General features: G+C 36.4%; 2 protein-coding genes across 2 annotated transcripts in view; one reads left to right on the top strand and one right to left on the bottom strand.

The window, feature by feature from the left end:
* Positions 1-6,627, top strand: part of LOC136031207 (large ribosomal subunit protein uL10-like) — a 12,770-nt gene extending 6,143 nt beyond the window's left edge. The window contains exons 4-6 of the mRNA XM_065710575.1: positions 2,170-2,404; positions 3,254-3,439; positions 6,286-6,627. Coding sequence (XP_065566647.1) covers positions 2,170-2,404; positions 3,254-3,439; positions 6,286-6,585 — 721 coding nt within the window. The 3' untranslated portion in view covers positions 6,586-6,627. The remainder of the gene's footprint in view (positions 1-2,169; positions 2,405-3,253; positions 3,440-6,285) is intronic.
* Positions 6,628-35,393: 28,766 nt separating this feature from the next.
* LOC136031206 (uncharacterized) lies at positions 35,394-65,316 on the bottom strand. Its single transcript, XM_065710574.1, has 2 exons — positions 65,253-65,316; positions 35,394-40,654 (listed from the first exon to the last, which is right to left on the bottom strand). The coding sequence occupies exon 2, from the start codon at positions 40,638-40,640 to the stop codon at positions 35,472-35,474; it is 5,169 nt and encodes a 1,722-aa protein (XP_065566646.1). The 5' UTR covers positions 40,641-40,654; positions 65,253-65,316; the 3' UTR covers positions 35,394-35,471.
* Positions 65,317-72,089: the final 6,773 nt, after the last annotated feature.

Here is a 72,089-nt window from a genome sequence, read left to right as displayed (position 1 = left end):
ATCCATTAACCTACTAGTCAATTTTTCACTTATCTCTGTATTTTTATTCATATTTAAATCAATAAAAATCTTCTTGATAAGTTTTCAAAAATGGTGGAACATGTTATTTTTCCTAATCTACAGCTAGAGCTTCTTTTTTCGGACGATTTGGAAAGAAACACGAGTTTAGAAATGATTGCAAGTATAAATAGTGAATTTGTTGCATATTTTGTAATTTTTCAAAATCTTATTACCAGGGTCCACATGAATTTAAATGAAATTGTATTGTCAAAAATTATTTAAACATATGGATGAAAATGGCAAGAAAGATGAAAATTTAATAAATTAGAGATTGCTGTATATTATAAAGTAAGTATTTTATTCGCAGTGTTTTGTTTTGTCTTTATGAAGCTTAGGGTATATATCTGGGACCATTGGGGGGGGGGGTTGTCAAAGTAATGAATATTGTATTTAGAAAGGGTATCATTTGGGGAATCAAATGATGCTCTTATTTAATTATTGTTTTTCATTAAGAACAATGGCCCTTCCGTAGCGTTTCTTATTATTTGATGTGTAAAGGCATTGCAAAAAAATCAGCTGGCTTAGTTTGCCATTTACAAAATTAGGTTGACGATAGGAATTTTTCTCCCAATGTCAATTTAGAGTAGTTGTTCTCTCTGGCTGCTGTGTGTGTGTCGGGGGGAGTAGGTTGGAGTAGACATTTGAAAGAATTTTTTTTTTTAGCTCAGTGTCTAAAGTTATGCATTTCTAAATATTAATAAAGAGATGATGCAAAATTGATGTGTAAATCAGATAATGACAAAATATTTCTGAATTACACTTGAGACAAGTGTCATGTACATGTTATATATATATATTATTTTATATATTATATTAATATATTATTATACTAATAACTAATACTAACTATACTAACTAGTATAATTCAAGTCATTTGCTGCTGTAGTGTGATCGGTCAAATTTTCCGATGTGCCGTCATTAAGTTTCGGGTTCCACCTCTGACAAAATTGCTATTTTGGGCTGGCTCTGTGTAGATGCGTCCATGGATGGCCGAACTCTCCATGTCATTTGAGGAGACCAAAGTATTAGAAACTTGTAAGAGCCGAAAGTGACGCTAGTGTCAAAGAAAAATTACCAACGTCGTCTGGTATTTTGTTTTCCACAAAAATGGCTTGCAGTTGGCTTTTTAGATGCTTTAAATTGCTGGGAGGGTGTAAGATTTTCACCACTAGGTCTACCAGCTGGAATTCAACTAGCCAACTTACCCTCACAATATTTTTCCTAGCTAATCATGGTTATGCAGAGCATCTTGAATTAAAAAAAAATTCTTGAAATATAACTGCTGCATAAGATAGAAATTTCAGCTTTTGTTCTTGCATTGAGGATTAATCATATCAAATACCTAATTTTATTGAAATTTTCGATTTCTTAATGAAGTTGCCAGATGCCAGCCTGGGAAGTAGCGCTTGTGGTTCTCATTGCCCACCTTTCTGGATTAAATCACTAAAGATAATCTATAAACTTCTTATTCTTTTTGGGGTAGATCCTAAAGAACATGAACCATAAATTCATTGGGTTGTCTTGACACTTTACCCTACCCATTCACCAAAATTAAAATAATTTCTCCTGTGTTACCTGTTTGCAGGTTATTGACCACACAATAAAGTTTAAAAGGATCAAGGGTATACGGCTTCACTGGTTCAAATTGGCTATAAATATATTTTGCATAGAACAAAATATATTGGTTTGAGTTTCGTGTCCTTAAGAACCTCAAGTGTGATAAATTTCTTGGGAAAAAATGGGAATACACTTGATAGTCTTTAAATCTAGATTTATAAGATCCCTTTTTAAAGGTTTAAATCTTGCTGTCATACCAAGTCCTCTATTGTGCGCAAAACTCAATAAGAAAGCATAGACGAGCTTGATTGCCGTCTTTTCAAACCGCTTTTGAGTTTCCGCTATTGGAAAAAGAATTGTTTTTGAGTTTTTTTTTCTCGTCAAGTTGTATTGTCTTGTAAAATTTTAGACTGGAAAACTCGACTTGTATGATGCTTTTACTTTCGTTCTTGTGATAGAGATGATCCATGATTCCTGGTACTGACGCCACTCACGGCCTTTTATTAAAAAAAAAAAACACGTAAAATTCTAATGAATCTTATTTGCTTGCAGACTTCTTCCCCACATCAAAGCCAATGTTGGTTTTGTCTTCACAAAGCAAGATCTTGTTGAAGTGCGCGAGAAACTTTTGCAAAACAAAGTTCGGGCCCCAGCTCGTGCAGGCGCCCTTGCTCCATGCCCGGTCACTATCGACCCTATCAACACTGGCCTTGGTCCTGAAAAAACGTCTTTCTTTCAAGCTCTTCAAATCCCGACCAAGATTTCCAAAGGAACTATTGAAATTATCGTAAGTCTTTTCCTCTTTATCACGCTTTACGCTGAGTTTAAAAATTATGAACGAAAGGTTCAAGCCTGAATGTATAGATGCTAAAAGTAGATTTTTTGTTGTCCAACTTAAGATGTATCTAAAATGCAAGTTCAAATTGCTTAACCACTCTTGTATATAACTCAATATGAAAAAGAAACTAAGATAGATTCCCAGTTAAACAAATTTTACCATTCTAGTTATGGAGGGGGGGGGGGGGCGAGCAAAACAACTTTTCTAAAATGGTAATTTTTTATGACTGTTGGCTGAAAAAGTACTTATAGTAAATTTAAATTTTAGTCAGTTTGGGTTTAGCCCAAATTACCCTTATAAAATTTTGTGCTTGCATTGAACATTTATTTCTTCTTTATGTTTATTTTAAACCATCGAATTTCTTACTTTTTCAAGAATATTTAGATGATACTAAACTAGAATATGATGCTTAATTAATTTGCCAGTACCAAAAAAAATTTCCTGGTCCTAATTTATATTTCTTTAAGTGTATATAATTGACGTAGTTATGAATTGATGCTGTCAGTTTTTGTTCTATACGAATCCTAATGATCCCGTTAAAATGTTTGAAAAAGATTTTTTTTTTTCTGAATTTGTTTTATTCCTCTCTTAAATTATTTTTAATAGCTTTTTTTTGTGCAAGGTAATTTATATTTTATTATGCTTAAGGCATTGCGTTTTATGATGATACTTAATTTTATTTGCTGATCCTAATGATACTGATTCCTGGTGCTGATTAAATAGTTTTTTTTTACTTAATTACTATTTTTGTCAGTTCTGTTTATTTCTGACGAACATATCTTTGTTCTATTTCTGCAGACCTCTGTGAATTTGATCAAAGAAGGTGAACGGGTTGATGCTTCAGCTGCTACACTACTGAACATGTTGAACATTTCTCCGTTTTCGTATGGTTTAATTATCCAGCAAGTTTATGATTCGGGTACCGTTTTCAGTCCAGCTATCCTTGATATCAAAGCTGATGAGCTCCGTGAACGCTTCATGGCTGTAAGTTCACTTATTTTTATTGTAAATATTGAAGTCCAATGGTTGATATATCCAAGCTAATTTCAAGGTTTCTTTTGTGATTATTGAGAAAGATACATTTTTTTTAATTCTTGATACAATTCTAATGGTACATATTTGGTTTGTAAATCTACTGCGTGTAATATTTTTTTTGTGTTGATAAAAGGAGGCTCTGTTCTAGGTCTGAGGGCTTCATAATCGTCAAGTATAACATTAAGTAATATTTAAAGTATAATTTAATGGCTAAAACCGTCTAAACTATAGTGGAGCTATGCTGTGAAAATTAATTCAGAAGAACCACCTGCATTCAACTTCGTGTGACCTTCAGGTCGAAATTTTTACTTGTAGTAATTATAAATACTCTGAATGTTTCATATTAAGTGTAAGGTCTTGGAGTGAAAAAATTGATCATTTTGTCCTTTCTATGAACAACATGCTGTATGTGTCTATGCTTGTTTTAAGGCTATCTTTCTGACTGAAGTATCTTTCTGTGTTTTACGCAAAAACAAAGCGTTTAACAGGTAAAAGAATGAGATAATGAATTTCAGAACCGTCCTTGGTGTCTATGAATGTTTGGTGGGGGGGGGAAATACCAATATTACTTGTAATTTCTCAATTTGCTTTGACTCGTCAAACAATTTACTCAATAATAGTGTCAATGCATGTAAACATATAAATATAGTATGTAGTAAACGATTTCACACAGTTTGGTATCAACCGCTAAATGACCATACTGAGGATTTCCAAGACGATCTTGGAGGAAAAATTTAAACTAAATGTTGGGAAACAACTTCTGTCAACTACTTTCCACTATTCAAAGACACAAAAGTTTTTTATAAATTGTGAATTCTCTTCTGGGAAATTTAGTTTGTTTCCATTTTTGATTAATGAGTGATTGTTTTGACGCGGATGAAACCGTGTTTTAGTAATTTATTTGAGAGTGGGGAAAGGACTTAATTGGTCAACAAAATATATGAAATTCCTATTGGTGTTTGTTGCATCCCCTGAACACGTAACCGCTGATTATTTGCATGTATGAGATGGGTTAGCATATGGATTGTGAAACTAGATTTATGTACTATACAGGCCGTAAGACTAGTCCATGAAAAACTTTTTTTTTCAGAAACGTTATCTAATAAATTCTTGCCTGCAATCGCAAGTTGTAAATCAACCATACAACTGCTTGTAAATAAATGGCTGTTTCCTCAAAACAGTATGAAAACATAGGTCATTTTGTAATGTTTAAAAAAAATCTTTGCAGTTAATAATAACATAACTCTGTTGATTTTAAAGCCAGTTTATATACTTGCTATTAGCTAATGAGAATACTTTTATACAATCCGGATAGACTTAATCTGCCCCTACTGTTAAACTGTTGAAAATCACTAGAATTTTTACTTGGGAGTCCATAAAAGTTTTTAACCTATCTAAAAGCCTGATATGTTCGGACAGAAACAACCTTTCTATATACTTTTCAAACTGAAGGAAAACATATAATACTAATTGATTGTAGATTGCCTATCTATATGTTTTTACTTTTTGGTGTTAAGTAATTCAGGTGCATCTAAAAACCTGTTGTTCAGCAACAACAATTAACGTGTTCGAAGGGCATGGATCGTCTCCAAGAAAATAATAGCTTATTTCGTGATCATATCATTTTTTTATTGTAATAAATAAAAAACAAGTTTTCTTGCATATGAAAATAAGACCGACATTAGAGAAACTTTAATCGAACAGAAATTACTCCGTATCTAAGGGTGGCACTCCAAAGTGGTTATGGAGATTGGGCCCCTCTCTTCTATACGGAGTGTTTGCTGTTCATTTTAAGGCTTATTACCGGGGGATAGAGCTCCACTCAGAGATGTGAATCTCAGGCATGTAATGGTGTCGAGTGTAACCCCCCCCCCCCACTAAACCATGCACTCTCTAAACCTTGAGTCACACTCAGCAGAACTTTTGGGCTTGTTTTCTGGGTGGTTTTTTTTTTTTTTTTTAATATTGATACATGAGTTTTTTTTTGAACTCTTGGGGTCAATTCCTTCCTTCCCTCCAGTGGGTATTTCTCCATACCTAAGGGTGGCACTCCCAAAGAGGTTATGGAGATGGGGTCCCCCTTTTATATACGGAGTCGTTGCTATTCATTTTAAGGTTTATTACAGGGGGATAGAGCTTAACTCAGTGATGTGAATCTTAGACAATGAAAACGGTGTCGAGTGTATTCCCCCCTCTTCCCTACACTGTTGAAATGTTCATCCTCTAAACCCTGAGTCACACTAGAAAAAAAAAACTTGGGTAGGTTTTCTGGGTGGTTTTTTAAGACAAAGATACGTAAGGGAATTTTTTTAATCTTGGGGTCAATTCCTTCCCTCCAATGGGTATCCCTGGCCAGCGCAGAGGCTAGGATATCTTTCTTTTTTGCTCGTCACTCGTGACTAGCCGGTATAGTTTGCGCAAGCCTATATTGTTAGCCAGATTTGTATTCCCTTGGTTCTTTACGACTGCCATTTTTTTGTAGCTGAGACACGGATTGTCGACAAAAAAGGCTTTAATGCTTCGAAAAAGGTTTTTGTTTTTTAGTGTATTTGACAACTGAACTTCTTTTGATAATGCATATTGATGTCAAATCTGTTTTTAGTTATGGTTACTATTAGCACAAGTTGCTTCTTATTTACAGTGCGTTATCAGGATGTGTTTGACTACTATGATGTTTTTAATACTTTCGTTCTCATGATATTCTATGATTCTATCTTTCTACTGATAACATTATAGAACTGGCTTGTGACACTTGTGAGAGATGTTTAGATATTGATTTTTCTTCCTTATTTTAGGGTGTCCGCAACATTGCAGCCATTTCTCTTAAAATTGGGTATCCAACCATTGCATCAGTACCCCATTCTGTCATTAATGGCTTTAAAAACTTGTTGGCTATAGCAGCGTCAACTGAGGTAGAGTTTAAAGAAGCTACGACGGTTAAAGAGTTTTTGAAGGATCCCTCTAAATTTGTTGCTGCAGCTGCCGCTGCCACACCTGCTGCAGCTACAGCAGCTGCTGCGGCGCCTGCTAAAGAAGAAAAGAAGGAAGAGTCCGAGGAAGAAGATGAAGATATGGGTTTTGGTCTATTTGACTAAGTCTTTACATGCGGATTTTCAATATAAGTTTGAATTTCTCAATTCTTTTCATATTTAAAATGTATGTTAGGTCTGACACACACCCTGTTTACCTGAGTTCTTTTTACCCGTGGTAATACTATGTTCTGTTAGCTTTAGAATCACTTTATTGTTTGACGTTCTCTATCCATGCCCTGAAGTTTGTCCTAAAGTTAAACCTTTGCTTTTTGCTAAGGATAACTGATAACCATCTCTACGAACTTTAGGAGGAACTATCAATAATTTGCTTGGCGATGAGCCAATACATCCTTTAACTTAACTTTGCAAATATGGCAGAAATTTAATGTGAAAACTGAATCGAAGTAATGTTTTATAGACAGAGCACCGAAATATTTATTTATTTTTTTACAAGTTCCTAAGACTGCACTTTTAACTTTGTCTTTTGACTTTGAATTCTATATATGAATTTCCGAGTGTTCATGCGTTTTTATAAATTTTGAGCTTTCAAGAGGCCCTCTGGACATAACTCGCTGTATAATCATTGTATAAATATAATATGAATAAGCATTTTCTTAAACATTCAAGGTTGTGTATAGACTGTTAAATATCTGATTCAAAGTTTGGTATTCTTTAATCTTGAAAATACTGCGATATAATACTCGGTTGAAGTATGCTGAACCTTCAATTAATCTAGCCCGAGATTGGCTTAGCGGAAAACTAGCTTAGAAAAATAAATAAAAAGAGGAGCAATTTTATTTCAATCCAGTTGCTCAAGGTGAAATGAATATTCAGAAAAGAGAACACATTTTGCTCTCTTAAAAGGTTTGGCAATGACTCGTGCAAATTTTTACGGAATACATTTTAAACTTAATGAACTGGAATTGTCGTGACTTCATTTATTTGATTTTGCTCCTTAAAAGTAGCCTTTCAAAGATGCCAATCATAGCTATAATTACATTTTCAATATATAAATTGCCTTCCGAAAAGAAAAAAAAGGCTGCGTACATGGCACTCTTTACTGTGCACCGGGGAAGCTGTTGAGCTCAAAGGAATATTTCAAACACATAGTAACTTCTGAATTCCGTATCTGAAGGGGATTCTTCCCCTTCATGTAAGGGGAACTGAGGGTTCCCCTTACACAAGTTATTTGTGTAAAAAATAAGTTTGCCCTAAACGTTGTTGGTCTCCCTGCCTCCTATTAATTACATACGGCCATTGATTAATCACCAACTAGAGGAATCTCACTTGTAAAAAAAACTGACATACGCCTGTTCTTTATGGGGTATGGCAGAATGTGTTGCATATTTGCAAAAAAGTAGAATACATCTAAACCAAATTCTAAATTCTGGCACCATTACAAATGGATGAGCATGTAAAAAATAATTCTCGAAAGTGGTTCCATTTTCACTCGACAACTTCATTGTGCATATTTTCTCCCTTCTGGTACTGGATGCAGGACCGGAAAAAGGGCGATTGGAACGATTGGGTCCAATCGCGTCCCACTTTTGAAGGGGCCCCGTGCTGCCATCAAAATGTACAATTGATTTTCGAAACTATGTAATGTTCTTAACGATTCCAGTAAGCATTGCTTCTGGAAAGAAATTATTTTCAAGACTAAAACCAATTAAAACTGATATCAACAATAAATCAGGATAGACTACATAGTTTAGCAATCATGTTGACCAAAATCAAAAGTCACAAGACCAATCCAAGCAACTTAGGCAAAAGGCACTAAAAAATGTCTGAAGCAATGATACACGAAAGTTAAAACCAAAGAGATATGTAGTTAAAATATTAGCGAAAGCAAAAAATGAACAAGTCAAAAACGAAATTGAAGAACATACAAATATGCAGTTAAAAGATAAGTGGCAGCGAGAATCATAACGACCCAATAACAAAGGTGAAGAACAAAAAAATATGCGTTTACAAGACATGTGACAATGAGGATCAGGACGAATCAAAATGCAAGTGAAGGTCATTGAAATGTGTGGTTAGATGCAAAATACAAAACAAGCTGCTAAACTCATTTCCTACCTTAATCGCATCAGTGTTGTTCTTGTATGTAGTACTAATCACTTTAATGTATTTGTTGGTATAGCATACAAGGATAAGACCTTTGCTAAAGCTCTTCTATCAAAAGAATCGAACGCTTGCTCATTATCTATAAAACTGAGGGTCTACAGTTTCTCTCAATCTAAAAGTATCATATTACTAAGTAATTTGCTACCTACAGAGACCAGGTTAATGCCTCGATAACTACGACACTCACTCATCATTTTTCTTATACAGTGGTTTAATTGAGATTTAAAATCGTTAGGTACCTTCCCTTTTTCAAAAATCATATTTATAGTCGTAACTTATTTCTAACCTCAGAGCCACCATATTTAAGAAACTCATTTACAACACTATCAGCACTTGGAGGCTGATTATTTTTTAATCCTTTTAGTACTGTCGCTGATTCTTCCTAACAAAACAAATCTTCCTTCACATCCAAGGTATCACAAGCTTTTCATTTTTCTCTATGTCTTCCTGAAACTGTATCTCGATTTAGCACGTTCTCAAAATGTTCCGCCCATCTCTTCTACACTTTCCTTTTCAGTAATTGTAGTCCCGTTCCTATCTTTAACTGGGACAAAACCGGATTGACTGCTCCCTCAATTTATTAACATGCCAGCACAGTATTTTGCCATTATGCCGTCTAGCTGCATCTTTCAGATCCTCGGCGATTTTTTTATGACCTCCACTTCATGCCTCCTTACTTAATATTTTAATGCTTTCTCCACTTTCTTTACATTCCTTTTGCCTTCATATGATCTATCACTCAGATAATTCTTATACGAACCCCTTTTCCTCTATTAAACATAAAGCCTTTTCACTAATATTCTTAGCTGCAGTGTTAACTTTCTCCCCTAAGACATCAGAAACTTCACCAATTGTTTTTCTAAAATTATTCCAACCATCTTCCACATTGTCAAGTATGGTATTCGACTGTCCCTGGACAATTTCACTCAAATTCTCATCCTTAAGTCTACCAGCATCATACCTTCTCGGGATATAGTAACCCTTCCAAAATTTAAACCTTAGATTAACCCTTGACAGTACTAGATGGTGATATTTACTTTTAACATCAATAACAGCACTCTTATATAACCTAGTATCTTGTATTGATCCTGCCAGTCTTCGATTTACTATAACATAATAAGGTTTGCTGTCTTAACATCACGTTAATACCATATCAAATTGTGGACCATTTTATGACCAAGCACCGTATTGGTTATAACTAAATTGTTATGCCTACAAAATTAGAAAAGTTTACATTTTCAAAATTGAAAATCTCCTGGTAAAAACATCATATTTCTACCCGAGACTGTATATTTGCCCCTGTAAGTAAGTATGAGTAACTAGTATCTCCGTCAGTCGGTTCAACAGGGGCATGTACTACTATTACTGATACCCTGAACTTTTTAGCTTTAAAGTGAGCAATTATTATTCTATTATTAATACCATCCTAGCATAAACAAGACTTAGCAGCTTCCTTATTCATCATGAGCCCTACTCCTTGTCTATGTACCCCATCCTTCATGCCTGAGTAAACAAATTCTATATCACCTAATTTCATGCTTCCTACCCCTGGGACACGAGTTTCTGAAACTCCTTAATAAGTCCAGCTCGACTCTGTCTGAATTTGTCAGTCAAAATGTCAATACGATAGTCATTTTTATGGCACTTGGTATTTACCAAGTGACATGTAGCGATCGCAATTTTTTTCGGTCGGTCTCGGTTTTGCCAGTTTAGGCGCTTCCCGATAAGCTAGGACGATGAAATTTGGCAGGCGTATCTGGGACCAGACCAGATTAAATTAGAAATAGTCGTTTCCCTGATTCGACTATCTGTGGGGGGGGGGCGGTTAATTAAAAAAAATTAGAAAAAGTGAGTTATTTTTAACTTACGAACGAGGATCAGATCTTAATGAAATTTGATATTTAGAAGGATATCGTGTCTCAGAGCTCTTATTTTAAGTCCCAACCGGATCCGATGACATTGGAGGGAGTTGGAGGGGGAAATTGAAAATCTTGGAAAACGTTTAGAGAGGAGAGATCGGGATGAAACTTGGTTGTTAGAATGTACACATGTCCTAGATACGTTATTGACATAATAGTGAGGCTTCGCTCTCTTTGGGGGAGTTGGGGGGGATTTACTAGTTTGGTCACTTCCAGATAAGTTAGGACGATGAAAGTTGGCAGGCGTATCAGGGACCAGACTAGATTAAGTCACAAATAGTCTCTTCGCCAATTCGACCATCTGGGAGGGGGACCGAGCGAACAAGATAGTTGATAAGATTTTTATTTGCCGATAAAACAAATTGTTGTTCTTCTTAAGTATGGCTTTTGGTCTAGGGGGTATGATTCTCGTTTAGGGTGCGAGAGGTCTCAGGTTTGAATCCCGGACCACCCCAATCTTTACATCAAGAAGATCCGAAACTAGATGCGTGCTCAATATAGAAATCACTGAAAGTTGGCAGGCTTATCAGGGACCCCACCAGATTAAATTAGAAATAGTCGATTCCCTGATTTGACCATCTGCGGGGAGTAGAAGGACGCTTAATTCGGAAAAATTAAGAAAAGATGAGGTATTTTTAACTTACGAACGGGCTTTCGGATCTTAATGAAATTTGATATTTAGAAGGACCTCGTGTCTCAGAGCTCTTATTTTAAATCCTGACCGGATCCGATGACATTGGGGGGGGGGTTGGAGGGGAAACCGATAGAGTGGAGAGATCGTAATGAAACTTTGCGGAAAGAAGCTCTTTGCTCTTGGGTCTTCCAACATCGCCACAAGTGTAATATCGGCTCTTGGCTTTTTTTCATTGGTTTAAGATTCCAATTTTCATGTTCTTTAAATCATTGAAATTATTTTGGCCTCAGAAAAACAATGATCCCGGATACCAGTGCAGAACGGGGATCAATATATCTTCTCAAGCCTACACCGAAGCGCTTAAGCCGGCTTAGAACCGGGCAGCAAAAAACTCCCTGGGACCTCCAGTATGAATGGAGGCTTTGTGCAATCCTGGGCCCATCTTGGTCGCATCATGTTTTTCAGCACTTGGCGATGCTCTTCTATCAACGAAAGTCGAAATCCTGCACAGAAAGTTCCAAGCCTATTACCTCCGACTTATTATATTTTCATGCCTACAAATTTTATGCTACTACGGGGAGGAACCCCATCGTAGTCTATTTTGTAACGTTATAGCGCAAACTTTTGTTTGTTGTAAATAAAAACAAATTTTCCTTTTTCTTGGCATAGGCCTAAATTTATTTTATAGTTTTTGCACAAGTCTATGAAAAATTATTAATTGTCCAAGCAAAACATGATGTTATTTATAATGAATTACTCTTATAGTCATAAAAACATGGTGCTTTTTTTCACTAACAGTTTTGATTGGCCAAAATTCTTCCTTAACTTTGCTGAATATCCGTATTCACAACTAACCCCCCTTTCTTGCAAATCAATCTAATGATGGTTCCCAGGTTACCTTCTAACCCCGCATTTGTAATCAAACGGTTCGTGGCAAAGAGCTATAAGTAAAGAGTGACGCGGCTCAATAGCAACCGAAACTCTGAAAATTGGAATTTTGATATCAATAGACATATCTAAAGAATTGGCTTATTATATTGATTCCCAATATATAGTATTCATTAAATTTAGTGTTACCCATCAAAGGGTACAGGCCTGAGAAAATTTGCCGAATTTCCGCCGAAGGGGTGAGACGCACCCTGAAAGTAAAAAAATCTTAATGAAATCTAACCATCAAATTCAGCATATCACAGGATCCTATTGCAAAGGTTCCAAGCTCCTGTCTGGATAATGTGGAATTTTTAATTTTTGGCCAGAAGGAAAATCACAGATGCGTGTTTTTTTGTATATCCCAGGGTCCTTGCGAACCACTGGTCCTAGAATATCACAAGAGGGTTCATTTGAACAAATTAAAAGCTCTAGGGCCCTTTCTAAGTAACCAAAAAATTTGGAGGTAAACAGCCCCCTCCCCTGCCCTTTTTTTCCATAGTCGCCTGATCAAAATTTTGATAGCCATTTCGTTCAGTGAAGCTGAAATGTAAAATAACTACTTCTTTGAAAGTGATATTATCCCCTAAGACCACCGGAAGAAGGATCGCAACTTATGAAATTTGCCACCTGTTTACATATGGTATTTGTTACAGGGAAGTATACCGACATTTTTCACGGGGGTGGGGGTCTGGTGATGGATTTTCTACTCGAATAATTCCGATGGAAGTTTCCGGGGGTGAACTTCCTATATTTTTGGGTGCGAGAATCGCTCTTTCACTTAGCCATTCATTATTTTTATAATTGTTTAGAATATTCGGAAATACTTTTTCAATCAATTCATTTTTGGACGTTACTAAATTACAGAAATCAGCAGGTAGTTGTATACGTCCTGAAATTGAGTCTACTGGGAGCTTTCCGTTTCCAATTGCCAGCAATTGATCTGAAAATGTTTGACCAGTCATCGTTTTGCAATCGGACACGCATATTTGTAGTTAATTTTAATGTTTTTACGTGTGCCCATAAATTAGAATTTTTCAGGCAAGCATTCATTTCGTCTGCAGGAGTTGATTTAGGTATTATAGGTAATGTTTGCCTGAAATCTCCCGCAAGCAATATTAATGTGCTGCCAAAGGGTTTTGACTTCCCTCGCAAATCTTTCAAGCATTGATCCAGAGCCTCGAGCGATTTTTTGTGTGCCAATGTGCACTTTACGTCTCTAACTGTTTTCGATGGAGTATATCTTCGGACATTTTTGACTTATATTTTTCCCATAACTCTGTAGGAGCTGATGGAGAGCAAGTTGTTAAAATGATGCCAAACAATGCACGAATTTGACTTGGGGTTGACGTTTCGCACGCGTCATTGATGCAGTTATCCCAGTGTTGGTCATTCTCCAATAAATTCAGAGCTTGGCATGCACTACGGTAAGTGTCATGTATAGTACCGTTTACAGTTCTCAAATACTCAAAGGATGTCGGACCGGGTACATTCACCAAAAGCAGGCGTAGAAAGAAGCATTCATATTGATTGGGGTGAACGGTGTAGAGTCTTCCTATCGTGGTATCTTTGAAGATGGTAGGTTGGCCGTCGACTGACTTACCCTGTTTTCGACGTTCAAATACTTTATTTTTAGTATTCCATACGAAGGCACTTCAGTATACAGCAGTTTTTTTGCAAAAGAATCATTTTTGAAAAGCGAAAAGAAAGCGGTTAACTTTGTATCCGGTGGATTCAGGGCTCTTTGTTGCACGTTGGTTTCCGAAAAATAAACACGTTGACCATCCTGTAAATGTACCGCTAAGTGAACAACAGCTGGACTACGTTCATGTATCGGAAATGAAAGAATTCGCCGCTTCATTACTGCTTATGTATCTTCCAGCGTGATATTGTACGATTTCGTCGATATCTTTGATTTCGGGCTGCAAGCCAAAAACTGCCATGTCACTGCCTTTGTTGACGTATTTACATATGTATTTGATTGCCTTTACGGAGTTACAGTATTCAACGTTTATGTGTGCATTAAATGTTTTTGATAATAATGGGGAATATGGAACAATCCACTGGTTATCTATTTCGATGGTGGTACCGTTGCGCTTCTTTATTATTGCTGTTTTACCGCCATCTTCAGTAGATCTTCTTCTATATTGTGGGTAACCATCATTGCCAGTAATTGTGTTGGATACTAAAAGTCGAGGATATTGCTTTGTGTACCTTCCTTTGGCCATGCATGGTGAATTTTCGTTCAGTGCACCGCAAGGTCCATATATCATATTTTTTACAATAATATCATGTAACCCCTTATCGACATTTTCATCAGGTATTTCAGCGGAAATCACATCATCAATTTTGTTCGAAGTAATTTTTTTATGTAGCCAGATTAGTATATGTGCGTGTGGCAAACTTCGTTTTTACCATTCCACTGAGTACATCCAGCATCGCACTGACCCAAACACTTCAAGTTTTACTATGTAGTTTATCAGTAACGCAGACAATTGGTCAGCGTGCGAATATTCAACATTTAAAGGAGACTACGACTTGTGATTTCAGCCAACTGAAGCATTAGTCCCTGATTATCTATGTTTTTATCTTTTGTCAGGTTTTCCAAAACCCTCTCTATGCTTGGGATTCAGATCAAATTCGACTTTCGTTGGTGGCATCTTGTCAAATTGTAAGCTTCTCAAAAATAATAAAGGTTATTTCCTTCCAACAAGCTTTTGTGATTTTCGGTTCTAATCAACTCAAATGATCGTCTGTAATACAATGAATGTTTTTCTATTAAAAACTTATATGCAGTATTATTGTATGCAGTATTAATTCTAATGGTTGAAAGAGTAATATGTGGGCTACTCTTAGCACGCTCCATATAACCATTTTGTAACGTATTTTTCTTTCGTCAAGTGTCCAACCACACACTAAGCTTGAGGCTCAGCTGGAATTGGACGTCCACCAACGAATTCTAATCAGATTTCGAGTTCAGGAAAAAGAATCAGGTGCAAATTTCATTCCTCATCAGGCGTTCGTTCGTTTTTTCCATGAAAAATCCGGAAAAGAAGCATTTTTGATTGCTGAGCGGGACGCCAAAGACATCTATAAAGCAGAAATGGTAAGTGAAAATATAAATGTTGTGTAAAGACACTGAAAAAAAAAACATAAAAGGGGAAGAAGAAAAGGAACATAAGGGAAGAAAAAGAATGGTTGAGAAATATAAATATAGACACAGAGCTTTTTAATAGTTTTCAAAAAAGTTAAAGATCGTCTAAATGTTTCTCAGTTTTATAGACGGAAATATGTATAGTTAAAGAATAATAAAAAACTTGAATTTGTATGTAAAGAGGCTGTAGAAAATAGCTTCAATATAGACTGTTGATTGTTCTATTCAGGAAGTCTGTGAAAATAGCGGCGGAAAGGTTTGTTTTTAAAATGTTTGAACGTTTTCTTTGAAGAAAACGACCAGTTGAACTAAAATGAGTAAAGTTTTAAGTTTTTTGTTTTTTTATGAAACTTGAAATTTTTTTCATATATATATGACGTCATATGCAAACGCTCTTTTTACAAACAAACAAACATGCATACACACAACTCGTTTTTATATAGATAGATAGATAGATAGATACAATACAAATTAACTGCGTAAAACTTGCGAATATACAACATTCTTCGCTGTCCAATTGTCGCTGCATATAAATAGATTGTCAGGTTTACCGACCCTCGAACATGTAACGTACAATTGTCCATGGGAAAAACAATCAGTATTAAGATCTATACCACATTTTTCTAATGATTGACCTTGAGCTTTGTTAATGGTGATTGCAAATGCTAATCGAATTGGGAATTGCAATCTTTTAAATTGAAAAGTCAGATCCGTTGGAATCATGGGAATGCGAGGAATAAGAACAGCCTCACCCTCAAAAGGCCCTGTCAAGATTGTGGCCTCTATTAGGTTTTCCATTGTTTTTTTTTACGGCAAGTCGCGTGCCATTGCAAAGCTTTGGTGGGTTGATATTTCTTAAAAGTATTATTGGTACGCCTATTTTTAGTTGTAGCACGTGTGGTGGAAACCCTGAAAGATCCACGGAATTTAAAAATTCAGATGGATAATTAACCGCTTCATTTGGTTCCAAAACTGTGTCGACTGACTTGTAAAGGACTGCCTGGTCTCGAATCTCGGTCAAAACATTATTGTTGATTTCGTGGACGTCTATATTTTTGGGTGCAAGAATCGCTCTTTCACTTAGCCATTTATTATTTTTATAATTGTTTAGAATATTCGGAAATACTTTTTCAATCAATTCATTTTTGGACGTCACTAAATTACAGAGATCAGAAATTTCCTAGGGGAAATTTAAACGGGGAAATTTGCAAGAATTCATATACGAAATTCATTTTATTTGTCTTGTTTTCTCTTTGGTGACCCCATTTTACATGTGAAGATGCTTAGGTTGAATTGTCGAGGGGAAAATTTTCAGTGGAGTGGGAATTCTCTGAGGAGCTTTCCGTGGGAGGATTTCCCCCGCGCGAATTTCTGGGAAATATTTTCCACACAGGTGGGAATTACCCCATGGCCTTAAAAAGGATCAGAAATTGAATAAAAACAAGTCTTATTTTCGATGAAAATATGCTAAGGAGTATTTTTCAGGCGGAATCGTGAGCAAAAAATTCCTGGGGGAATTCAAAGTGATGCTGGAATTGTCGGGGGCTAGTTCTCCGGCTGTAAAATTTTACAGGGCTGGAATTTTCTTCGGAAGAATTTTTCGTTGGAGGAATTTCACGTGGAAGGAGGAAGGGTGGATTTCATCGGATTATTTGAAAAACGAACAGAAAGTAAATTGAAAAAAGTTTTTTCTATTAAAAGTAAAGAGCAGCATTAGAACTTAAAACAAACAGAAATTATTCCGTATATGCGGGGCGCTGCCCGCTCTTTACGCTAAAGTTCGACCTTTTGCTTCAATTCTTTAAGAACGATTCCTCAATCACAACGGCCGTGTAATTAGAATCAAAATCTATTTAAAAGTTATCCGGAATAATTTCTGTTCGTTTTGAGTTTTAATGTTGCTCCTTACTTTCAGTACAAAAAAACTTGTTTTTTCTTTAATTTCTTGAAAGGCCCATAATACAGAACCATTTTTACTCAAGTATGGCACCGATTTAAATAGAATAGTCATATCTCCCGTGACATTGTCTGGGATCGCAAAACTGACGAATGAATATTTATTTTGATTTTTCGTTATGGCATTCTTTGCCACTTCTTGTTTTTTTTTTTGTGTGTGTGCTATTATTGAATCTAAAATTCGAATTTGGCGCTTGTGATAGTGATTTTCCGAAATAAATATCTTATCTTACCTCTCACTCGAAAACAGACTTAAATCCCATTCGTCTTCTGCATTATCGTCGCAGTCTTCCCCAGTTAATCTCTTTCGTTTGTTTCTTATTTTCTGTTCCTCTTGAAGCTACTGGGGCCAACCAATGTTTTCAGCCACAATCTAAGGTTCAGTAAATATTTGACCCCATCATTCCAAGTTAAAATTCTAGTAGTGCAGGCTTTTCAGTTTCGGGAACACAGATAAGGGGCGTATAAATGGAACTACTAGCTCCTCAAGACGCATTATTAAGCGCACCTGGGCCTGACGCAATGCTATACCGTATGTATAGTACACCTACGTCATACGGAATGTTTTCAGATCTCTGTTATATCATAGGGAAGTGTTTTCTAAACGAAATATATGTTAATCTCTTAAAAAGCCTAAAGCTGTCGGGAAAAACATTCAGTGCCCACCGAATCAGGATTTCTTTGATTGTCACGTCATAGGGTTTGGGTTTAACCTAATAGAAAGTGATTTTTTCAGGATGCAAACGTTACGAAATAGTTTCTTTAAGAAACCTACATCAAATCAGGATTTCGTTGGGTGTTGTGTTTAAAAACCAAACGAGGGCTAGGAAAAACGTTCAGGAGGGCCTCACCAAATCACGTTTTTCTTTAAAAAACCTGCAAAGGTCCTCCCTCAAGTAAGGATATGGTTCTTACATCATCTTGATATTTTCATGCTTTTACACCATTACGTGTCAGCGAAAAAGGGATTTTCGCCGCCATTTTTCGTGTTGAGAATAGTTAGAGAGAGTATTGATTTTCCTATGAACAAAGACTTCCTAGTACAATTTCCAGGAAACAGAAGCGTCATCCGCTATTCTTGTAACGGATACTGAGTAAAATTTTTATTTTCCCGGGGGATATAGAAAAGCATATTGAACGGGATTCCCCATCGGTCGTTTATTAGATTTTGAACATAACACAACTCTCTAAAAACGGATGTCTCAAATATATCAACAGGTAAACCTCTCTTTCTATATATATCCCCTTCCCCTGCTAAAAACAGGGTGATATTATATTTAAATTTGACTTAATGTAATTCTTTGTATTAGATAAATACCTAGAACCCCTCCCTCCTGCTATTACACGTTTCAGTGAACGATTAAATTTATTTTTATCACTTCAAAATATTCTTTACTGTAAGAGTCACGACTCCTATTAAATCGCTTTCAAGCATCTTCTATCAGGGGTCTAAAATTCTATAAGATGTCATGTGTGTTTTTAAGCCAAATAATTATTATCTCTCATGCGTAGGGTTTTTTTCCAGCTCAGAACTTATTTACCGACATTAGGTATTATCTGGCATATGGTTAGACAGCTTTTAAAACCTGGTTTTGTCTGATAAATTAGACGCCTCTGGTTGAATCCTTGCGTAAAATGATGTTTAAAAACACATGCTGTATTTACACTGAATTTTTGAGGGGTTGGGATGTCTATAATTTAAATTCTGACTAGTTCCATATTAAGCGGTCAACATCTATTTGCTAAGGAGGACAAACAAGTTATTAGTCGTTATTTAATCGTGAAAAAGCATAGAATATTCAACGAAAAAAGTATATAATTTTTGCTTGGAAAATTTCAGTATAGCATTATATGTATCTATACATTGAATATTGGAAGCAAATTAGCAATTTAGGAGAGTATTTACGGAGGAAAGGCATTGTATTTTCATTATAAATACTGTTTAACGAAAAATCTTTTCTTCCTGTACTTTAAGAATATATTTCGTGCCCCAGTAGTGTAACGATCTTACATTTTGCGAATATTAAGGATTTAGAATTTTTAAGGCGCAAATTATTCGGAAAACGAAAAATTCATTTTTTTCTTACAATAATTTTGATGATACTTTTGGGGATATGGGTAGCTGTGCGTGAGCTGCAAGAACCTCAAGTGCAAACCACATATGAACAATAGACTTTCTTTACTATGCTATAGTGAGAATAAAAACACAAGCTTACGGACGATGATATTTGCCAAAATTTTCAGTTAAATATCCCCCCCCTTTAATCCCTATTAAAGTTCCAGTTCTTCATAGAGATAGGTGTTTACACATAATTTGCTATCCCTAGTCCCATATTATTACGAAATTTTTTTGGAGTACCCCCCACCGTCAAGGTGGGTAGGGGTCCAGTAAGTTAAATTTAAATTTAAATTAAATCAAATTAAATTTAAATTTAAATTAAATTTTAAATTAAATTAAAATTAAATTTAAGTGGTTATGTGTTGAAAATAAAATATAGCTTTTCACTTCAAGAGAAACTAAAATTTAATTTCTTTTTAAGGAAAATTTAGACCAATGTCTCCCTCCTCCTAAAATGGCAAGGGCAGGAGCTGCAACAACCACACCTCTACAAAGTCTGGAAATGGTCCGTTCACCTCCCAAGCAATGGGAAGGTATGAGGACTTCTACCCTTCCTCAACCCCATGGAACTACAGTTTCCAGGGCCTTCAAGACTTATAATCCCCATACAAGGTAAGAATGCGCCCCCTTCAGCCCTCCCAGCGTGGGGATAACTTGGTCATCATGCAAGATGGAACTGTCGGTGTTAATGTAAGTAAAAATGATATTTCCCATAAATCTTATTTATTAGTGGTAAGAACTTTATGTTTTTTGACATGTGGGAAATAACTAGGATGTTTGGAATCTTGTTCGCCACCCCTGGTGGAAGGTTAAATGGTATTGCCCATCCTAAAAATAATAATAGGAAAATTGCCAGGGGTATCTCGATAGTTTGGAGGAACCTCTTGGTCTTAGAAGAAATAGCTAAAATAACAATTTTGTTCGCCTTAATAATAGAGGGGATAGCAAAGATCTCGCTGGCTGTAAAAATAATCCATTCTTCTGGAGATTAACTATACCCTTTCAAATAAACAAAAAAAGATGTTTTTAAATTCACTTAGTTATATTTTGTTGAACAATCCTGCTTTCTAGGGGTAAAAAGAGTTAAGTTTCGTATTTGATGGGTTTTTCAAAAAGAGCAATGACGCCTAACTATGTGTGACTTACTCAATAGTATTTTAGTAGCAAAAAGCTTAACGTTTTATGCATGGTGGAGTGCTGAGATTGTGTAATATCGAGAAAGCCCATGTTTGCTGCCTCTGAGAGGGGGGTTTAATGGTATTGTCCATCCTAAAAAAAAGGTTTTCTTTCAGCTCAATAAAGGCTTTGAAGGGCTTTCTAACACTAACAGCGAAATTTGTCTGAGAACTGTAGAATATTAATGGTATTACACATCTTTAAAAGGTAACATATCCCTTTGGGTTGATAAAGGGGGCCCAAAGTCCAATAGCTTTGATGGAAGACCTGGAAAATAGCTAAACTGGAGGCTTTTCTTTTTGGTTAATAAAAGAGGGAATAGGATCATCCTCCTTCTAGAAATAACGAATTCTAAAAAATATTTGGGTTCTTGCCTTCTTGGCAGTCCTACAACAAATAAGTAAAATAACACATTCTTTTCAGGTTAATAATGGGCCCCTGGTTGATATTGCTGGTCCTTAGATTAATATTCTTTTCACAGCTTAACGCCCTAATTGACTCATGGGAATAACAATTTTTATTCCTTTTCCAGGCTATCAATAATGTCTTTGACCTCTTAACTGAGGATTTGCTGACCTCATGGGGAGCGGAGTGGAGCAAACCCCGACAACGGACATCAGCATCCCTTCAGTTAGTTTTTGAGAGTCTTTAGGGCATTTTAATACCTGGAACGTAAAGAGGGCGGACCAATGATTCCAGGCAACCAATGATGAATTTTGATTCTTAATTGAGTATTTATTCCTGGGCCCCCTGGGGAGTAGAGTTTAGCAAACCCCGACAGTTTACACCGATACCCCCTAAGTAAGTTTTTAAGTCTCTAGGAAATTATAATGCCTGGAACGTAAAGAGGACGCACTCTATTCAAATTTATGGGGTAATTTCTGATAATTAAATTTATAGCTCGTAGTGTGGGGTCTATGGGTGTGAAGGGTCAACTTACATGGTAATTTCCAATATTAAATTCTTAACTGGTAGTGTGAGGGCTATGGGTGTGAAGGGTCAACTTAATAAATATTTTTCAATCATTAAATCTGTAGGCAGTAGTGTGGTCCCAATGCATCTAAAGGGTCACTCTTATGTATAATGTGTTCTCTTTACAGCCTAATACAAATCCTTTTACAGGCTGGAATCAAGAGTGATTTAATGAGCTAATAAGCTCTTATTACTTTCTAGGTTTGCTTACTGACAATACCAGTGGATTTTCTTGATAACGCATGTGCGCAACCATGGAAAAATGAACATGAGGGGTATTATAATATGTGTGTTATAACTCTTGGTTTCTCCAAACTCCGATTTAGATATTTTTTGAGGGTACTCGACATCGACACAGAATGTCTAGACAGTGTGTTAAACCAAGCTTCGCCTAGCAAGTTTGAACGGGGCGAACAGGTGCCCACTCCTTACAGTGATGTGGGGGAGCCTGAACAAAGTAGAAGCAGATTACCCCCTGTGTTGCGATTTTTACCTAGCTGATACCGCTTTGCCCAATAATTATGTTTTTAGAGCTGAGTTGAGATACCCGTTTAATGCTACAAATGGTAGTATCCATACTGATCCAGCAAACATGGAAGACTCCTATGTCATCAAGATGTCATCAGGAATATACCCCCCCCGCTTCTTATTAGACAATGGTATATTTTTTTAAGCATCTTTTATCGAAACATTGAAAGTTGATAATAGCAATGTGCCCCTTTTAGGTGTTCTTTAACAAAAAACTACTTATGAACACATTCACCACTACAATATAAAGCAGCTTCAGTATATTCCAGTCAACACTTCGTATTTGGAGCTGTGCCAGTTAACAATAAGAAATAAATTGGGCAATTCCCTTGCAATAGCAATAGGTTTAGCTGTGATTACATGTCGTTTTTGACCCATTGAGTAAGATGACTTATAGAAAAAATAATTTTGTTTGTCATGATATTGATTGCTATATTGTTACTTTTGGACCACGACAATTTGGTCTTGGTTTGGACTATTACAGGGGTTGTTCGTCAATATCCGGTCACAATCTCGGCAATTGGTTTTTTTAAGTTGTTTTGCTCTTCTCTACCCCTGGATAAAAAATAAATTGCACCGGTTGCCTTGGATTTTGTGTCCTCTATACTACGCTGAAGGATTTAAAAAGTTTTTGACAAAATCACTGGCCGGCGTGCGATCCCTCGGCGATTGATTGAATTCATGACAAAACAGGAAAGATTTCAAAGGGAAAGAAACACTTCATCGCTCATCAATCTGAACTCAGACTAGAAGCATAAAACATAGCTCTTGTCAAAGAAGTAAAAAAAACAAAAGTAAAAATTGTTACGTCGAAAAGAGTTCGTTCCCTAGAAATGGCATATTTACCACATAAAGAATCTCATCCTTCAGTATAAACCTTTTCAATGCTGGAAATGTCGATGTAAGCATAAAAATGGTTATTCTGAATAATGTTATCCACTGCAACTGCTCTATGAAAACGTGCATATTTAAACTTATTCCTGTGAAGATTATTTCACATATTTGACTTGCACATTTATAAACTTTCATGTCATTGTCAAAAATCCAATAATGAAAAACCAAATGCTTCCGAGGCCTTATCCTAAGAAAATTGTGTACTACACAATTTGTTTAGACAGATTAGAGTCTACATAAATGGGACTTTTGTGAGCACAAGCAAAATGTTTCGAATTTTGCAAGGTATTTAGAAATCATGTTGGTGACCCCAATGTCCTATCGGAAATGGAAAGGTGTGGTTATTGAATATGAATACAAAACGGGCTCTGACAATAGTAATATACCTAGGGAGGAGAGAGCTAAAGATTTATGCTTGGTTGGGAATATGAATCATTAGATATTTAATATACCTCAGTGACTGCCTCCCAGTGTTAAGATTGGTATAAAGCTACAGCTTACACCGTCCAATTTCTTTTCGCGGAAATTACTATGCACTGCACCTGATGTAACAGTCTCTTTAACCTCAGCACAACTTTATGTGCGAAAAAAACAGGTTATGAGTTCCTTTGCTTTGGCAATTGAGAAAAAGAGAGCTAGTGGAAATAATATCAAACTGCGTGTTCCTCATACATTCACGGACCAGCGACATATTGCGACGGGCTCACGTACCTACACTGTCATCTATCAAGGGTGAAATTCCTTCAAAACTTACTTTGGCTTATGTGAAAAGTGCTAGTGCCGTTGGTTAATGGACAAATCCTCCATATATTTTTGACGTGTTTGGGCTTTCATCTCTTGTATGTAAAGTAGATGGAATTCCACTTTACAATTTATCCTTTGATAAATCCTACGGGACCTTATATGAATTGAAATTCAATCCCTAGATCGAGATTCGCAACTATTTGCAAAGTATATAACCGAAGAAATGTTTGCGAAAACTCATGGTATCGTTGTGTTGGATTTGTCTGGTATTCAAAATATGACTATTGTCTGAACAGAAAGAGTAAGTTTGGAGTTTACTTTTGCCGAGCCATTTGAGGACAGTGTTGCATTATTATCACTAAATCAATTTTAAACCTATTAGGAAAGTACCCCTGATGGTAGTGTTCTATTAGATTTGCCACCATAAAACAATTAAAATAATCAATGTATTCAATTTGGATCCCTACATGTCCCAATAGAAATCCCATTGTATACCTTCTGATTTACTTGACCATATTCAGAGTGTTAACAATACCCTTATCATTGGTAATAGTAGCACATCGACTGTGCGGACAGGGCATTAGCTATGCGTCTTTCAAACAGCGAAGAACATTTCACGCACCTAACATCAAAAACTTTCTTGAGCAAATTGGAAAATCTAGTATGCGAAATCAGAGGCGATTACAAGGTTCATCAACCAAAGGTTGTGGTTTTCATGCATTATTATATTTTATTTTTTGATGTTGTGGATGTACTTACAGTGAATTTCTTAAGGTTTATAGTGATGATCCTCGATTGAACGATTTTCCAGTTTAAAATACTCTTTTTTACCTGTATAATATAAATTTCAATACCCTAAGAATAAACTGTTTTAAAAACTTTTGCAAATTTGTTTATTTATAAAATTTGTATGCACAAAACTCGTGTCCTTTAGATTTCTTCTTCTACGTATAGGTAACCATCGTTAAGGATAAGTGGTGGCAGCTCGTCATGATTCAGCTTGTATTCTTCTTGGTATGCAAAGTCTGGGTTACATTTTCTTAAAAAACAATATCACTTCATTTTATTATATCTCTTTGTAAATTCAATACTACTATTGTGATTCATATTATAAAATTCACGTTTTTCGATTTGCTTGTTTGAAGCAATGCATCCTACAATATTCTCATACGAAGAATCACTTTCTTTAACACCCAAATAAAAGCCAGCAGGTTTATAATCATAATAGTCGGTATCGTCACACCGATGCCGCAAAAACCAGACTCTTTTATTGTTCCAGCAGTTAAAGTGCAGACCTGGCTCTTCCACCCAAAGCAATTTAAAATCACAACGATACCAGTTTCATATGTGTAAACCATTTTTCATTGTTGACTTTCTCACGGCTAAAAAGAAAGTGACTCGCAATCAGTAAAGTGAAAGTCTTCTAGGAGAAGAGTAATCGAGTGGCGTCAAAACATGTTCGACTTATTTTTTGTTGCCTTACAAAATGGCCGTCTAGAAAGTGGTTAAGACTAAAATCACAATATCATTTTTTTCAATTAATATATCGATAAATTGAGTAAATTCATGTGGGCCACGACGTAGAAATTTCGTGCAATAGTCCAAAGATGGGGACTCATTTCTCATCCCATCGTTAATCATTCTTTGAGAAAATAATTTCCTTTAAAGATAAGTCTAGAAAATCATCATCTAGAATCAAACATTTTCCCGAAGTCACTAGATTCTGCATGATTTTTCGCTTCTCAAATCCAGTCATTTTTAATCCTGACACTCTCATCAGCTAACTTACTGCTAGTAATAAACTTACTGGTTTATTTTTAGGTTTATTCAAACTGCTTTCTTCAATATATTTCACTAATGTATTTAGTTCTTCTTTTAATCTTTGTATATACATTATATTCACCTTTGATACAAAGCATAAGTGTTCTTCCTACTTGAACTTGCTTAATGATATTAAATATAGCGCAAACATGTCTTCCCATTTTAGGGCTAGCCAGCAAGTCCTTGTAATTGAAGTGTTTGGCACTCTAGGCTTCATTTCGCCATTGCTAGCCCTTTCAATTTCCAATTGAGCCAAAGTATTCATTACTAAAGAATAATACCCTTGATGTTAAAACAATCAACTCTTTTTTAATACTGACGCAAATATAGCCACTCAAACAAGATTACGTCAATCTCGCATGTAAATATTTTACTATGATCATTTTTTGTTGCAACTGGGACTTCTCCGCTTGACAAGCGGAATTTAACACCCCCTATTACATAACAATAAAAAAATCCTGATTTGATGGTGGTCATGAAGGTTTTCCTGGCCCTCGTAGGTTTTTGAACATAACACCCAAGGAAATCCTGATTTGGCGTAGGCCTTTAAGAGAAAACATTAGATAATGTTTGCATCCTGATGAAAACCCTCTCTATTAAGTAACACCCAAACCCTATGACGTTACAATCAAAGAAATCCTGATTTGGTGGACCCTTACGGTTTCCCTACTCCTTTAAGTTTTTTGTTCAAAACAAATGTTTTGGTTAGAAAACATTTCCCTATGATATAACAGACATTTGAAAACATTTCCTATGTAGTAGTACTATAGACATGTGCTGTAGTATTGCCTTAGGCCAAAGTGCGCGTAATGATGTTTTGAATGGCTAGTAGCTCTATTTATACACCCCTATTTATCTTCCTGAAACTGAAATGCCTACACTACTCATTCATAAAATCTTCTATCGAAGCGCTCAAAGTTTTCGATGAAACATCCGATGTTCTCTCCTGGCACTGGAACCATCTGTTTTCAATATTTATTGACTCTATCAAGGTTCGGTTTTTCAAGGGTCTTTACAAACTCGAGCAGGTGTGCAGCTACCGGTTTGACACTATCTACTCAGGTTGACCTCTGAATTTTAGACATTGAATGAATGAGAGCCTTGTAATATATCCTTAAGAATTTTACATCTTTAGGGGCTAGAGATAAAACATTGTACTATTTTTGAAAACTTGTAAAAAAGTTATTGCATCTCGACAACTCTTCGAGACTGGTTTTCGGCAAAGCTTTAAGGAATGACATGTGGAGGGAAAGTAAACAGCTTCTTTGTTAGCAGAAACAATGGTGGCCTGGGCTCCATTATAAGCCCCTTTCATGTTGTTGCCATCGTCGTAACTCTGGTCTTTACAATCTCCTGTTGTAATTACCTGCTTTTTCAGCTTATTCAAATTAAGCTCAATCTAGGCTTTTTCACTTTTTGTGGACTGTCAGAGAAGCCCAAAAGCCTCTCTTCAACTCTTTATTGTTGGTTTTGTTGAGAAGAAAACTTTAAATACCTAGTAAGGAAAGTAGTAAGATCAACATGCGCTGTGTCAGATGTTGCTTCAACGGTTATAGCGTATTACCTTTTTTTCTCTCTCTTCAAGGATTTTTCCTGTCAACTGAGCAGCATACAAACTAATTTACTCCTTCTGAATCTCAAGAGACAAGTAATGCCCTTGCATTCTTTCATGTTTTCTTGAAATGAACGAACTTCATGAAAATGTTCGTTAAACATTGCATAGCATCTAAAATTTTTCCATTGCACGTCACCAATATTTTCCCTAGTTCCACTAAAAGCAAGTGCATTGTTCACACAAAAAAAGTGACATTCAGAAGCATCTTTAAAAGATCGGGCTATTTATCCTTTTCTTACTTAAGTGAATGCAGAAGTTAGCTCGTTACTTTCTTATATATTTTTTCGGTATGATCTCTTCTGACATTTATTGAGCTTAACAGGCTTTAGGATGAAAGCTATTTTCGCGTTTTGGCACTAGGTATCAAAACTTTTCGATAAAGTCTTTATCGAACAGTTTTATTTCACCGTTTTTTTTTTTCGTTTTTTTCTGGAAAAAAAGCAGTCGGGAAGCGTTGAAGGAGAACATTGTGCCCTAGACAGCGTGAAAGTTGCCCTACAGTGTAAATAGTAAAATACTTTATTAGAACTCTCAAATTGGCCTAAAAGCCAGTCTCGTGTAACCAGTTTACTTTTTGTAATTTTCTTTTACAAATCCAAATTGGGGTAAAATGTTCTGCCGAACCTTCTGGGAAATAATTAGGTAATGGAATGTGAGGATAAGGTAATTCGTGGCTAGAAACAAAAATGAGATCCATTGTGTCAAAATATTTGCTTGCATTTGAGACTGGTTGGAGTTGGGATACAGTAGACGAAGCAGGCTGAGGCTTACTTAGGCGTACATTTAAATTACCAGCTACAATTTTTTTGTTCTGGTTAATTTTCTATAGTAATTGTAAAGAAATCTACTGTGGCATTGTTTCTTTTATCAGCTATAGACTTAGATGACCCTGATGGAGGCTTAAAAAAATGTCGAATTTGCAACTGTCATTTTTGTGATTCCTTTTTTTACAACTTTTTTCCTTTGTGCTCCCTTTTTGGGCACCAGACTTATAATTCATGGCAATCCACTAATTCTATAATAACAAATCGCGAAAATAACATCATATCGTTAACAAGCAGTTGAACCAATTACTTACTGACAGCTATAGTAAAATATAACCTCTGCTCAAACAGTCAAATTGGATGAGCAGGAGCTTATCACGCACTAGTTCAGTACTGAACTAGCTTTCAAAGTGAGAACATCTCAATTAACTGGATTATATTGATTCAGAGTTCAAAGTAAAAGGATTTGGTTTGAATTGGATATTTATGAACTGTGAGTAAAACTGGTCTACTTTAGTGTGACTAAATTTATATAACAATATTAGCGGATTAGTGTATCTGATTTGATCTGAATTGAATAAATTCATTTTTCGCTCGACTATATTCGGTTAACGGGGGATAGTCACACACCCCTTTGGCTTTGAAGATCTGAGTGTCCGTACCGCCTAGACGTACTGTGTTGCAAGTTTAACCTGAAGGATTTTATTGCATTATAAGCTTAATGGAGCGCTAAAGGCTATTATTTTTGTCCTTGCTTATTTAACCCCAGACCCAAGGAGTGAGAAATGTCAAGAAATGAGAAATTTCAAGGAGAGGAAAGACAGCTGAAAAGACTTCTGCCTCGGACATAATGCGTGTTATCATAGAACTTGATTCGAAACAGTTCATATGACCTGTAATCGTCCCACGGAGCCTTAATGAATGTCCAGTATTGTCCAGTTTTAATGAATGTCCAGTATAAAGCCTGACATCAGTGTCCGGCATGATAAACTTGTTTATGACTATTCCCGAAAGCTTAAAAAAACACTGTCTTCTATTGAGCGTATTGAATCTAATTTGGAGAAAAAAATAACGCCTGGCAATGATCTTGATCTCAATCCCCCCAATGTGCCCCACCATGAATGGCCGCCTCTCCCACTGAAGACTGTCCCATTAGAGACATAGTGATAAAAAAAACCACCCGCTCTCCTACTGAAGGATCCTGTCTGCCGCAAGAAAGAACTTGATAAGACAGGGTGTGCAAATATTCGTTATGTTAAACTGACTAAGGATAGTGTTATGGTATCGGTACCATGTCAAGATGCATCGAAGCTCAGTTGTGATCTAAAGTTTAATTTTCCTGAAAGCATAATAACTTCCAAGCCTTGGCGATTTTTTTTGGAATTATCAGGAGTATGGACATTGATTTTGATGTTAGTGCCTACGCATTGGACTTTCCGGGTATAATCGAGTTTAATCGGCTAGGAAAATCGCAAACTCTAAGAGTTATTTTTCAAACAGAAGAATACCTGTATTTTTACATCATACATGGCATCAAATTCGGTTATGAGCTTTTCCGAGTGGAACATGGTCGTATTCAGCCTAGGCGTTGTTTTAAATGTCAAAGTTTTAACCAAGTTCAAAATCAGTGTAAATCTGAATATTTCAAATGTGCCCGATGTAGCGGTAATCACATTTCGACTAAAGACTCCCCATGTCAAGCGCCAGTTAAATGTGCTAGTTGTGGCTGGAATGATCATCCAGTTTACAGCTTTAGTTGTCCGATTTTAAAGAAGTTTTGTAAATGAATGTATTACTTCGTGTTATGTCCTTTAATTCAAATGGTGTGTTAGGGAAATTACCTGTACTTCATAGTTTTTTGAATGAAAAATCATCATTATTATGTCTTCGGGAACACCATCTCCTTGATCATTCGTTGAATCTGCTTTCTAGTTTGTCTACTCAGCATGATATTTTTGCTGTTCCCGCTACACCGACTGGTGGGCGTCCCTCCGGTGGTTTAGCTACTATTTTACCCAAGTCTTTTAATGCAACTATTCTAGCAATTGATACAAATTTTTTAGCTTGTAGTTTTTCAAACGTAGTTTTAATTGATTGTTATTTTCCGACTGATTACCATGATAATATTTCTTTTGATGCGTTTGATCAATGCTGTTTTAATCTTAGTCGTTTTGTCTCTAGTTTACAGTCAAATTGGCGTACTTATATTTTAGGTGATTTTAACTGTGATCCAAATATAGCAAATGGAAGGGGTACAATTTTATCATCTTGTCTTCATAATTTTTCTGTTTTACCGAAGTCCCAGGATTTTACTTATATTCATTGGAGTGGTAGTACAACTAATATTGATCATGTTTTTTCTTCTAGCCCAAGTGATCCTTTGCCTGTGGTTATTGTAATCGAAGATTTCCCCGTTAGTGACCACATGCCGCTTAAGTTCCTTTTACCCCCTTTGCCTTTTCGTCCTTCCCCAGTTTGTTTTTCTGGTAATAAGCTTCCTAAATTTTTTGATCGGATTGATTGGAATCCAAATTTTGAACCGCTTTACCAAGAAAGAGTTGGGACTTTAATTGATAAAGTTTTTATTCCTGATAGTTTGGATTGAATGGACAGTAATCCCTCTTTGACTATTAATTGTCTTTATTTTGAATTAATCCATTGCTTAAAGTATAGTGCTGCGGCAGTTTTTCCTACTAATAGGATAAGATTGGGTGCGCAGAAACTTTTTGGAGCCTCAATTCTTTTCTGGTAAATTCTAATAAGGCGGCAAAACAAGCGTATTGGGAATGGCGGGCGCTTGTTAAGCCTAGAGACTCGCATCTAGCTTTTTTGCTAATGGAAAAGAGAAAGGCCGAATTCCAAGCGGAGCTCCGTCGTCATAATAACCTGATCATAGAAGAAGCTTCTTCAAATATTGATTACGACAAGGACAAAAATCTCCTTTGGAATGTTCTCCGAGGCAATAGGCGGACTAACATGCCTGATACTAATTCCACACCATCGCTAAAAGAGTGTGAAAATTATTTTTCTAAGTTGTCGACTTCGCACGCTTCTAACAGTGTTGTGTTGCAATTAGATGAAAGGTTGAAGAATTTTTCAACTGATTACAGGATTTCTGAGGATATGTTACGTAGAGTAATCAAAACGTTAAAGGCGCACTCGGCTAAGGATCACGATGGCGTATTTGCTAATCACCTAAAAATTGCTCCTTCTTCTTTTCTTATTGCTCTACTGGCATTTTCAACCTTTTACTTATTACTGGTTTAGTACCATCGTCATTCTATAGTTACGCCTATTCCTAAGAGCGGGAAAAAAGACTTGTCATCTTGTAGTTCCTGGAGGCCAATTACTAGGGGCTCTGTGATTGAGAAAGTGTTTGAGTTGTGTTTGAAGGACCTTCTTGAAATTCTTGACACTTGTTCTAATCAAGTTGGTTTCAAGAGAGGTTTGGGATGTGACCACGCCCATGCATCTTTCAGCAAAGTTATTGAAGAAGCGAGAATCTCAGGTCAACCGCTATACGCCCTCTTGATTGATATAAAGGGGCCTTTGATAACATTTCTCATGCATCTGCACTGCTCGCTTTAATCCATGCTGGATTGCCCTTAGCTGTCATTCGATCCTTTGCTCTTGGTATTCTGGATTAAAGATCCGTATTTGTTCGACTTCGTCTTCATCTCAGTCCAAATTAATTCAAGTGGGTAGAGGAATTAGACAAGGAGGAATTATTTCTCCTTATATATTCAATTCATGTTTAGCTACTGCCCTTAATTCTCTTTCCTGCTCTTTTGTTTCATTATCTCGAAATCAGTCTTACATTGCATATGCTGATGACATTATCCTTCTAAGCCGGTCCAAGTCTAGTCTTGTTTCTAATTTTAATATTTTAATTAATTGTTTAAAAGGTTTGAGCCTTTCTATCGGTTTTGAAAAATGTCAATTTTTTGTTGTAAATTGTTTAGAGGATAATGTCAGGGCGACTCTCGATTGCGGCAATGGTGTTATTTTTCAGTTGTCGCCAATAGTCACTTATTTGGGATTACATTATGCTGCTTCGAAAAGAGATGTTAAACCAGTCCTGGTTCAGCATGTTCAGATGAAACTACGCAAGGCATTTGGCCTTTTAATTCGTTTTCAGGGTCTTTACCGTCGGGACGTCCTTGGTCGTATGTATAACGCTGTTGCTCTGCCTCAAGTGTTGTTCCCGTCCCTCCTGTTCCGTAATTTCAGACCTTCTGATCTTTCGCCCATTAAAGTTTCTTATTTTAAATTTTGTAAATTTTTACTTGGTTTCCCCCTTTCTTTTAGTAACACTGATATTGTTTTAAAGCTTAAAGTGGAGGATCCTGTAGTATGTATAAAGAAAAAATATAAAACATTAGAATATAAGGCGAAAATTAACCTTTTAGGCCACAATTTATTTCCGTTTTTTAGTAACAGTTCTGGCTCTTAATGATTTAAAGGCTAAACTATTTACCAAGTGTTTTTGTATCTTTTTTTCTTCTCTTCTTAAGTGTTTGATCAATATTTGATAGGTTTTGATTGTAAGTGTTATCATTTGTCTTTTCTTTATATTATACTGTAGTGTACTCCTCATTTTTTGAGGGAAATAAAGAAAATAAATAAATAGGCGAATATCGATCGATACTGTCCAGTCGCAAATATCGCTATTCTATTAGTAGTTGTAAACTGCGGTCGCATTCCATTTCGTGCTCATCCGCTTGGTTTTGTTGCACTAATCAAACAGTTCGTGATAACGAACTGTAGCAAGGAGCGACCAAGCTCAATAGCAACCGAGACTCTAAAAAATGGAATTTTGATACCATCAAAAGAATATCATTTTAATGCTGATTTAAATATATAAGTTTCATCAAGATTAGTTTCACCCATCAAAAGTTACGAGCCTAAGAAAATTGGCCTTGTTTTAGAAAATAGGAGGAAACACCCCCTAAAAGTCATACGATCTTAACGAAAATCACACCATCAGATTCAGCATATCAGAAAACCTCATTGTAGAAGTTTCAAGCCCCTATCTACAAAAATGTGGAATTTCGCATTTTTTGCCAGAAGACAAATCACGGATGCGTGTTTATTTGTTTTTGTTGTTGTTTTTTTTTTCCTCAGGGGTGATCGTATTGACTCAGTGGTCCTAGAATGTCGCGAAAGGGCTCATTCTAACGGAAACTAAAAGTTCTAGTGCCCTTTTTAAGTGACCAAAAAAATTGGAGGGCACCTAGGCCCCCTCCCACGCTCATTTTTCCCCAAAGTCACCGGATCAAAATTCTGAAGCCATTTTATTCACCATAGTCGAAAAACCCAATAACTATGCCTTAGGGGACGACTTACTCTCCTGCAGTCCCCGTGGGAGGGGCCGCAAATTACAAACTTTGACCTGTGTTTACAAATAGTAATGGTTACTAGGAAGTGTACAGACGTTTTCAGGAGGATTTTTTGGTTGGGGGGGGTGTATTTGAGGGGGAGGTTACTGGGGAGGATCTTTCCATGGAGGAACTTCTCATGGGGGAAGACTTTCAATGGAGGGGGCGTAGGATTTTCTAGTATTATTTAAAAAAAAAAACAATGAAAAAATAAATATGAAAAGTTTTTTCTACTGAAAGTGAGAAGCAGCATTAAAACTTAAAATGAACAGAAATTATTACGCATATGGGGTTTACCTCCTTGTAATACCTCGCTCTTTACGCTAAAGTATTTTTAGTAATTTCAACTATTTATTCTACGGCCTTTGTGATTTAGGGGTCATTCTTAAGGAATTGGACAAAATTTAAGCTTTAATGTAAAGAGCGAGGTATCGACGAGGGGTCAGCCCCCTCATATACGCAATAAAAACATACAAATATAGAAGTTCGCTACGTAATTTAATTCGTAAGTTACGTATGTTTTTTACTTATGAAAACGTTCGTAAAAATTTATAAATTATAGTTGCCTTTTTAAGTAATCAAAAAATGTCGCGACATTAAAGAGCGACATTAAAACTTAAAATAAACAGAATTTACTCCGTATTTGAAAGGGGCTTTTCCTCCTCAACGCCCCGCTCTTTACGCTAAAGTTATTTACTATTTTAAAATGTAGAGTTAAGAAAAAGAGTCAAACTTTAGCTCAAAGAGCGGGGCGTTGAGGAGGAAAAGCCCCTTTCAAATACGGAGTAATTTCTGTTCGTTTTAAGTTTTAATGTCGCTTCTTACTTTCATTTAAAAAAACTTGTTTTTTTTATTCAATTTCTGGACGTTTTTGAATTAATAATACAAAGAAAGAAAATGATCAAAATGAAAAAAAATACAAAATAAAATACTTCGAGAGAACAATCACCTCTCTTCATCAGCCTGGACAAAATAATACATTCAAGGAAAATGTCGAAGAAAAAACCCCCCCAAAAAAAACGCGGAAAATGAATGCAAAAAAAGAAAAACCATAGAAAAAAACGAAAATTAAAAGATAAATAAATTCAATAAAAGCAAGAAATTAAGAATTAAAACTAAATACCTAATAACCACAAAGGAGTCATTCGCCAATATTTAAGTGATCTCAGAATAAATGCGTCATATTTCAGTTTTCCCAAAAAAGGAGCCGATACTTTAGTAATCCTTGAACTAAACTTTGACCCACCATCCCAATTACATAATAATTCATGTCAACGACCCATTAGATCTTAAAAGGTGTCTCCAAGGAATGCAATTATTAAAATTAGAAATCAGCTGACATAGTTATCAAATTTGTTTAGTTGCTGGTTCGTTTGTTGGAGTAAATGATTTTTTTTTCTATTATTTCCGAGTTGTTCGCTAGTGTCCGTCGATGACATTTCAAATTTTTTGGATTTTGTGCAAATCGCGGATATTAGGGAATGACTCGTTTTATAGTTATTAGGTATTTAATTTTAAGTCTTACAATTTTTGGCTTTTATTGCATTTTATTATCTCTTAATTTTGTTTTTTATTGTTTTTTTTCACACATTGGCTTTCCACGTTTGTCTTTTTGTTTTTTTCTTCGAATTTTTCCTTGAATATATTATTTTGTTCGCTCTGATGAAGATAGGTGGCGGGCCTCTCAGGATATTTGCTTTGTATGTTTTTTCAATATTTTCGTTTGACCTAAAAAAAACATTTTTAATTGTTTTCTTTCTTTTTTTATATTATCTTATATTAGCTTAAGAAATTATCTTCTTATTATTATCTTATTATCTTACATTTTCCTGCTAAAAGAAACAACAATGATACAGAGTTGAAGAGAAGTTTGACTTCTCTGACGCTTCACTAAAAGTGAAAAGTCATTGTTGAGCTTGAATCGATGCTGGGAGTGATTTGACTTCTAAGCAAATTTAGTGTTCGCTTGTCTGCGACAATAACTCTTATTGGAAAGCATCTAAATATCCTCGGAAGTTGCGAAGAGAGCAAAAAAAAATAGAATAAAGGAAAGAAATCACTAGAAGAAAGACCTTTTAGCTCGTGAAGGTCGTTAAAAAGGCTTCTAAAGGCGCCAGGAATTACATAGTGTATTTAGAATCGTACATTTAGAAGGAATATATTTAATACAAAATAAATGAATACAATCAAACACACTCAAAATTGAAACAAAGATGTTAATTTACTATAAAACCAAGCTTGGCTGCTTACAAGGGGATGCAGGAAGGGATACTGAAGTATCAGCATATACTTTCATATTTAGCCATAGCCGTCCTCCACTTCTGGATGGTGTGGTTCTATAAATTGACGGTTGGGACGAGCAATCTGATATTGATCCTTGATCGCCACCACAATCGGACCCACAAAGAGATGCAGGTAATGATACTGAGGCTTTACCATGTTTAAGTTTTGTTTCAGTCTGTATGGAAGTATCTTTTGTACTCTGTTTGGGTTTCGATCCACGGATACACTGATCATCATACAACGCAATCATATTCCAAACAGAAGGAGTTGAAATTGCCATTTCATTCTTTTTGCTTTTCTCGAGCTCGGGGTTATCAGTGACTTCTAAAATCGTTTTTGTGAGTCTCTTGGTTGATATTTTGTTCTTATTGGTATCAAAATTTGAACATTGCACCTTAGACAAGAGTTGTTTCCTTCTTTCCTCTACTGATGGCAAGGGATCTGAAATTCTTGCATAATCTTCTTCTAGAATCGAGTCCAAGTGTCGCGGTTTCCTCAGATAGCATCTCGTATTTTCTTCAGTTACCACCTGAAGGTACTTCTTTTTTCGTTCTTCAATGCTAAGAAACGCAGAAGATTCCAAATTTTCTGAGCTGTAATTACTGAGATCTGAACAAGCAATGCTTGCCATCTTGTCATGGTCAGATAATACTGAGGAAGATATTTCCATTTTTGATTCCAAGCCTGTAGAAGATTTGGTAGAGGACAATAAATCAGGCAGAGTGATGTCTTTTAACTGTATTCCTAGACCCACCTGCCTTTCCTTAGAAAGTGATCTTGGAAAGGGAACAGGTCGTCTAACTTCGTTATCTCGATGTTCCGGTTTTAAGTTGGTCTCAAGTGCATCCTTTGTGTCTATAAGGAAATGTGTCTGAGTCTCCTCTTTCCACTTTTCCCATTTTAACCTAGCTTCAAATTCAGCGTTATTCATTGTAGTTGTCAGTTTGTCATCTATTTTTACAGCTGATACTTCTTGACAAAATTCTCCATTGATGTTAGGATCTTCAAGGCCACTGAAATGGCTGCAGCTCATTTCTAAACTTTCGTTCTCTAAGAATGAAGGTCCTTCTGTTGTTTCAGGTAAGCGAAGTTTACTTTCAAGTTCTGCTTCGTGAAGATTTACTGATGTTCGTGTGAATGGTAATGGAACAGTATCTATGCTTGAAGAAGCCTTATCTTTCATTGCTCTTGTTGTTGATATGTTGAAGTTAAAAACAGGTTCTTCTTCAATGGATTCTAAGACAGAAGAGAAAAAATCTTCGCCTTCGTTCTTAGATTCCTTAATTATTTCATCTAGAACTGTTGAAAATGAGAGAGGCTCTACTTCTTCTTCACAAATAGCAATTGAAGCATAATGTGTGCCTGATGGAATCTCCTCCATTTTTTCAGCTAATAGTTCTTTCATCTCCTCTTCTTCACTATTATCGATTGACAGAGCTTTTGACGATAGATTTATAATTTCAGATAAATGTAAACTAACCTCTTTGAAGCTTTCGTCCAATGTATTTAGCCTACTAGACACAAACTCATACTCTTTCTCGCTTAAAACATCATTTTCATCATCATCATCATGTAGATCTTCTGATGCTGGCACAAGACCTCCGAGACGCACCAACTCATCAAACATAGACAATAGAGTTTTCTCAGTGTCTTCTATAACGTATTCTAGACCATCTTTGATTTCTGGTAACACTTTTGAATAGAACTTATCTTCTTGATTAATTTCTGTAGCTGAACTATCATGTATCATAGAGATCTGAGTAGGCTCATTTAAACCCGGACAAAGAATTATCTTATTAATAGCTTCAGTCTTATAAAATGGAATCTGTATTTTTGCATTATCATCTCTTGTGGCTATATTTGTTGATTCTGAGCTAGTTTCTAAGCCTCTATGTTTCAAGTCTACTTCAAGACTTACATAACTATTGCATTCCAGCTTGTCAAAGGATTTAGTTTGATAAGTATTACTACCGACTTCCTTGTTGATCTCTGAAATTACAGATAAACCTCTTTTTATATTTCCTTCAATTTTGTCAGCTTCAGAAGAGATAGGACCTCCTTCTAATCTTGATGTACTTTTCGATTCTTCGTTTAATATATGTATTTTTTCTGCATAACTCGTTAGAGCATCGTTTTTAGTTTGCTCTCTTGTGCTCGTAAATTCTTGTTCTAAACCCTTCATCGTGCTTTTCATTGCACTTAATGACTCAAATATTCTATGCCGCTTATAACCTGTTGTGGGTTTAATATTTTTATTCTCAAAATCAAATGTAGTAATGTTCTTTTCAATTTTGTTGCCGAAAGTATCAAAATTCATTACTTTGCTGTGGTTTTCTAGGTCTGTTTCATTTATGACAGAAACAGTTGATAGATTGTCACAAAAACTGAAGGGTGTTTCGGTTATGTTAGATTTTAGAGGAATTGACAGAGATAAATCATTCATATCATCTTGGCTGCTTGCAGTTTGTCTGGATTTCTGATGAGTGTCTAAATAATCAAGAGGCTCGACAAATTTTTCTGAAAATACACTTTGAGTATCGCATTCTTGTGAGTTTAATATTAAGTGACACACCTGAAGTGGGGGAAAAAGCTCTTTGACTTTTTCTTCCAAGTACTTAAGAGTCATGCTATCACTTTCAAATGTTTGGCCGACAATCTTCAAGGAAGTGCTTTCTGCAAATTCGTCTTTTTTGTTTTCTAATTTGCTGGCATCTTCATTTTCTTCACTTCGGTGTCTGTCTTCGAGACTCCATTCAAGCTGATTATTTCGTAATGTGTCAGTGTTATCACTAGAAATCTTTAAAGGTTCACTGCCTCTGATTCTACCTTCCTTCATTTGCAAAGTGCTAACAGTATGCCTTTCCTTTTGGCATTTATTCGATTCGGTATGTTGGATGGACGTAGATTCCTTATAATTGAAAGAATTTTCTTTCCTTTCAACTCCAAAAAGCTGATCTTGTAAGTTTGTCTTTAATTTATTTACATATTCACTTTCTGGCATGTCTGTGCCAACTGCAAAGTTATTATGCTTTTCTATTTGATTATGTTGGTCATCTTTTCGATGCTGCTCTTCATTGTTCAGATTTTTTGTATTATCAGGTGAATTCATTAGAATTGACTCTTTATTTAGATTGTTAGTTTTAACCGATTGCAAAAGTTCAACACGACCATATGTTTTGTGACCTTTGCGGTCATTATCCCTGTTCTTTTCCAATCTTTGTAAATTTGTTATCTCGTTTTCATACCTTCCATTTTCACTTATGTTAAAAAAGACCTGAATCAACGAGGCTTCTTTAAGTGCCAAATAGGATAACTGCTCATATTTTGATGTACATCGTTCTTCTAGCGTAATCTCACCCTTTGTCAATTTATTTGATGGGACACAGTTTTTATAATATTTGTTCCCCAGATCTTCAAAAAAATTTCCGTCCTCAACTTTGTCAGTTTCCTTGCGGATACCATTTTCAGAAGAATCCTTTTCTTTTTCTGAAGAACCAGCTGCTGTATTATATGAGTTTTGTAAACCCTCATCATCTTGGTGTAAACTACGCAATCTGTCAAATTCATCTTCTGGTCCTAGAGTAGTTGTTAAAAGTTTTAAATTCTTGACCTCGAATGATGAAGGTCCATGATTCCCTACTCCAGTACTAGTTCCTCGAAAATCAACAGAATCAGATTTTTCCGCTGTGAAGCCACATAGTTCATTCACTTCTCCTGTTTCCAATTTTGTACAACTTAATGTGTTTCCCTTTGCTTTTAGTTTACGTAATTTGTGCCTATCATTTGTGTTCAAGCAATCTAATTCGTTTATTATGATTTTCCCGGGCTTTAAGCATTCCAAAAAGTATGGTTGTTCTTCGTTCCCCCTTGCTTTTTTATCGTCTATTCGGAAATCAGAAAGTTTTCTCTTTCCTTTATCGGTTTTATTGTTTTCGTTTAAAAAAGATTGAGATGCAACATGTGTTTTGAAATCGACCATATGATCTGTTTTGGCAGGACTTTTTAGTTGAAGATTTTTGCCTTTATTTGTATTGAAAGAAACGTATCTGTTTGGACTTATTGTGCTATAATGAAGCATGTAATGTTCCAAGTAATTCCGTGAATAGTAAAAGCATTGGTCACCTTTTCCACAGTAATAGATGTGTCCATTGCATCCTAAATATTGACAGTAATTTGATATTTCAGATGCTGAATAACTTGATTGCAGATCGTTATTCTTATGCTGTGATGCACTATTGCGTGGAATTTCTGTTTTATTTCTTGCATATAATCGATTTCTTGAATCGTTTCTTGCAATAATTTCTTGGCCACCTACAATCATATTACGATAATTCACATTCTGAGTCAGTTTCTCTTTTTTATGTAATTTAGAAACGTCTTCTTTTCGAGTTTGGTTTGAGCCTAAAATTTTAAGTATAAATAATGCTTCTGACAAAATAAAATATAACGTTTGGAGATCCGTAGTGTTTTTTAATGACTTGTAAATTTTTTCTATTTCTGATACCTCGGTTAAGGCGAAAGGATTTTTCCTTTTTAGGCTTAAAAATACTAAGATTTCATTTACCAAGTCGTTAGTAAAACTATATAAGGAATTGAAAAAACTCTTCTGGGGATTTCTACTATAGACAGTTTTTGTAGCATTATTTAATGTTTTGTTTTGTTCCTGTTCTATTTCAGATCCGTTACAAAAAAATTTCTTGTCTCTCTTTCTCTCATCCAGGTTAGCTGCAGTGTCATGTTCATAACAAACTTTCACTGCGTAGCTTCGTGAGTTTTGTTGCTCGCCTTCACTTTCAGAATCAGTCGCTAAGAGGTCAGTATTATCACTTTCACTCTCGTCAAAATTCACTTCTTTTTTTAAGAGCTTTTCATCTTTCCGTTTCTTATCTAGAAATCTCATAGCTTTTGAAGTAATTTCATGTACAACGCAGCACAACCACGTGTTATCTACATATTCTTCAAAGTCATAGATGACAGTGTGTGACTTTTCGTTCTTCATCTTGGAAACACTTCCATCCTCATTAATGGAGTATCCAACTAAAAGAAGAAGGAAACATACAGCGAAATTCTTCGTTATCCGATACAATTGTGTGAATGCTTCTTCAAACATGGCCAAATTGGTTCCTTAAAAAAAGAAAGTTGCAGGCCTTTTATAACTCTAAAAGAACATAAATCAAGTTGAGAAGTTTTATTATTTTTATGTGGATCTTTAACTTATCTTCTTTTCCACTTCTTTTTCATTGCAATTCAATGTAACCATTAATATATAATAATATTTATTTGTAACCCACATACATCAAAAAGATAAATAGTGGAGTAAAGACTTGAAGAAAAACGGAAAAAAAAAAAAAAAAAAAAAAAAAAAATGTGATACAAAAAAAACGAGAGTCAACAATAGACATTAATCATACAAACGGATCAGACCGTGGTGAGGCGACAAACGCCGATACGCCGTTTCTGAGAGCTTTTTGTGTAGATCAGTCAGCTTCTCAGTAATGTTCGGAAGATGGAACTTTTTGATTATCTTTCGATTCCTATACCACAGAGGAAGATAGAGAAGAAATTTACAGAAACGGAAATAAGAGGATCGAATATCGCTAATATCTCTTTTCTTAAATATAGGGTAAAGCCCAGAAAGGTAAAGAACAGAATGATCAGAAAAAGTAGAATAAAGCTTACCAAGGGCAATACGATTGTATTTCCCTCGATTGGCAACAATTTTAGAGTAACCAATCTGGATTTTCACTCTAGCATCCCAGACAGCACGCTCCCGAAGAGTTTTAAGATTTTTTTGTAAGTGTAATACCCAACCACCGGATCGAATCTACATGAGGGATAGAAAAATTTTGAAAAACTAGAGGCCTAGGAGAAGAGGGAACATTGAAAGAAAGATACTCACATTTATTAACATTAAGCGAAAGACCGATTTTAGTAAAAGAAGAAGAAACTTTATGAACCATCTGCGATAGACTGAGTTTAGACCGGCTAATTAGAAGAATGTCATCAGCATAAGCAAGGTAAGAAATATCACTCAAACCAACAAAACACATAGAAGAAATATTCTCAAGAATACCAGAGATACAAAATTTGAAAATACTAGGAGATAACACTCCACCCTGCCGTACGCCCCGACAAACAAGAACATTAGAAAATGAAAGGGCACCATTAGTTTTAATTCGAAGATAAGAATTACTATACCAAAACTTTAGAAGAAAAATAACTGAAAGGTTAATACCGTGACTATAAAGAGAGTAAATAGCCTGACTATGTAAAACACTATCGAAAGCCTTAGAAAGATCAAGAGCACAAATATGAAGACCATACTCTTTAGCCGAAGCATCTTTAAGAAGGAAAGCAAGAGTACGGAGAGCGTGCTGGCACCCGATGCCAGACTGAAAACCAAACTTATTTCTCGGGGATTCTCCACGAAATTAGCATTCATACTTATGAAAGGAAGTAGGATGTATTCAAGGATTTTACTAAAATTACAAGCAACCGTGATAGGCCTGTAAGAAGAACAATCCAAAGGAGTCTTACCTCGTTTAAGCACAGAAGTGACAGTTCTACACAAAAAGCTGTCAGGAACGAGGGAACAACAAAGGCACATTTGAAAAAACAACTGTAAATGGAAAAACAAAGACGGGCAATTTATTTTTAGATGATAAGCACTGATACCGTCAATATCAAGAGAACTTGATTTCAATTTCTTAACAGATGCAATTACAGTGTCAACTGAAACGGGAATAACTTGTGCCTGAGTCAGGGAAGGCGGGAGAACCGAATCAAGCAGTTTCGAATAAAGCGCGTGCACTGCATAATTCACTTTGGAAAATATAACTGAATAGTGGTCAGACCAAGGCGTAATGGGGCAATTAGGATTTTCCGAGTTATTTAATTTAGCTGAATTAATCACTTTGTCCCATTCTTTCTTATTGGTAGGACAGTCTAACCCTTTGTAACGGCTCGATCGCAGACATTTCTTAAACTCACGCTTAGTTTTTTGTTTTATTTCAAACACATTCCCAGCTAATGGTCGACCGTTACCAACCCATATACGCAGCCAAAATTTGGCTTTATTTTTCACACTTTTCAGCTCAGGGTCACACGACCAGATTGGTTTCCTTGTACTTTTCCTCACTCGCTCCTGAGGGACAGCAACCTCCTCAGCGCGTTTTAAACACCACACGATTTGGTTGTAATAATGATTCAGATCATAATTACTTTTAGTAGGACTAACACTCAGCTGGAGTAGATGAAAAGGTACACGTAAAGAACCAAGGAGAATGGCCAGGGTTGAAATATATAATGGCATATTAGCATTTTTCCAATTACTCCGCACAAACCATTTAGAGGCAGGAGCACAAGCCTGGTCAGTACTATCTTTTCTAATCGAAAAGCATAGCGATAAAGGAAGGTGATCAATATCTTGCTCATCTTCGTGGACATGCACTGTTGAAGATGTAATGAACGGGGAACAAATCACGTGATCAATATCCGATAAGCTGCCGGAATTATGCACATACGAGAAAGGTAGATCCTTCGCAATTATTCTGTAATCAGGGAGACAATCAAGTAGGTTCACAGTACGAGCAGAATCACATTTTACATCAGTGTTCATATCTCCAATAATAATAAATTCGTACCCATTTTTGCTTATACTTTGAAGGAGAGTTTTCAAACTAGAGCATGCTTTGGAGGATTTATTAAGCGATGTCATATTCTTCCTATCGTGAGGCAGGTAAGTGTTTATCAATACGGTTTTACCAAGTCTTATAGCCAATAAATGTTCATCAGAGAAATAGCATGACGGAGACAGAAAGCTGAGCTTTTATTTTATAATACATGCTAAACCCCCTGAAGGCCTTCCAAAAGTAGATTTAGCATTTGTTGTGAAAACAAAGTGGGCGGAACTGCGACGCAGGAAATTAACACTCGTTGCGGTCAAAAGATGTTCCTGAAAGCATACAATGTCAAACTTACTGTACAGTTCATCAATGGTCAGGTCCTTGTTTTTCGTCCCATTAATATTGAAGGACACGAGTGATACTGATTCAGACATTAGTTTGTTTTTGGTAACTTGCGACTGACAATTGCTTTCAATTTAGGGCAAGTGAGGCTAAACGAAACATGATCACCTCCACAGTTTGCGCACTTAGGTGACAAATTGCAAGGCGAGTCTCTATCTGAAACATGAGGACCGGCACATCGCGCACATTTTGGTGTAACACTGGGACAAGACGACTGGAGATGGTCAGGGGATCGGCAATTGTTACAGCACCGGGGAATCGCTTTGAACTCATAAACGCTTAGGATTTTGTATCCTACTTTGAGACCATATCTAAATGCTTCGACTCTTGATGTTGCATCAGAGAATTCAAGTTTTACTGCAAGCGATTTCCCTAGCCTAGAGGCACCAGAAACACCAGGGCACGATATCAGGTGGGACGGTTCAAAATCAGGCGGGATTCCCTTCAGGAGTCCGTAAAACTTCTTGGTTAGAACTTTTGCAGAAGAGCCAGTAAACGCACCAGTCACCGATAAGCGGAAGTCTTCAGCAACTGACTTATCTATATTGATAAACAGTTTGTCACGAACGGGACGAATGCTAGTGATTGATTCGTGTCCATCAATCTGATCTATCAGATCTTTTCGTTTTATTGGGTCCGAAAGGGTAGATGGAAGGTTCGATACAACAGTTCATAAGCATCCAGCTTGGTGGCAACAACCTTGAGTAGTTGTTCCACACGATTCACCTTTGTTGACAGCCTAGAATACGCGACTGCGGGCAAAACCGGGACCTCGGTTGGAGAGTTGATCACTTACATCGGAGTTGATACCTCCTCAGAGTCCAGTTTCTTAATAAAATCAAGAATATCTTTCACATTATTCGCAGAAGCTTTCGCACCGATGCGCCGGGAGCAATTATCATTAGGCGCAACCTTCGCCCAAAATTCGTACAATTCGCCATTGTATTCTCTTTGTCTATGAATTTGATTTAAAATTTGTTTTCTAAAAAAGATAGAATTCAGGTTTTCTTTATCACTTTTTGACCATAATGTCTCAAGTTTCTTGACGAATTAACTCCACCTGCCGAAGTGCTTTAGGCTTCTGGCAGGTGACCCCATCTGGTGCATTGAGGACATCCACCTAAAGGGAAACAAACGGTTACTGAAACATCAAGATTGAGCCTCGGTGTGAACCCTTCAATAATCACGCCCAAGGGCTATTGATGAAAGCGAATAATAGCCTGAAGTTTGTTTTGGATTATAAGAACAATATTTCAACCGTGCAAAATTGTGCAAGCACACCAACTTATGGCAGATTACTAGCTAGAATTATTAGCGTTTTTTAAAATTCAGTGGACAAGTTCCGGGATAAAAAAATTTGACACCAAACATGCCATCATATATAACGGCACACCAAATAAGTGACAACCTGAAGTTGTCTTGATGATGCCAAAGCAGACCGCGCCAAAAGTGAACTCCTGTGTCACCTAGAATATTGACTACAAGATTTCTTGGAATACATACAAAATTACCAACTCTTGTCTCCTACGCCTCAGTAGATATACCGAGGCATGACATTGTATGCCGTTTTGGAGACTTTAACACTAAATTTAGAAATGGACGATCCTTCAGTCCAAAAGTTCTTGGCCAACATGGTCTGGTTCAAAGAAACGAAAACGAAGAGCTTCCGGTTGATTTGACCCTTATGAATGACCTAGTAATGGGTGGATCTCTGTACACTCACAGAGATGTTAAGAAGCACTCGTAGACGTTGACAGATAGAGTGATCAAAAATTAGATTGATCACTGTCTCATGAGCAGAAAGTGACGATCGAGTCTATAAGCCGTTCTGGCCTTCAAAAGCCTAAAGCTTCTGCGTTAAGATTTTAAAACTTCAAAACTGGCATTTTGGTGAGTAGACGGGGTAAATTTGAAGGTGGTTTTAGACTCTTCGGAAGCCTTCGATGAGAGCGATCCAATCCCAATGAAACATGCAGGGTATCAACTTTGGATCCAGTGTGAAGCCGCAAAGCTTCTGAACCAACAAAGATAGACTCTAGTGTGGTGAACAAAATTTTTTATGCAGAGAAGAATAGAGATTACTCTCCTATACTTTTGTGTTAAAAATTTTGCTTTGATTTTATTAATTTATTTTTTGGGATGCCAACCGCCACAGTTTTTTTAATTTTTCGAGTCGATCACAAGTATCTGTAAGTGCATTTTAGAAAGGGAGGTCAACTAAAACCGTCCTTTTACCCTTGTCTTCTCTGCTGTTGTTACTCTATTACAATTTCATTCAGATAGTTTTCTGCTGAAGGATTTAAATGGAAAAACCTGTAAAAATCGTTAAAATTAATGTCTGTGTTTTGTTACCTGGATTGGACCTCTTTGAATCTAAAGGTTAAGAATTCAGGTATGCCAACTGCTAAATTCAGTGCCCAGGAAAAGTTCAAAGTAATGTAAACAACATGATATGTAAGTGCAATCTATCTAAACTAATTTAGGGGTTTCTTCAAACAAATGGCAAAAATTTCGATCGCGGTGTCATCCGAGCCGGGAAAAAATTCTCTACAACTTATAAAACATCCACCAAAATTGGTGGAGGAGAAATGGACATTTTTTTTCGTCTTCTCTTTTAAAATTATGACTTACAATAAATCAAATTGCACTTTTAAAAAGTAAGTGATAGGAAAATCTGGTGTAGATAGCGAATATGGACTTTATTCTGTGTTTTGACCATTACTGAAACTTATGCCCCCTCCCAAACACGCACGACAAAATTCGTGCATTTAGACACGTTGAATATTCCAAGAAGTCGGATCCACGCAAAGAAAATTTATACTTCCTATGCCGAAATGCTAGGAGAAAGTGGTGTTCTAGTATCTTGCATATTTTGTCCCCCTCCCCTCCATTCTCATGCCCAATCAAATAAATGTTTCTGCACACCTCTCAAAATTGTCCAGCAGCAGCAATTACCTTCAATGCTCTTCGTTAGAAATTATTCAATAGATGCTATGATGCTGACACATTTGGTGGACATTAAAGTTTTGAAGAACATGTAAGCAGTATGCCTAATGATCGATGTAGACTTCTGGTTAACTTTTAGTTACATCCAAGATCCAAAGTAGGTTTTGCCAAGTCGAAATTAGAGAATAGTTAAATAGTGAAAGGACGTGATGGCTATGTTGTACTCTGAACCATCAAAAGTAAGGATGCATTTTTATTGTCAATAAATACTTTTACTCAAATAGAAGGATTGAGATACACGGTGTATTATCGCAACTTTTTTATTTTACGTACGGTATGACAAGAGTGTTTTGTGAAACTGTCAAAAGCATCTGGAGAGATTTATGTTATTTATACTCTATAGTAATCAGCTTCTAATCTACATGTAAACCGATTTTATATAGAGGAGGTCGGGGCTGAACCGGACATGGGGTAAGCCCGACACTCACAATTACTCAGACACTTTATGATGAAACTACGAATATTAGTAAAAGTGCCATCTAACCTTCAGGTCTCAAAGAAGAATCCCTAGTTTGGTTGATTGATCCTTTCAAAAGCTAAACTGCAAAAACTATTTTATTTAGGTCAATTTTTTCAATGCACCTTGAACATTTGTCTGTTTAAGTTATAGGTATAATGTGGAAAATTTTCTCTTGTTTCTCCAAATTATCTTGCCATTCTAAATTTGAGAAAAAGTTGCGCTATCTACCTTTCGGATCGTAATAGGTGGTTCATCCGGACATGCTCCTCCTCTTTGCTCCTCCTATGCTGAAGTTTTGAGGTCTGAGAAAATACTGCTGTTTATTATGGAATCAAACTGTAAGGAATTATTTCTCACTGTCTGATCCAACAAGTAACGCACAATGCAATCACAATATACGTACTCTCGATGGTGGAAACACATTTCATGGCGAGGGTGTCTTTGCTGCTTAAACTCCAGGGCAAAAAGTCACCTTAAAAAGTATTCCTAGGTTGGAGGTTACCGTTGAGGAGACAAACACTGCTGGAAGAATCCAAATCGTCCATAGAAAGTCAAACGATTTCGTCTTTTCAACAATGTATTATGAACTTTTTCACTCAGGATTTGAAGATAGGTTTAAAACTCAAATGTCCTTTGGTTTATGTCACGGCATCTTAAGTACCAACCTAACATCAACAGAAGACCCTTGCTTAGCATTAAACAACATCACTTCTGATTTCTCATCATTAAACTGAAGGCCTATTTTTTCATATTCTACTTGAAACTAAATAAAATTCTCCTCTAAACCGCAAAGGAGGCGGCTCAGATTAAGTACATCGTCTGCATAGCTTATTAAAACTTCAATAAGCTCTTATTAAAAACTTTGACCTGCATGAGACTTGAAGAATGGGAGACGTGATCAAGAGAAACTCGTTTGTCCATCATTTTCTCATATAGTTCTTCGATTTCACCAAGCTCAACCGTATTCAATGTTCTGCATCCAATTCAAATTCTGGATTTTAATCCTAGTCTACAAGTTCCTTTATCAGAATCGAATGAAGTGCTGCGTCTACAATGGCATGGACTCGCAATGCTCACCTCGCCACTTAGAAGATGAGAATCCGTATCGGAAGCGTACATCAATTTCAAGATTTCTTTTAGTTCAGATCCATACATCAAAGATTCATGGCACTGACAAAACTCATGAGGATGTTGAATCCTCCCAGTCTACACACTACTTCTGCAACGCTTCTTCCAGGTCCTTTTGCAACAATAATCTTCATGGACTTCCACCATAACGACTGGCCAAAAGTTACGACCAGAGTAAATCCGTACCGTTCGGCCTGATGTGCAATGAATGTCTGTGTACAAGGATACAATTCTCGTCGCTTGAAGAAAGATTAATCATAGAAAGAAAGAAAATGTTGACTTTACCGAGATGGTCTTTGACCATGACTGATTGCATTGTTTCGTTCCAATATATATATATATATATATATATATATATATATATATATATATATATATATATATATATATATATATATATATATATATATATATATATATATATATATATATATATATATATATATATATATATATATTATATATATATATATATATATATATTATATAATATATATATAGATAATATATATATATATATATATATATATATATATATATATATATATATATATATATATATATATATATATATATATATATATATATATACTGTATATGGAAACCAAACAATTGCATATTTTTCTGCAAGCGAAAACGATGAAGTTTAATAGGGCAGGCAGGGATATTTACTAACATTAGATCATTAAAATAAACTTGTTCGAACGTTAGAAAAAAGAAAGAAAACTGGTAACTTAATATGACCACTATTAAAGTCTGTTGGGGTTCGACCCACGTCCACGGTTCGACCATCTGGGGAGGGGGGAGTGTTGGGACGGTTAATTCGACAAAATTAGAAAAAATGAGGTATTTTTAACTTATCAGGATGAAACTTGGTGGGAAGTATAAGCACAAGCTCAAGATACGTGACTAACATAACTGGACAGAATCCGCTCTCTTTGGGGGAGTTGGGGGTGGGGTAATTAGGAAAAACTAGAAAAATGAGGTATTTGTAACTTACAAACGAGTGATCAGATCTTAATGAAATTTGATATTTAGAAGGATCTTGTACTTCAGAGCTCTAATTTTCAATCCCAACCAGATCCGATGACATTTGGGGGAGTTTGAGGGGGAAACCAGAAACATTGGAAAACGTGAAAATTCAGGTATCTTTATCTTACGAATGGGTGATCGGATCTCAATGAAACTGATGTATAGATAGATCTTATGTCTCAGATGCTCCATTTCCAATTTGAATCGGATCTGAATCGGACATAAGAGGTGGGAGGGGGAAACGGAAATCTTGGAAAACGCCTAGAGTGGAGGGATCGGGATGAAATTTGGTGGGAAGAATAACAAAAGTTCTAGGTACATAATTGACATATTTGGAAAGGATACACTCTCTTTTGGGGAGTTGAGGGGGGATTTCTAGTGTTCTGGCGAGTTAGGTGCTTCTGGACGTACTAGGACGATGAAAATTGGTAGGCGTGTCAGGGACCTGCACAAGTTGACTTTATAACAGTCGTTTCCCCAATTCGACCATCTGGGGGCTGGAAGGAGAGGACAAATTGAAAAAATGAGCTTTTTTAATTTACGAATGGGTGATCAGATCTTAATGAAATTTGATATTTAAAAGAACATCGTGTCTCAGAGCTTTTATTACAAATACTGACTGTATCCGGTGATACGGGGGGGAGTTGGAGGGGGAAACGGGAAATCTTGGAAAACGAGTAGAATGGAGATATCGGGATGACACTTGGTGGGAAGAATAAGCAAAAGTCCTAGATACGTCATTGACATAACCGGACTGAATATACTCTTTTTGGGGGAGTTAGAGGGGTATTAATTTGAAAAAATTAGAAAAATTGAGATATTTTGAACTTGCGAATGGGTGACCGGATCTTCATGAAATTTGACAATTAGAAGGAACTCATATATCAGAGCTGTCATTTTAAATCCCGATCAGATCTTGTGATATTGGGAAGAGTTGGAGGGGGAAACCGAAAATATCGGAAAACGCTTAGAGTGGAGAGTTCGGGGATGAAACGTGGTGGATAGAATAAGCAAATGTCATAGATATATGATTGAAATAACCAGACTGTATTCACTCTCTTTGGGGGAGTTAGGGGAGTCAAGTGCTTTGGCAAGTTCGGTGCTTCTGGACGTGTTAGCACGATGAAAATTGGCAGGTGTGTCAGGGACCTGCACAAATTGACTTGATAAAGTCATTTCTTTCCGATTCGACCATCTGAGGGGCTGAAGCTAGAGGAAAAATTAGAAAAAATGAGGTATTTATAACTAACGAGGGGGTGATCGGATCGTAATGAATTTTGATATTTAAAAGTACCTCGTGTCTCAGAGCACTTATTTTAAATCCCGACTGGCATTAAGCCTCTGATTATCCTTTTAAATCAATCTATTGATTCTTAGAATTTTACTAGAGCTCATTCCGTATGAGCTCTTGGCTTTTGGCTCCTCTGACATCGTCACAAGTGCCATATGAGCTTTTAGCTCTTGCTTTTAATTTTTTTTTAGTCCAAAATCATATTCAATTAGTTATGTTCTTCACAAATTGTTGTTAATTCTCACTAAAGTTGCTATTTAGGCTTGGTATTATCAAAGGAGTCGATTTAGAAATGTGTGAGAGGGGAGGAAAAATGCATTTTCCTAAAATATAGTTTTGGGGGGCTATTTTGTTTTGTTTTTTGATATCAGTGCCAACAAAGGACCTTTTTGATGAAAACAGAAAAAAGAGGTATTTTTGAAAATTTAGGATGGGCTCGTCTTACTGTGACAATTTTCACCAAGACTTCTACTATTACATTAATATAACTTAAATTTAACTGCTATCGTAGGTAGGGCAATAGTGCTGCCTAAGTAAAGAGTGATATGGGCAGGAGTTGCAGGAGTTGAAAGGAGTTGTCGCAAAAACTTCAAAAATGGCTCATTCATTGGGCTAGTGCCCTTTTATATTGTAGAAAGTGATTGGACGGCAACTGACCTCCTCCCATGGCCCCATCATTTCCCTTGACGCATTCAATCAAAAATTTGAGATATTCATTTTGTTCAACGTAGTTGACTAGGCCCAGAATAAGTCTTTGAGGATGACGACCCCCCCCCCCCACAGCCTTCAGCGCGAGGGTTGTAAGTTATGCCCCAAGGGCTTATAATTCTGCCCGAGGGCATAATATGGAAAGCGTGGTCATAAAAACACCACAGGGGGCTCATTTGATTGGAAATCAGATGTTCTAGTGCCCTTTTTATGAGTCAAAGTGATCGGGGGCAGGAGGGGTGCATCATTTGACTGATACTTCTAGCTCCCTTTTAAGATTCAAACACAATGGAGAGCAGCTAGCTCTCCCCCTTCGATGACATCCTCTTTTTCCAAAACGCATTCAATTGAAATTGTGAGAGAGCTATTTTGTTACCAATAGTCTAAAATCATATAACGATGTCTTTGGGGCGGACGCAATCTCCCAGGGCTCATGAGCAAGGGTTGTAAGTTTTGTCCGGGGCATTTAAGGTTCCTATGGAACAAGTGGTCACATAGACTTTGAATTAAATGGGGCTCATTTGATTGGAATTTGGAAGTTTCAGTGTCCTTTTTAAGAGTCAAAAGTGAACAGAGGGCAATCAGCCCCCCAAGCATATCGTTTCCGAAAACATATCCGACCGAAATTTTAAGGGGTCTATTTTGTTCACCCTTGTTGAAAGGTCCAGTAATAATGCCTTTGGGGATGTCAACCTCCCCACAGCCCTCAGGACAAGGGCTGTAAGTTAGGCAAATCATTCATTTTTTACACATATAGTATATATTATTGAGAAAGGTATGCATGTTCGAACTTTATTTTCCAAGAAGACGAAGGACATTCAGGCAAGCCTTTCAGAGAATGTTGAGGAGAGTGTCGAACTAAATCAAAACACGCTATGTATACACGGATTGTCAAAAGAGTGTAACGCAGGAATAGCTGGGTATTTTAGTTTGGAAAATTCAGGAAATAATAATAAATATGATCAGAAGGGCAATATTCGTATGCTACCAGTCGTCCAGTACTACTACAACTACTACTACCACACTGCTCCATTTATAATATTGAGGGGAAATTTGAACTAAATCAAAAGAAGCTACGTGCATGCACACTGTCAAAACAGGGTGTTTCAAGAATGGATCCGGGTATTTAGTTGGAACTTCCAGAGAATGGTTAAAGTGGGAGATCGTTTCACCAAAAGGCAATATATGTACACACTACTGCTAATACTACCTTTAATGCTACATTTACTACTACTAATGCTTCTACTGCAACTACGATGTAAGGCTAAAAGCATTGAGATGAACATTTCAAGAAGTATATGAAGATAAAGGTTATCAAAAGGATATATCAGTAATTTCATAGAGATGGCTAATTGTATTAAGTTGAAACTTACAGGACTTGATGAGAGGGATGTTCTACTGACCAAAAGGCGATATGTTAATACTCCGAATGCTATTAGTACTACCGCTATTAAATACTATCACTAGTAATATCAACACTGCTATTTTGACTACTGTTACAACTATGCCTAATGCTATGAAGATAAGATTTTCAAGGAATTTTTGGGGAAAAAGGTGAACTGAATCACAACGTGCTGGTTGTCGGGTATGCAGGTTGTCAAAAGGGTGTCACAGCAATATCTTATGAACAGTTTGGTGTGCGAGGTTGAGAATAACAGGGCTTGTTGAGAGGGATGTTAAAACAACCGAAAGAAAATAGTTGAATTCTAATGCTACTGCTTCTACTCATACTACTATTACTATTACTATTATTACTACTTCTATTCCTACTACTGCCACTAAACCTTTGGCTGCTACAATTAATTCTACTGCTACTACTACTGCTGCTATTAAAACTGTGGATATTAAGGCAAAAAATTTGAGATACGTAGACACTGTATGAATAGTGACCGAACAATCTATTCCACAACACCCATAGCCGCTACTGCTTTCTTCCTTTAATGATTTAAGTTGAACGGCGATTCCCTCAAGACGCAGGTGCTTGTTACGTAATGGGGTGTGTTTTCTAAGCGAAAAATGTATTAATTACTTAAAAACCTAAGGTTTCAGGGAAAAACCTTCAGGGGTCCTGCGAAATCAGGTTTCTTTTGTTCTTACCTCACAGGGTTTGGGTGATACCTAATAAAGAGAGTTGAAGAAAGCCCACAAGGGCCAGGGCCTGCTTAATCCAGGATTTCTTTGGTTATTACGTAATAGGGATTGCGTATTACCTAATTAAGAATGTTTTTCTTAAAAAAACCTACGAGACCCCACCAAATGAAGATTTCTAAGATTGTTACCTAATAGTTTCTATGATAAATTCAAAAACCTTCAGGGTCCCACCAAATCATGATTTTTTTGGTGTTATGTAATAAGGCTTACATTTTGCATAATAGAGAGTTTTTTCTTAAAAGCCCGCAAGGGCCAAAATAACCTTCAGGGTCCTCTAGTGGGGAACCTTCAAGACGCAGGACCCCTAAAGAGCAATTCCACCAGGACCCTAGCATCCAATGTCAACGGGGCCCGAGCAACTAGTTCTAATGGAACCCTGATATCTAATTCTATGGGGGGCTATAACATCTAATTTCATCGGGGTCCCTAACCTAACCATCTAGCTCCCATCATCCAATTTCACTGAGGGGCCCTATCATCCAATTCCATCGGGGCCTAGAATCTAATCTCATCGGGCCCCTAACCTAACCAACGGGAGCCCCAGCATCCAATTTCACTGGGGCTCCCTAGAATCTAATTCCAACAAGGGGGCCCTAGCACCCGATTTCACCGGCTCCCTAACCTAACCTAACCACTGGGCCCCCCTAGCATCCAATTTCGTGAGGCCCTAGTATCCAATTTCACAGGCCCCCTAGCCTACCACTGGGAACCTAGCATCCGATTCAGCCAGAGCCCTAGCGAGCAATTCCAACAGGGTCTCCTAACAGTCAATTCCACTGTGGGGCGTAGCATCCATTACTATTAATAATAATAATAATTTATTTGTGACCCACTTGAAACAGCAGAGTATAAAAACAAACATACAGAAAAAAAACAACTTCTGATAACACATTAAATTATTGTAGAAAATTTTTTATTGTGGTCCTAGCGAGCAATTCCAGCAGGGTTCACTTGTAAGTAACTCCAACAGGGGTCCTAGCATCTAATTCACTTACACTGACAATTTCATTGACAAGACGTTTCTCAAAACGTTTCAAGATTTCTTAGTTTGTTATGTAATATGATGACGCATTCTAACTTGACTTGTTTCTTCAGGCCCCATGGGGAATCCCCACTTTTAACTTTGGAAGGTGCATATGTTGGGTGTTACGCATTGACGGTACACTTTTAGGTGTTTCATAACGCTTTAAGAGATTGTTTCTTCGGGATTTATTTTCTTCTTTGAAGGCTTTTTTTCTTCAGGATTTCATTTTCTTTCAATGCTTTTTTTTCTATCGAGGCGTTTTTTTTCGGAGATTTCATTTTCTTTCGAGATTTTTTTCTCTGGGAAACATTTACTAAAGATTTTTGTCCACACTAGGATTCGAAAGGGGTTTCCCCATCGGAACTATGCCTTAAACATCTGAACAAACAAACAAAAAATATTTCTAGTGGAAACTTTCGAAAAATGTATGGTTCGCGTTTTTCTTTACTACTATCTCTGAACCATCTAACTATCCAGCAAACATATCGATTTTTGCTATATTAGACACCTGCTTGCTACATTCTATTAATGTTCTGACGTAACCTAGACATATTATGTTACATAGCAGTTTTTCCATAGAATTTACGTATATTTCATTACGTAAATGATTTCGTCTCGTAGTTTTGTCCCGAAACAGAAATGTAAAGAATGTAGGATTTCTATTGAACATTTTAGTTTTATTACTAAGAACACTAATTTACAAGCATTATTAAAACTCAGAAAAAGCAGTTTAAGCTCGACAAACGAAAAAAAACGTGAAAAAAGCTTATAAGGGATAAAATATAAGAAAAATGAACCGCGAATTCAAGACTTAACAAACAATTTCGCCGGGCCTCTTAGCATTCGATCTCACCAGTCCCCTAGCATTCAATTCCAACTGGGGCCTTAGCATCCAATTCCGCAGGTGGTTGGCAAATTTCAGTGCCAGCAGAAATCTAGAAAGATCCGATTCCCTTTTTGAAGCAACTGGAGTAACTCCTGAAGGTAACTATCACACATATGCCATTTTTTGAGCAATTTACTGCAAAATATTTGTTTACACTAGAATAGATCGTTTAACATTAATGAAAAATCTCAATTTACGTTTCTTCTGATAGTAATTCAGGCCAGCCTGGCACAATCAACCGCCCAGATGACACCCTCTGGGGGCACATTATCACACCTAAGGGATTTTCAACCTTTTTTAGGGATTTTCAACCTTTTTTTCTTAAAAATAAATTTATAAGCTAAAAAATGACCATTGTTTTTATTTGAACAGCAGAAACTTGACATTTCATTACTAGATCGCGGTGTTCCATGGCAATTCCTAGCTTTTGACACTAAATTGCTGACACACGGCACTCTAGCAGGTATTTTCGCACATAGGGAATTTCTTTACATTTTCCTGTAAAAACGTTTTTTACAATAGAATCGATCGTTGAGGTTATGAAACGATCCCTATTAGAGTCTCTTCTGATAATTCCTAGCAATTAAGGCCAATGTGGCACAATGTAACCCCCCTGGTGACACCCTCTGGGGGCGTATTACCACACCTAAGGGTTTTTCAATTTTTTCTCTCAAAAATAAATTTATAAGCTTTACAAAATGACGAGTAATTTTATTTGAACAGTGAAAACTTGCCATTTTATTGCTAGATTGCGATGTTCCATGGCGATTCCCAGCCTGTGACACTGAATGGCTGACACATGGCAAATTCTAGAAGGCATTATCACACATATGGCATTTTTTGGTCATTTTCCTGCAATAAATATTTGTTTTCACTAGAATTGATCGTTCAAACCTAATGAAAAAATCACCATTAGCGTTTATTTTGATGACACCTAGCAATTGAGGCCGGCTTTGCACAATGTACCAGCCCCGACACACTCTGGGGGGGGGGCAAATTATCAAAGTTAAGGGTTTTTCAACCTTGTTCTCTCAAAATTAAATTTACAAATCAAAAAAATGACCATTGTTTTTATTCAAACAGCAAAAATCTGCCATTTCATTTTTAGATTGAGATTTTATGTGCCAATTCCCAGTCAGTGACAATCAATGGCTGATACACGGCCCCCTCTAGCACCCCTCATCATTTCTAAATCATTTTAAGATATTTTCTTCCTAAAAATTATATTTTAATTTCACTGGTTCGTGTTTTTCGTAAGTATACCTCTTTGTGGTGCCCCAATAAACTTCACACCAGCATGGCATTTCGTGGCTGCCCCCTGTGGCATCCATGTGACAACTATAATCATCTATAAGGCACTTTCAACCTTTTTCCCACAAAAATAAGCTGATAATTAGAAAATTGAACGCTGTTTTTATTTGAACAGCGGAGCTTAGCATTTCATTGTTAGAACTTGACAGTCCAAGGCAGTTTACACCACTTCTATTTTAAAACACTTTTTGAACGAGCCTTCTCCTTATTTCCAGCAGTTTTGTAAAAATTGGCTGGATGGTTGCACCCTGTGGCACCCGTCATAATCATTTAAGTGTTTTCTCACGTTTGAATACCCTGGTATATTTTTATTTTTGTTGGTATTATTTTATGACAATTCCGAACCTGTGCCATGCTGTGACTGGCCTTCTGGCATCCGTGAGTACCCTCTTCATCATTCCGAAAACATTTTGCGGATATTTTCTTGTTAAAAATCATGCATTAAATCCATTGGTTCATGTTTTAGCAAGTCAACCCTAATGTGATACACCATGTCACTTTACGCTACCATGCCCCACTATGACTGTCCCTTTGGCACCCTATAGCATCCCTATTTATTCCTAAGGCATTTTTCAGATTTTTTTATAAGGTGATATCTAGTCCCGCTTCCCCCGCTTCGAACCCTCCGGTTACAATAGTTCCACCCTCGATTCTGGGGCTCTCCCCCGTTCAACCGATTCAAGTACCCAATACGTCTGCTCCAATCCCAACTCTAAATCTGGCTCCGGTTGCGTCAGTCCTGGCCCCACCACTTTTGTCTCGGGTTCCACAGTTCCGATTCCATCAATTTCGCTCCGAGTTCCGACAATTCCAGGATTTTTTTGTGCGGCTCCTTCCATGATAATCTGTGGCTGGTCATCGACAATAGCTAGTTTATTATACGTTTTTGATGAGTATCATTCGAAGATTCGAAGGATAAACACTCACACCCTATTTTAGAAAGTAAAGATGAAATATCCCAAGAAGGTTTGAGCACATGACTAAGTTATTGCTGCGTTGAATGCTGACAATGAGAAATGTTCGAAATATGAAACAAGCATTAATGGGGATCTTATTGGAAATATATGCGGGGTTTTTTATGACAGTTAGGCGTTAAATTCCTTTGGAATACCGAAAATGATGACGGAAACAAGAGGGCGCCGTGTATCAGCCATGACTGACACAGGCTCGGAATTTCCATGGAACATCGCAATCCAAATATAAAATGGCAGGTTTCAGCTGTTCAAATAAAAACAATGGTCATTTTTATGGCACTTGGTATTAACTAAGTGACATATAGCTATCGCAAATTCTGTCGGTCTGTTGGTCTGTCGGTCCCGGTTTTGCTACTTTAGGCATTTCCAGGTAAGCTAGGACGATGAAATTTGGCAGGCTTATCAGGGATCACACCAGATTAAATAAGAAATAATCGTTTTCCCGATTTGACCATCTGGTGGGGAGTGGGGGGCCCGTTAATTCGGAAACAATTGAAAAATTGAAGTACTTTTAATTTACGAACGGTTGATCAGATCTCAATGAAATTTGATATTTGGAAGGATATCGTGTCTCAGAGCTCTTATTTTAAATCCCGAACAGATCTGGTGACCTTGGGGGGGGGAGAGTTGGGAGGGGGAAACCTAAAACTTGGAAAACACTTAGAGTGGAGGGATCGGGATGAAACTTGGTGGGAAAAATAAGCACAAGTCCTAGATACATGATTGACATAACCGGAACGGATCTGCTCTACTTGGGGTAGTTGAGGGGAGGAGGGGGGGGGGGTTAACTCTGAAAAACTAGAAAAAAATTAGGTATTTTTAACTTACGAAGGGGTCATCAAATCTCAATGAATATTGATATTTCGAAGGATATCGTGTCTCAGAGCTCTAATTTTAAATCCTGACCGGATCTGGTGACAATGGGAGGAGTTGGGAGGGGAAACCTAAAATCTTGGAAAATACTTAGAGTAGAGGGATCGGGACGAAACTTGGTGGGAAAAATAAGCACAAGTCCTAGATACATGATTGACATAACCAGAACGGATTCGCTCTCTTTGGGGTAGCTGGGGGGGGGGGGGGTTAATTCTGAAAAATTAGAAAAAATGAGGTATTTTTAACTTACGAACGGGTGATCGGATCTCAAAGAAATTTGATATTTAGAAGGATATTGTGTGTCACAGCTCTTATTTTGAATCCCGAACAGATCTGGTGACATTGGGGGGGGGGGTTAGGGGGAAACCTAAAACTTGGAAAACACTTAGAGTGGAAAGATCGGGATGAAACTTGGTGGGAAAAATAAGCACAAAACCTAGATACATGATTGACATAACCAGAATGGATCCACTCTCTTTGGGGTAGTTGGGGGGGGGGGGGCTAATTCTGAAAAATTAGAAAAACTGAGGTATTTTTAACTTACGAACGGGTGATCGGATCTTAATGAAATTTCAGATTTAGAAGGATATCATGTCTCAAAGCTCTTATGTTAAGTCCCGACCGGATCTGGTGACATTGGGGGGAGCTTGGGGTGGGGAACCTAAAATCATGGAAAACGCTTAGATTGGAGGGATTGGGATGAAACTTGGTGGAAAAAATAATCTGAAGTCTTAGATACATGATTTACATAATTGGAACGGATCCTCTCTATTGGGGGGGGGGTTAATTCTGAAAAATTAGAAAACAATTATGCATTTTTAACTTACGAAGGAGTGATCGGATGTTCATGAAACTTCATATTTAGAAGGACCTCGTGACTCAGATCTCTTATTTTAAATCTCAACCGGATCCAGCGTAATTGGGGGGGGGGCAGTTCAGGGGAACCGGAAATCTTAGAAAATACTTAAGATGTGAGATAAGGATGAAACTGGATGGGAAGAATAAAAACTTTTCTCAGACACGTGACTGACGTAATCGGACCGGATCTGCTCTCTTTGGTGGAGTTTGGGGGGGGGAGTAATTTTGAAAATTGAGGAATTTGTAACTTACGAAAGGATGACCAGATCTTAATGAAATTTGATATTTATAAGGGTCTTGCGCTTTAAAGCTCTAATTTTAAATTCCGACCTGATCCTGTGACATTGGGGGGAGTTGGAGGGGGAAACCTGAATTCTTGGAAAATGTGAAAATTGGGGTATTTTTATTCTACGAATAGGTGATCGGATCTTAATGAAATTTGATATTTAGAAGGAATTCATGTCTCAGAGCTCTTATTTAAAATCCCGACCAGATCTTTTGACATTGGGGAGAGTTGGAGGGGGAAATCTTGGAAAACACTTGGAGTGGAGGAATCGGGATAAAACTTGGTGGATAGAATAAGCAAATGTCCTTAATACATGATTGACGGAGCCGTACTGGATTCGCTCTCTTTGGGGGAGTTGGGGGGAGGGGTTCAGTGATTTGGTGAGTTTGGTGCTTCTGGACGTGCTATGACGATGAAAATTGGTAGGCGTGTCAGGCAGCTGCAACGACTTGATAAAGTCGTTTTCCCAGATTCGACCATCTGGGGGGCTAAAGGGAGAGGAAAAATTAGAAAAAATTAGGTATTTATAACATACGAGTGGGTGATCGGATCTTAATGAATTTTGATATTTAGAAGGACATCTCGACTAAGAGCTCTTATTTTAAATCCTGACCGGTATTAAGCCTCGTATTTCCCTTTTAAATCACTCTGTTGATTCATAGAATTTTGCTAGAGCTCATACCTTATGATCTCTTGGCTCTTAGCTCTTTTTGCCTCGTCACAAGTGCCATATAAGCTCTTAGCGCTTGTTTAGTGGATAAATTTATTTTTGAGAGACAAAATGAAAACCCTTTAGGTTTTATAGTGTCTCCCCAGAGGGTACCTTCGGGGCTGGTACATTGTGCCACACTGGCCTCAATTGCCAGGAGTCATCAGAAGAAACGCTAATGGAGATTTTTTATTAGGTTTGAACGATTGATTCTAGTGAAAACGAATATTTTTGCAGGGAAATCTCCGGAAAATGCCATGGATGTGATAATGTTTCTAGAGGGTATCGTGTTTCAGCTATTCACTGTCATGGGCTGATAGGTGCCATGGAACTTCGCAATCTACTAATGAAATTGCAAGTTTGCACTTTTCAAATAATAATAATGTTCCTTTTTTCTTTATAAATGTATTTTTGAGAGAAAAAAGTTGAAAAACCATTAGGTGTGATAATATGCCCACAGAGGGTGTCATCAGGGGTGATAAATTGTCCCACCCTGGCCTCAATTGCTAGGAATCGTCAGAACAAACACTAATGGGGATTTTTTCATTAAGTTTAAACTATCGATTCAAGTGTAAACGAATATATTTGCAGAAAAATGCCCTATGTCTGATAATGCCTGCTAGAGGATGCCGTGTTTCAGGCTGGAATTTTCATGGAAAAGCGCAATCTAGCAATGAATTGGCTTTTGATTATCACGTTCTAACAATCAAATGCTAAGTTTTGATTTTCAAATAAAAACAGTGTTCAATTTTAGAATTACAAGCTTATTTTTGTTGGAAAATGTTTAAATTACCTTAAAGATGATGACGATTGCCACATGGATGCAACGGAGGGCAGCCGCATAATGCCGGCAGGTTTCCACTGTTCAAGTAAAAACAACAGTTATTTTTACTTTATAAACTTATTTTTGAGAAAATAAGGCTAAAAAACCCTTATCTGGGATAATTTGCCCCCAGAGGATGTCATCTTGGGTGGTAAATTGTGCCACACTGGCCTCAATTACTAGAAGTCATCAGAAAAAACGGAAATGGAGATTGTTTCATTAGTTTTAAACGATTTTTTCCATTGTAAACAAACATTTTGCAAGAAAATGCTCAAAAAATGCCATATGTGTGATAATCATCTTTAGAAGTTACTTCAGGTGCCTCAAAAGGGTATCAGATTTTTCAAGACATATGCTGACACTGAAATTTGCCATCCGCTGGTGCTAGGGTCTCCGGTGAAATTGGATGCTAGGGAACCAGTTGGATTGAATGCCAGGGCGCGCGGTAGAATTCTTTCTAGGGTTCTCATCTTTATTTAATTCATGGTTCTTGTGCTTATACTTTATCCTTTATATGCTTTTTTTCACGTTTCGTTTTTCATTTGTTTAGTTGGACTGTTTTTTTTCATGTTTTATTAATGCTTGTAAATTTGTTTTTTTTAGTAATAAAACTTGTATGCACAATAAAAAGCCTTCATTCTTTAGATTTCTTGTTTCAGAACAAAGTTACAATATGTAATCATTTACGTAATGAAATATCTAACGTCAATGCTATGTAACATCTGATGTGTTACTTAACCCATCTAGGTCACTTTAGAACATTAATAAAATGTAGCAAGCAAAGGCATCTAATATAGTAGAAATCAATAGCTAAGCTGGATAGTTGCACGGCTAATGGCTAGGAAACACGTGAAGCATCGATATTTCAAAACGTTTCCATTTGAAATTATTTCACAAATAATAATAATAGAATGGCTTGTTGCTTTAGGTGTTCAAGGCACAGTTCCATTGAGGGGTAACCCCTTTAGAATCCTAATGTGGACAAAAAATCTGCAGTTAATAAATGTTCCCTAATGAAAATGTCTTTAAAGAAAATGAAATCTGAAAAAATGCATTGAAAGAAAAAACGCCTTGAAAGAATATGAAATCCTGAAGAAAAAAGGTTTGAAAGAAAAAAAAAGAAATCTTGAAGAAAAAATCTCTTTAAGAATTACGTAACACCGATATGTGTATTGTAATTACGTAACACCCCACGAGCGCACCCTCCGCAGTTACAAGCGGGGATTTCCCACGGGGCCTTCAGAAAGAAGTCAAGTTAGAATGACTCATCTTTAACATAAGTACACATTCTCCTTTTACATAACAACCAAAGAAATCTTGAATCGTCTTGAAAAACGTTTTGTCGGTGAAATTGGCTGCTACCTCCCCGATGGAATTGAATGCTTGGGCCCCCGTTGGAATTGGTTGCTAGGGGCCCTCCTGGAACTACTCGCTAGGACCCCAATAGAATTGGATGATAGGGCCCCCAGTGGAATTGACTGCTTGGGGACACCGTTGGAATTACTCGCTAGGGTCCTGATTGAATTAAATACTAGGGTCCCGGTGGTTAGGTTAGGTGGCAGGTGAAAATAAGTGCTAGGGCCTTGATGCTAGGCCCCCCTCCGTTGGAATTGAATACTATGGGGCCCCAGTGAAAATGGATACTAGGGCCCCAGTGGTTACGTTAGGAGCCCGATGAAATTGTATGTTAGGCCCCCTATGGAATTGGATGCAAGGGCCTCTCCTCGGTGAAATTGGATGCTAGGGGACCAGTGTTTGGGTTAGGAGCCCCATTGGAATTGGTTGCTAGGGCCCCCGGTGGTTAACTTAGGGGTCCGATGTAATTGGATGCTAGGGCCCCGGTGGAATTGGATGCTAGGGCTCTGATTGATATTGGATGCTAGGGGCCTGGTGATTAGGTTAGTGGCCCTGGTGAAATTGTATGCTATGGCCTCCATAAAATTGGATGCTAGGGTCCCATTGGAATTGGTTGCTAGTACCCCGTTGGAATTGGATGCTAGGGACCTGGTGAAATTGCTAGCTAGGGTTCCGGCATCTTAAAGGTTCCCCACTAGCGGGCCCTGAAGGGTTTTCTGGGTCCTTGTGGGTGTTTAAGAAAACAAAAACACTCTAGTATATAACATACAAACCCTATTACATAACACCCCCAAAAAACTCATGCTTTAGTGGGACCCTGAAGGTTTTTGAAAGAATCAAAGAAACTATTAGGTAGCAATCTTAGAAGTCCTGATTTAGCGGTGTCTCATTGGTTCATTAAGAAAAAAAAAACACTCTATTAAGTAACATTAAACCCTATTAGATAATAATCAAAGAAATCCTGGAGTAAGGAAGTCCTGGCCCTTAGGGGTTTTTGTTAACACTCTCTATTAGGTAATACCCAAACACTATGACGTAAGAACCAAAGATTTGGCAGGACCCCTGAAGGTTTTTCCCGAAGGTTTCACCTTTTTAGTAACTAACCACGTGCTTCGTTTAGAAAACCCATCCTATTACGTAACAAGCACCTGTATCTCTTAGAAAATTAATAACATCTGGATCTTGAGGGAGATACCGTTCAACTTAAATCTTTAAAGGAAGAAAGGAGTATCGGCTACGGATGTTCTGGAATAGATTTGGCCGTCAATACTTATATGAAATTAATCAAAACAAATTATGGCCACACCGGTTGTCAAGTAAATCTATCAAAATGCTACAATAATGTTTGACAGTATTAAGCTGAAACTATCAGCGTGTTTGACGGGATGTTGAAGAAACCGAAGGTGCTATGAGTATACTGCTACTAATGTTGTTATAACTTTTCCGACTGGACAAGATAAGGCCATTAAAGTGAACCTTTCAAGGAATATTTAGGCGGATGTTGAAATAAATCAAACGTTCTATATGCATGTGGGCAATCGAAAAGGTTACAAAGCAATATCTGAAGAACGACCAGAAATAAACGGAAAAGATAAAAAATATTATTTTTTTTCATGAAAAAGACTATGTCAATAAAAAACGAACAAAATTAATTTAAAACTTTTTCTACAAAACAAGTTTTACAAAGAAAAGTAAAGAGGAAAAAAACCCACATGCCTTCTCAAAACCAGAACATAATTTGCGCTTTATTCAAAACAAAATAAATTTTAAATGTTTTCACTCTTTTTGCTTTCATAAATATAAAATTATCAAAATCTTATGGAATAAATATTAGTATATGTCAATGAAGCTGACAATCCACGGTTATTTGTTTTTTTTTTTGTCTTTTTTTTCAGTAAAACGCAAATTATGTTCTGGTTTTGAGAAGGCATAGGGTCTATTAGCCCAATTCATGTTTGTTTCTGCGTTTTGAGTATGGCTCGGTTATTTATTTTGATCTTTTTTCGTTTTGAGTTTCATTTATTTATTGATAGCGGTTTATGGTAGATTTACGCTTGTCAGATTATTTCACTTATTTCGGCTCATTTTTGGCTAAATGGAGCTCTTTACTTTCTTTGTAAAACTTGTTTTGTGGAAAAAGGTTTTTAAATTAATCAATAATAAAGCGTATTAGCCAGTATTGCATTATTAAATTTCTGCAAAGCCTAAGTCAATTTAAAAGGAGCATAAACCAATTTGTCGAAGAAACCATGTTTTTTCTTGAAAAGTAAAGAGTGAATTTGAATCCTAAATTGAATTTAATCAAGAGCTTAACCAAATTATCAAAACAACATAAACGAACACAAATTGTAATGAAAAATGAAGGCCAATTTCGAACAGACATAAATTACCATCAAAGACCAAGGTAATTACCATCGAAATAGGTATACAAATGCTTAAGAAAAATCCTGCAGAAGTAGAAATCAAATTTTATGGTGCTTGGATTGGTGGATTGAGAAACTAGATGAAGTTTGTATAAAGGCTTGATTCACAACACTGATTGAAGATTTGTTCTTGTTTTGTTGATCGCTGTCCACTCTACAATCCTGCAAGGTTTTTTCACCCAAATTAATATTAATAAACTATAAAGCCTCACTTAGAAAGCAGATAAAAATTGAATCGTTTTAATTTTATCCCCTCCCGCTTCAGTCCCTCAACTATAATGTTTTCTCATTGCAGAATGGGTGGACTCTGTACCAAATGCTCACTGCCATGATCATTCGATAGTAATTTTATAGAAACAAAATGTTAAATTGTAAAATCAGACATAGTCTATTTACCTTCTTAAGCTAATAAAATATTGCCGTCTTAAAACATACTTTCATTTTGCCACTATGCAAAAAACTAATAATTATTTCAAAAGAATTCTGAAGCCGTAAAAAGTAAAATTAATCAATATTTATCATTGTACATATATACCTCTTTGAAGCCTTTCCTGTTTCCATTTCCAATGATGGAATATTGAATAACTCAATAGCAAATTATCTCTTTTCTAGAGCATTTGCTTACATTTTTCCAGTGAGTGGAAGAACGTAGCTCTTGTAACACCGGTATAGGTTTTGGGGAAGATTGTTGTGCCACAAAAGAGCAATATTTTGATCCGAAAATTGCAAAATATTGCTCGAAGCGTTATAAGTGTATAGCTTGCCCATGGTTGGCAACTACCTTGTCTCTGGTTATAGATATATGCTGTTTCTAATGCTCTTTTCTAGAGCATTTGCTTACATTTTTCCAGTGAGTGGAAGAACGTAGCTCTTGTAACACTGGTATAGCTTTTGGGGAAGATTGTTGTGTCACAAAAGAGCAATATTTTGTTCCGAAAATTGCAAAATATTGCTCGAAGCATTATAAGTGTGTAGCTTGCCCATGGTTGGCAACTACCTTGTCTCTGGTTATAGATATATGTCTGCAATTGAATGAGGGAATCAGTCATATATTGTGAAAACCTCAAAATCACAAGTTGAGCAATAAACTGACCTTTTTGCGTTAAGCAGTTCCCAGAAGTATTTTTTCTAGGTGAAATGTGCACTAAATGAGTGGAGTAGCCTAGCAAAAATTTTTGAAAAAATGTAACTTAAAAATAAAACTAGGAGATACAGGTGGGTTGGCGTGGTAAAGTTAATATGAAAGCACTAAGATGGTCACAGAACATGGAGCACACAAAACACGGGCTTTGATTCCCAAATGTAGCGGGGTAGTAGCTTTGTTGTGGTGACCCTGATTTATTTTTTTTGATGCCCCTTTTATTTTTCGTTTTACGCTTGTACTTTTGAAAGCCAAACAGTCTATCCGTGATAAATTTAGCAAGGAAAGTAAAAAAAAAAAAAAAAAAAAAAATAGAAGCAAATGAAAAAACGGCTCATGTTTATTTACGATAGCAAAGAATTTGAACAATATTGCTGGAAAAAAACGTTGCTAGTTGACAAGCTTAGGTTGATACCAATATCTTTGAGGAATAGAAAATATAAATCAAAATCTTAAGAAATTATTTACTACGTAAATAACATCAAAGTATGAACCAAGACGTAAGTGATATTTTTATTACAATGTGCCAAATTAAAAACTGCTTTTGTGCGATAGAATTAACTTCAAACTTAAAAGAAGAAAAAATTTCCAGATCGTGTGAAATAGGATAGGGAAATTTCAATGGAAAAAAATTGAAAATGTTTTTCACAGCGATCCTTCTAATTCATATTTAGCTAATTTTGTTATAACCAGATGCAGCTCACTGCCACTGTCTAAGTAAACAGCTTTAAACCCTCGATACCTTGCTAGTATTCTATCAATAGATATAAGTGCATATATGTCCTTGACGTGATTTTCGCTTTTTCGGTTCATTGCACCTGATACCGCTATCAATAGATATAAACATGGCCATGTCCCTGATAGAATTCCACTTTTCTGGCTTATTGAATCTGGTTTTCTGTGAATATGGCGCTTCCAGAAGGTATCCTTGTCTCAACGGATAGAAGCAAGGATACTAGATGTATTTTTTCACAGTATAAAGTTATAGTTTAAAGAGATAACGGTGTAATTACAGCTTCTTCAATTTTTATTTGAAAAGCACTTTTATTATTGAAATGACTGTTTTACACCAATGGAAGTTGATAGAATGAATAGCAATGATATGAAGACAAGAGTCTTTAACGTTGCAGTAGAAATTGCAAGGGGTTGTCAACTAACTTTTGAGTTGGATGAAATGTTATTGAGTTATTGAGCAGATTCAAGTTGGAGGAGCAATTATGTTTTGCACTATAGGTGAACATAATGCATTTACCTAGGCCACGAGATGGTTTGAAGGCAACCGTGAAATATATTGAAGACAGTGAGTTGGATCAACTGAAAAAAAGTGAAATATATACTATTCTATAGTTAAATTAAATATAAAAAAACAAGTTTTCTGAAATGAAAGTAAGGAGTGACATTAAAACTAAAAACGAACAGAAATTACTCCGTACATGAAAGGGGCTTTTCCTCCTCGACACCCCGCTCCTTGCGCTAAAGTTTTTTATTGTTTTAAAAAGTAGAGTTTCAAGAAAGAATCGAACTTTAGCGCAAGGAGCGGGGTGTCGAGGAGGAAAAGCCCCTTTAATATACGGAGTAATTTCTGTTCGTTTTAAGTTTTAATGTCGCTCCTTACTTTCATTTCAGAAAACTTGTTTTTTATATTTAATTTCTGAAAGGTTTTGAATTAATGCATGTCTGATTTTGGCTCTGCATACATAAATTATTAAAATGAAATTTGCATATTAATTCTTTTTTTGGCTAAATGGCTTTCTCTTAGTTTTGATCAGACGATTTTGAGAAATAAGGGGTGGGGAAGGAGGCCTAGTTGCCCTCCAATTTTTTGGTTACTTAAAGACAACTAGATCTTTTAATTTTTAACGAACGTTTTTATTAGTAAAAAATATACATAACTTAAGAATTAACTTACGTAACAAACTTTTATATTCTTATATTTTTGATTATATATATGAGGGGGTTGGTCCCCTCGTTAATACCTCGCTCTTCATACTAAATCTTGTTTTGTCCCAATTCTTTAAGAATAACCCCTGAATCAGAAAGGCCGTAGAATAAATAGTTGAAATTACTTAAAAAATTTTTTAGCATAAAGAGCGAAGTATTTATCTCCTCCTAAATACCTCGCTCTTTCTGCTAAAGTATTTTTAGAACCCCTCATATGCGTAATAATCTATATTCGTTTTAATGCTTCTCCTTACATTCAATTGAAAAAACTTTTTCATGTTTATATTTTCATTGTTTTTTTTAATAGTAATTCTAGAAAATCCTGCGCCCTTTTCATTGAATTTCTCTTCCCCCATGAAATATTCCTCCAAGGAAAGATCCTCCCATATAGCCCCCTCCCCTGAACCCCACACCCAAACCAAAAAAATCCCCCTGATAACGTCGGCACACTTCCCAGTAACCATTACTGTATGTAAACATTGGTCAAAGTTTGTAACTTGCAGCCCCTCCCCCAGGGACTGTGGGGGATAAGTCGTCCCCAAAGACAGAGTTATTATGGTTTTCGACTATGTGGAACAAAATGGCTATCTCAATTTTGATCCGTTGACTTTGGTAAAAAAATGAGCGTGGGAGGGGGCCTAGATGCCCTCCAATTTTTTTGGTCACTTAAAAAGGGCACTAGAACTTTTCATTTCCGTTAGAATGAGCCCTCTTGCAACACTCTAGGACCACTTGGTCGATACGATGACCCCTGGGAAAAATCAACAAAAAAACAACAAACAAACAAATAGACACGCACCCGTGATTTGTCTTCTTGCAAAAATTACGAAATTTCACATTTTTGTAGATTGGACCTTGAAATTTTTTCTATAGGGTTCTCTGATACGCTGAATGCGATGTTGTGATTTTTGTTAAGATCTTATTACTTTTAGGGGGCGTTACCCCTATTTTCCAAAATAAGGCAAATTTTCTCAGGCTCGTAACTTTTGATGACAATGACTAAATTTGATGAAACTTATATATTTAAAATCAGCATAAAAATTCGATTGTTTTGATATATCTTTTAGCATGCAAAATCTTGTTTGCTACCCATCTTTTTTACTTTTTTTTATAACATTGAGCAAGGTATTGGGTTTTTCAAGTTTATTACATATAGTGTCCAATAGGTGAACCAGATAGTGTATGGTAGAGGTAGAGCGCAAAAATCCGAATTGCCTTTGTTCTTTTTTCTTTCGTATAACTTGGAAAATACCGAAGTAAGAGTAATGGCCCGGACACCGGCAAAATCTTGTTTGCTACCCTTCTTTTTTACTTTTTTTTATAACATTGAGCCAGGTCTTGGGTTTTTCACGTTTATTACATATAGTGTCCAATAGGTGAACCAGATAGTGTATGGTAGAGGTAGAGCGCAAAAATCCGAATTGCCTTTGTTCTTTTTTCTTTCGTATAACTTGGAAAATACCGAAGTAAGAGTAATGGCCCGGACACCGGACATCTCAATTTTGATCCGTTGACTTTGGTAAAAAAATGAGCGTGGGAGGGGGCCTAGATTTCCCCCAATTTTTTTGGTCACTTAAGAAGGGCACTAGAACTTTTCATTTCCGTTAGAATGAGCCCTCTTGCAGCACTCTAGGACCACTTGGTCGATACGATGACCCCTGGGAAAAATAACAACAAACAAACAAATAGACACGCACCCGTGATTTGTCTTCTTGCAAAAATTACGAAATTTCACATTTTTGTAGATTGGACCTTGAAATTTTTTCTATAGGGTTCTCTGATACGCTGAATGCGATGTTGTGATTTTTGTTAAGATCTTATTACTTTTAGGGGGCGTTACCCCTATTTTCCAAAATAAGGCAAATTTTCTCAGGCTCGTAACTTTTGATGACAATGACTAAATTTGATGAAACTTATATATTTAAAATCAGCATAAAAATTCGATTGTTTTGATATATCTTTTAGCATGCAAAATCTTGTTTGCTACCCATCTTTTTTACTTTTTTTTATAACATTGAGCAAGGTATTGGGTTTTTCAAGTTTATTACATATAGTGTCCAATAGGTGAACCAGATAGTGTATGGTAGAGGTAGAGCGCAAAAATCCGAATTGCCTTTGTTCTTTTTTCTTTCGTATAACTTGGAAAATACCGAAGTAAGAGTAATGGCCCGGACACCGGCAAAATCTTGTTTGCTACCCTTCTTTTTTACTTTTTTTTATAACATTGAGCCAGGTATTGGGTTTTTCACGTTTATTACATATAGTGTCCAATAGGTGAACCAGATAGTGTATGGTAGAGGTAGAGCGCAAAAAATTTTTCTATAGGGTTCTCTGATACGCTGAATGCGATGGTGTAATTTTCGTTAAGATCCTATTACTTTTAGGGGGTGATACCCCCTATTTTCCAAAATAAGGCAAATTTTCTCAGGCTCGTAACTTTTGATGACAATGACTAAATTTGATGAAACTTATATATTTAAAATCAGCATAAAAATTCGATTCTTTTGATATATCTTTTAGCATGGAAATTCCGTTTTTTAGAGTTTCGTTTACTATTGAGCCGGGTCGCTCCTTACTACAGTTCGTTACCACGAACTGTTTGATTAAAAATGACTTTATATCATGGAAGTTTTTCTTTCTGAATAGATATTTTAGTTTTCAATGCTATAATAACTTGAAAAGAAAATTTTTGTAATATAATTCGTTTTCAGTGAAGCACCAATGACTTAGTAGGCTTCAGATTTTTTAAATTAGGGAAGGGGGCAGTATTCAAGCTCTTGTTTGTAGTGAAGCTACATATGTCTGTCTTGAACAATCTTGGAAAGAACTAATAAAATTAAACTGAATATTTGATTATAATGATATTAATAGCTGAAAGCTCATGAGTTCAAAATTTACTTTTACTGTAATTTTCATGTTTATTCTCAATGCCGCGGTTAGTGCAAAAGAAAATATTAGTAATATAATTCATTTTCAGTAAAGCGCCAATGACGCGGTAGGTTTTGGACTTTTGTAGTGAGAGAAGGAGGCACAACCTAAACTCTTGTTTGTAGAGGGTTTTGTTCGTTCCAACCTTGATTTACATATTCAATTTAACTTTCACTAGTTTTAAGATTTATTTACTCATTTATATTATTGCCTATTGCATGTTTGTTTGCTGTGATTGTTTATTTATTTTCTCGTTTATTTTGGGCTTCATTTATAGTTCAATAGCGGAATTTTTATTTTTTATTTTGAGCTTGATTTGCATATTCAACTTAAGTTTTACTCATTTTAAGATATATTTACTTGTTGTATATTTTTATGCTATGATTATTCATGTATTCATCTTGAGTAGTAATTTCTGGATGTTTTGAGTTTGAATTTTAATAGGTATTTGTATCTGCTGATTTTAAGTTTAATGTGACCTTTACGTTTCATTGAAAAACTTCTTTTTCGGAAGGTTTTTTTATAATTAATTTTTGTTCGTATTTGATTGCAAAAAGTTTAAAATTTTCAAAAATTCCTTATTTCAAAGTAAGATTTTCTTTCAAAATCAAACTTCATCATAGTATCAAAACTAGTATCAAAGTAACCATATCAAAGTACCAAAGTATTAAAGTAAAGAAAGCATCAAAGTAAACAAGGTATCAAAGTAAATAAAGTACCAAAGTAACAATAAGCAACCTGCAAAACTTACAACCCTTGCAACGCACATCGAAGTTACCGCGTAAATCATCAAATCCAAAAATCAAAGTATCAAGGTAATAATAATTAAATTGCTTAACTCAGAGCCATTTCCCCGGTGTTTGGAACTATGGAAGGGGGGTGGGATTAAACCCCGGAAGCATAGTTATTTGGCCTTCGAACTATTTAGAAAAAAATGGCTATTTCAAAATTTTAGCCAGGTGCCCTTTGGGAAAGTGGGGCGTGGGCTAGTAGCCCATTAATCACTATTGACTCTTAAAAAAGGCGTTAAAAGTTCTAATTTCTGATCGAATGAGCCCCCTCCAAAGTTCATACAACCATCCCTTCCACAAAAACCTTCTATTCTAATAATGAGCAACTTACATAAGATAAGATAAGATTTTATTTCTAAAAGCGGCTATCACAAGCCCAAACGGACCGAATTTCCACTTAGTGTAAGTACAAAACTACAGAATTGCAATAAA

Source organism: Artemia franciscana, chromosome 9 (assembly GCF_032884065.1).
Source record: "Artemia franciscana chromosome 9, ASM3288406v1, whole genome shotgun sequence".
Taxonomy (NCBI): Eukaryota; Metazoa; Arthropoda; class Branchiopoda; order Anostraca; family Artemiidae; genus Artemia; species Artemia franciscana.
Note: the sequence above shows the minus strand (reverse complement) of the source record. Positions and strands in the feature narration are given on the sequence as shown.

Bases quoted from the DNA above. Each gene is read 5' to 3' on its own strand.
- LOC136031206 (XM_065710574.1), bottom strand. From the start codon at position 40,640: ATGTTTGAAGAAGCATTCACACAATTGTATCGGATAACGAAGAATTTC.